Consider the following 72,089-nt stretch of genomic DNA (forward strand, 5'->3'; position numbering starts at 1 on the left):
CACCCCACTGTCAGCATTAGACAGATCAACGAGACAGAAAGTTAACAAGGATATCCAGGAATTGAACTCAGCTCTACATAAAGTGGACCTAATAGACATCTACAGAACTCTCCACCCCAAATCAACAGAATATACATTTTTTTCAGCACCACACCGCACCTATTCCAAAATTGACCACATAGTTTGAAGTAAAGCTCTTCTCAGCAAATGTAAAAGAACAGAGATTATAACAAACTGTCTCTCAGACCACAGTGCAATCAAAATAGAACTCAGGATTAAGAAACTCAGTCAAAACCGCTCAATTACATGGAAACTGAACAACCTGCTCCTGAATGACTATTGGGTACATAATGAAATGAAGGAAGAAATAAAGATGTTCTTTGAAACCAACGAGAACAAAGACACAACATACCAGAATCTCTGGGACACGTTCAAAGCAGTGTGTAGAGGGAAATTTATAGCACTAAATGCCCACAAGAGAAAGCAGGAAAGATCCAAAATTGACACCCTAACATCACAATTAAAAGAACTAGAAAAGCAAGAGCAAACACATTCAAAAGCTAGCAGAAGGCTAGAAAATAACTAAAATCAGAGCAGAACTGAAGGAAATAGAGACACAAAAAACCCTTCAAAAAATTAATGAATCCAGGAGCTGGTTTTTTGAAAAGATCAACAAAATTGATGGACCGCTAGCAAGACTAATAAAGAAGAAAAGAGAGAAGAATCAAACAGATGCAATAAAAAACGAAAAAGGGGATATCACCACCGATCCCACAGAAATACAATCTACCATCAGAGAATACTACAAACACCTCTATGCAAATAAACTAGAAAATCTAGAAGAAATGGATAAATTCCTCGACAAATACACCCTCCCAAGACTAAACCAGGAAGAAGTTGAATCTCTGAATAGACCAATAACAGGTTCTGAAATTGTGGCAATAATCAATAGCTTACCAACCAAAAAGAGTCCAGGACCTGATGGATTCACAGCTGAATTCTACCAGAGGTACAAGGAGGAACTGGTACCATTCCTTCTGAAACTATTCCAATCGATAGAAAAAGAGGGAATCCTCCCTAACACATTTTACGAAGCCAGCATCGTCCTGATACCAAAACCTGGCAGAGACTTAACCAAAAAAGAGAATTTCAGACCAATATCCTTGATGAACATTGATGCAAAAATCCTCAATAAAATACTGGCAAACCGAATCCAGCAGCACATCAAAAAGCTTATCCACCATGATCAAGTGGGCTTCATCCCTGGGATGCAAGGCTGGTTCAACATACGCAAATCAATAAATGTAATCCAGCATATAAACAGAACCAAAGACAAAAACCACATGATTATCTCAATAGATGCAGAAAAGGCCTTTGACAAAATTCAACAACCCTTCATGCTAAAAACTCTCAATAAATTAGGTATTGATGGGACGTATCTCAAAATAATAAGAGCTATCTACGACAAACCCACAGCCAATATCATACTGAATGGGCAAAAACTGGAAGCATTCCCTCTGAAAACTGGCACAAGACAGGGATGCCCTCTCTCACCGCTCCTATTCAACATAGTGCTGGAAGTTCTGGCCAGAGCAATCAGGCAGGAGAAGGAAATAAAGGGTATTCAATTAGGAAAAGAGGAAGTCAAATTGTCCCTGTTTGCAGATGACATGATTGTATATCTAGAAAACCCCATTGTCTCAGCCCAAAATCTCCTTAAGCTGATTAGCAACTTCAGCAAAGTCTCAGGATACAAAATTAATGTACAAAAATCACAAGCATTCTTGTACACCAATAACAGACAAACAGAGAGCCAAATCATGAGTGAACTCCCATTCACAATTGCTTCAAAGAGAATAAAATACCTAGGAATCCAACTTACAAGGGATGTGAAAGACCTCTTCAAGGAGAACTACAAACCACTGCTCAATGAAATAAAAGAGGATACAAACAAATGGAAGAACATTCCATGCTCATGGGTTGGAAGAATCAATATCGTGAAAATGGCCATACTGCCCAAGGTAATTTATAGATTCAATGCCATCCCCATCAAGCTACCAATGACTTTCTTCACAGAATTGGAAACAACTACTTTAAAGTTCATATGGAACCAAAAAAGAGCCCGCATCGCCAAGTCAATCCTAAGCCAAAAGAACAAAGCTGGAGGCATCACGCTACCTGACTTTAAACTATACTACAAGGCTACAGTAACCAAAACAGCATGGTACTGGTACCACAACAGAGACATAGATCAATGGAACAGAACAGAGCCCTCAGAAATGATGCCACATAGCTACAACTATCTGATCTTTGACAAACCTGACAAAAACAAGAAATGGGGAAAGGATTCCCTATTTAATAAATGGTGCTGGGAAAACTGGCTAGCCATATGTAGAAAGCTGCAACTGGATCCCTTCCTTACACCTTATACAAAAATTAATTCAAGATGGATTAAAGACTTATATGTTAGACCTAAAACCATTAAAATCCTACAAGAAAACCTAGGCAATACCATTCAGGACATAGGCGTGGGCAAGGACTTCATGTCTAAAACACCAAAAGCAATGGCAACAAAAGCCAAAATCGACAAATGGGATCTCATTAAACTAAAGAGCTTCTGCACAGCAAAAGAAACTATCATCAGAGTGAACAGGCAACCTACACAATGGGAGAAAATTTTTGCAACCTACTCATCTGACAAAGGGCTAATATCCAGAATCTACAATGAACTCAAACAAATTTACAAGAAAAAAACAAACAACCCCATCAAAAAGTGGGCAGAGGACATGAACAGACACTTCTCAAAAGAAGACATTTATGCAGCCAAAAAACACATGAAGAAATGCTCCTCATCACTGGCCATCAGAGAAATGCAAATCAAAACCACAGTGAAATACCATCTCACACCAGTTAGAATGGCCATCATTAAAAAATCAGGAAACAACAGGTGCTGGAGAGGATGTGGAGAAATAGGAACACTTTTACACTGTTGGTGGGACTGTAAACTAGTTCAACCATTGTGGAAGTCAGTGTGGCGATTCCTCAGGGATCTCGAACTAGAAATACCATTTGACCCAGCCATCCCATTACTGGGTATATACCCAAAGGACTATAAATCATGCTGCTATAAAGACACATGCACACGTATGTTTATTGCGGCACTATTCACAATAGCAAAGAGTTGGAACCAACCCAAATGTCCAACAACGATAGACTGGATTAAGAAAATGTGGCACATATACACCGTGGAATACTATGCAGCCATAAAAAATGATGAGTTCGTGTCCTTTGTAGGGACATGGATGAAACTGGAAAACATCATTCTCAGTAAACTATCGCAATGACAAAAAACCAAACACCACATGTTCTCACTCATAGGTGGGAATTGAACAATGAGAACTCATGGACACAGGAAGGGGAACATCACACTCCGGGGACTGTTGTGGGGTGGGGGGAGGGGGGAGGGACAGCATTAGGAGATACACCTAATGCTAAATGACGAGTTAATGGGTGCAGGAAATCAACATGGCACATGGATACATATGTAACAAAACTGCACATTGTGCACATGTACCCTAAAACCCTAAAGTATAATAAAAAAAAAAAAAAAAAAAAAAAAAAAAGACTGTCAATGCTAGGAAGAAATTGCATTTGACTAATGAGAAAAATAACCAGCTAACATCATAATGACGGGATCAAATTCATACATAATAATATTAACCTTAAATGTAAATGGACTAAATGCCCCAATTTAAACACACAGACTGGCAAATTGGATAAAGAGTCAAGACCCATCAGTGTGCTGTATTCAGGAGACCTATCTCACATGCAGAGGCACACATAAGCTCAAAATAAAGGGATGGAGGAAGATCTACCAAGCAAATGGAAAACAAAAAAAAGGCAGGGGTGGCAATCCTAGTCTCTGATAAAACAGACTTTAAACCAACAAAGATCAAAAGAGACAAAGAAGGCCATTACATAATGGTAAAGGGATCAATTCAACAAGAAGAGCTAACTATCCTAAATATATATATGCACCCAATACAGGAGCACCCAGATTCATAAAGCAAGTCCTTAGAGACCTACAAAGAGACTTAGACTCCCACACAATAATAATGGGATATGTAAACACCCCACTGTCAACATTAGATAGATCAATGAGACAGAAAATTAACAAGGATAACCAGGACTTGAACTCAGCTCTGCACCAAGCAGACCTAATAGACATCTACAGAATGCTCCACCCCAAATCAACAGAGTATACATTCTTCTCAGCACCACATTGCACTTATACCAAAATTGACCACAGAGTTGGAAGTATAGCACTTCTCAGCAAATGTAAAAGAATAGCAATCACAACAAACTGTCTCTCAGACCACAGTGCAATCAAATTAGTACTCGGGATTAAGAAACTCACTCAAAACTGCACAACTACATGGAAACTGAACAACCTGCTCCTGAATGACTACTGGGTACATAACGAAATGAAGGCAGAAATAAAGATCTTCTTTGAAACCAATGAGAACAAACACATAACGCACCAGAATCTCTGGGACACATGTAAAGCAATGTGTAGAGGGAAATTTATAGCATTAAATGCCCATAAGAGAAAGCAGGAAAGATCTAAAATCAACACCCTAACATCACCATTAAAAGAACTAGAGAAGCAAGAGCAAACACATTCAAAAGCTAGCAGAAGGCAAGAAATAACTAAGATCAGAGCAGAACTGAAGGAGATAAGAGACACAAAAACCGTTCAAAAAATCAATGAATCCAGGAGCTGGTTTCTTGAAAAGATCAACAAAATAGACCGCTAGCGAGACTAATAAAGAAAATAGAGAAGAATCAAACAGATGCAATAAAAAATGATAAAGGGGATATCACCACCGATCCCACAGAAATACAAACTACCATCAGAAGATACTACAAACAACTCTACACAAATAAACTAGAAAATCTAGAAGAAATGGACAAATTCCTGGACACATACACCCACCCAAGACTAAACCAGGAAGAAGTTGAAAACCTGAATAGAACAATAACAGGCTCTGAAATTGAGGCAATAATTAATAGCCTACAAACCAAAAAAGCCCAGGACCAGACGGATTCACAGTTGAATTCTACCAGAGGTACAAAGAAGAGCTGGTACCATTCCTTCTGAAACTATTCCAATCAATAGAAAAAGAGGGAATCCTCCTTAACTCATTTTATGAGGCCAGCATCATCCTGACAGCAAAGCCTGGCAGAGACACAACAAAAAAAAGAGAATTTTAGACCAATATCCCTGATGAACGTTGATGCAAAAAACCTCAATAAGATACTGGCAAGCTGAATCCAGCAGCACATCAAAAAGCCTATCCAACACGATCAAGTTGGCTTCATCCCTGGGATGCAAGGCTGGTTCAACATACACAAATCAATAAATGTAATCCATCATATAAAGAGAACCAAAGACAAAAACCACATGATTATCTTAATAGATGCAGAAAAGACCTTCCACAAAATTCAACAGCCCTTCATGCTAAAAACTATCAATAAACTAGGTATTGATGGGATGTATCTCAAAATAATAAGAGCTATTCATGACAAATGCACAGCCAATATCATACTGAATGGGCAAAAACTGGAAGCATTCCCTTTGAAAACTGGCACAAGACAGGGACGCCCTCTCTCACCACTCCTATTCAACATAGTGTTGGAAGTTCTGGCCAGGGCAATCAGGCAGGAGAAAGAAATAAAGGGTGTTCAATTAGGAAAAGGGGAAGTCAAATTGCCCTTGTTTGCAGATGATGTGATTGTATATTTAGAAAACCCCATCATCTCAGCCCAAAATCTCCTTAAGCTGATAGGCAACTTCAGCAAAGTCTCAGGATACAAAATCAATGTACAAAAATCACAAGCATTCTTGTACACCAATCACAGACAAACAGAGAGCCCCAAATCATCAGTGAACTCCCATTCACAATTGCTTCAAAGAGCATAAAATACCTAGGAATCCAACTTACAAGGGATGTGAAGGACCTCTTCAAGGAGAACTACAAACCACTGCTCAATGAAATAAAAGAGGATACAAACAAATGGAAGAACATTCCACACTCAGGAATAGGAAGAATCAATATTGTGAAAATGGCCATACTGCCTAAGGTAATTTATAGATTCAATGCCAGCCCCATCAAGCTACCAGTGACTTTCTTCACAGAATTAGAAAAAACTACTTTAAAGTTCATATGGAACCAAAAAAGAGCCTGCATTGCCAAGACAATCCTAAGCCAAAAGAACAAAGCTAGAGGCATCACCCTACCTGACTTCAAACTATACTACAAGCCTACAGTAACAAAAACAGCATGGTACTATTACCAAAACAGAGATATAGACCAATGAAACAGAAGAGACCCCTCAGAAATAATACCACACATCTACAACCATCAGATCTTTGACAAACCTGACAAAAACAAAAAATGGGGAAACAATTCCCTATTTAATAAATGGTGCTGGGAAAACTGGCTAGCCATATGTAGAAAGCTGAAACTGGATCCCTTCCTTACACCTTATACAAAAATTAATTCAAGATGGATTAAAGACTTGCATGTTAGACCTAAAACCATAAAAGCCCTAGAAGAAAACCTAGGCAATACCATTCAGGACATAGGCATGGGCAAGGACTTCATGACTAAAACACCAAAAGCAATGGCAACAAAAGCCAAAATTGACAAATGAGATCTAATTAAACTAAAGAGCTTCTGCACAGCAAAAGAAACTACCATCATAGTGAACAGGCAACTTACAGAATGGGAGAAAATTTTTGCAATCTACCCATCTGACAAAGGGCTAATATCCAGAATCTACAAAGAACTCAAACAAATTTACAAGAAAAAATCAAACAACCCCATCAAAAAGTGGGTGAAGAATGCGAACAGACACTTCTCAAAAGAACACATTTATGCAGCAAACGGACATGTGAAAAAATGCTCATCATCACTGGTCATCAGAGAAATGCAAATCAAAACCACAATGAGATATCATCTCACACCAGTTAAAATGGCGATCATTAAAAGTCAGGAAACAACAGGTGCTGGAGAGGATGTGGAGAAACAGGAACAATTTTACACTGTTGGTGGGAGTCTCAACTAGTTCAACCATTGTGGAAGAGAGTGTGGTGATTCCTCAAGGATCTAGAACTAGAAATACCATTTGACCCAGTGAACCCATTACTGGGTATATACCCAAAGGATTATAAATCATGCTACTATAAAGACACATGCACACGTATGTTTATTGTGGCACTATTCCCAATAGCAAAGACTTGGAACCAACCCAAATCTCCATCAATGATAGACTGGATTAAGAAAATGTGGTACATGTACTCCATGGAATACTATGCAGCCATAAAAAAGGATGAGTCCATGCCCTTTGTAGGGACATGGATGAAGCTGGAAACCATCATTCTCAGCAAATTATTGCAAGGACAGAAAACCAAACACCACATGTTCTTACTTATAGGTGGGAATTAAACAACGAGAACACTTGGACACAGGGTGGGGAACATCACACACTGGGGCCTGTCATGGGGTTGGGGGAGTGGTGAGGTATAGCATTAGGAGAAATACCGAATGTAAATGATGAGTTAACGGGTGCAGCACACCAACATGGCACATGTATACATATGTAACAAACCTGCACGTTGTGCACATGTGTCCTAGAACTTAAAGTATAATAATTAAAAAACAATAAAAAATGGAAATCAGAACAACCATTTTCTCAGACCATATTGGAATAAAAATAGAAATCAATACCAAGATGATCTTTTCAAATCACAAAATTACATGAAAATTAAGCAAGTTGCTCCTATATGACTTTTGGGTAAACAACAAAAGTAAGACAGAAATTCAAAAATTCCTTGAAATAAATAAAGATGGACAGAGACACAACAAAAATCTCTGGGATACAGCAAAAGCAATGTTAAGAGGAAAGTTAATAGTGTTAAATGCCTATGTCAAAAAGTTGGAAAGATCTCAAATTACCTATCTAACAGCACACTAGAAGAATAACTAGAAGAAAAATAAAAACAAGAATGAGCTAACCCCAAAGCTAGCAGAAGAAAAGAACTAAACTCAGAGCAGCACTGAATGATTGAGATCCAAAAATCCATACAAAGAATCAATGAAACAAAGAGCAGTTTTTTTGAAAGAATAAACAAGATTGATAGACCACTAGACTACATTAATAAAAAATAAAAAAACAGGAAAAATAAGCACAACCAGAAATGACAAAAGTGACCTTACAACCAATCCCACAGAAATACAAAAAGCCCTTAGAGACTATTATGAACACCTCTATGCATACAGACTAGAAAATATGGAAGAAATGTATAAATTCCCAGAAACACACAATCTCCCAAGATTGAATCAGGAAGAAATTGAAACCCTGAACAGACTAATATTGAGTTCCAAAATAGAATCAGTAATAAAAAACCTACCAACTGAGAAGGGGCGCATCTGAAACCGAACCCAAACCCTAACCCTAACCCTAACGCCGGCCTAAGAGCCCTGGGGAGACCTTAGGGAACAAGCATTAAACTGACACTCGGAGGTGGAGCCAAGATGGCCGAATAGGAACAGCTCCGGTCTCCAGCTCCCAGCCCCGGCGACACAGAAGACGGGTGATTTCTGCATTTCTGCTTGAGGTACCGGTTTCATCTCACTAGGGAGTGCCTAACAGTGGGTTCAGGACAGTCGGTGAAGCGCACTGTGCGCGAGCCGAAGCAGGGCGAGGCATTGCCTCACTCGGGAAGCGCAAGGGGTCAGGGAGTTCCCTTTCCTAGTCAAAGAAAGGGAAAACAGACGGCACCTGGAATATCGGGCCAGTCCCGTCCTAATACTGCGCTTTTCCAACGGGCCTGGAAAACGGCACACTAGGAGATTGTGTCCCGCACCTGGCTCGGAGGGTCCTATGCCCACAGAGTCTTGCTGATTGCTAGCACAGCAGTCTGAGATCACGCTGCAAGGCGGCAACGAGGCTGGGGGAGGGGCGCCCGCCATTGCCCAGGCTTGCTTAGGTAAACAAAGCAGCCAGGAAGCTCGAACTGGGTGGAGCCCACTACAGCTCAAGGAGGCCCGCCTGCCTCTGTAGGCCCCACCTCTGGGGGCAGGGCACAGACAACCAAAAACTCAGCGAGAACCTCCACAGCCTTAAATGTCCCTGTCTGACTGACAGCTTTGAAGAGAGTAGTGGTTCTCCCAGCACGCAGCTGGAGATCTGAGAACGGACAGACTGCCTCCTAAAGTGGGTCCCTCACCCCTGAGCAGCCTAACTGGGAGGCACCCCCCCAGTGGGACAGACTGACACCTCATTCAACCGGGTACTCCTCTGAGACAAAACTTTCAGAGGAACTATCAGACAGCTGAATTTGTGGTCTCACGAAAATCCGCTGTTCTGCAGCCACCGGTGCTGACACCCAGCCAAACAGGGTCTGGAGTGGACCTCTAGTAAACTCCAACAGACCTGCAGCTGAGGGTCTTGTCTGGTAGAAGGAAAATTAACAAACAGAAAGGACATCCACACCAAAAACCCATCTGTACATCACCATCATCGAAGACAAAAAGTAGACAAAACCACAAAGATGGGGAAAAAACAGACCAAAAAAACTGGAAACTCTAAAAAACAGAGCACCTCTCCTCCTCCAAAGGAACGCAGTTCCTCACCAGCAACGGAACAAAGCTGGATGGAGGATGACTTTGATGAGTTGAGAGAAGAAGGCTTCAGACGATCAAACTACTCTGAGCTACGAGAGGAAATTCAAAACAATAGCAAAGAAGTTAAAAACTTTGAAAAAAAATTAGAAGAATGGATAACTAGAATAACCAATGGAGAGAAGGGCTTCAAGGAGATGATGGAGCTGAAAGCCAAGTTTCGAGAACTACGTGAAGAATGCAGAAGCCTCAGTAGCAGATGCGATCAACTGGAAGAAAGGGTATCGCTGATAGAAGATGAAATGAATGAAATGAAGAGAGAAGGGAAGTTTAGAGAAAAAAGAATAAAAAGAAATGAACAAAGCCTCCAAGAAATTTGGGACTATGTGAAAAGACCAAACCTACGTCTGATTGGTGTACCTGAAAATGATGGGGAGAATGGAACCAAGTTGGAAAACACTCTGCAAGATATTATCCAGGAGAACTTCCCCAATCTAGCAAGGCAGGCCAGCATTCAGATTCAGGAAATACAGAGAACGCCACAAAGATACTCCTCGAGAAGGGCAACTCCAAGACACATAATTGTGAGATTCACCAAAGTGGAAATGAAGGAAAAAATGTTAAGGGCAGCCAGAGAGAAAGGTCGGGTTACCCACAAAGGGAAGCCCATCAGACTAACAGGTGATCTCTCAGCAGAAACTCTACAAGCCAGAAGAGAGTGGGGGCCGATATTCAACATTCTTAAAGAAAAGAATTTTCAACCCAGAATTTCCTATCCCGCCAAACTAAGCTTCATAAGTGAAGGAGAAATAAAATACTTTACAGACAAGCAAACGCTGAGTGATTTTGTCACCACCAGGCCTGCCCTAAAAGAGCTCCTGAAGGAAGCACTAAACATGGAAAGGAACAACCGGTACCAGCCCCTGCAAAAACATGCCAAATTGTAAAGACCATCGAGGCTAGGAAGAAACTATAGCAACTAACGAGCAAAATAACCAACTAACATCATAATGACAGGATCAGATTCACACATAACAATATTCACGTTAAATGTAAATGGGCTAAATGCTCCAATCAAAAGACACAGACTGGCAAACTGGATAAGGAGTCAGGACCCATCAGTGTGCTGTATTCAGGAAACCCATCTCACGTGCAGAGACACACATAGACTCAAAATAAAGGGATGGAGGAAGATCTATCAAGCAACTGGAAAACAAAAAAAGGCAGGGGTTGCAATCCTAGTCTCTGATAAAATAGACTTTAAACCAACAAAGATCAAAAGAGACAAAGAAGGCCATTACATAATGGTAAAGGGATCAATTCAACAAGAAGAGCTAACTATCCTAAATATATATGCACCCAACACAGGAGCACCCAGATTCATAAAGCAAGTCCTCAGTGACCTACAAAGGGGCTTAAACTCCCACACAATAATAATGGGAGATTTTAACACCCCACTGTCAGCATTAGACAGATCAACGAGACAGAAAGTTAACAAGGATATCCAGGAATTGAACTCAGCTCTACATAAAGTGGACCTAATAGACATCTACAGAACTCTCCACCCCAAATCAACAGAATATACATTTTTTTCAGCACCACACCACACCTATTCCAAAATTGACCACATAGTTGGAAGTAAAGCTCTTCTTAGCAAATGTAAAAGAACAGAGATTATAACAAACTGTCTCTCAGACCACAGTGCAATCAAACTAGAACTCAGGATTAAGAAACTCACTCAAAACCGCTCAACTACATGGAAACTGAACAACCTGCTCCTGAATGACTATTGGGTACATAATGAAATGAAGGCAGAAATAAAGATGTTCTTTGAAACCAACGAGAACAAAGACACAACATACCAGAATCTCTGGGACACGTTCAAAGCAGTGTGTAGAGGGAAATTTATAGCACTAAATGCCCACAAGAGAAAGCAGGAAAGATCCAAAATTGACACCCTAACATCACAATTAAAAGAACTAGAAAAGCAAGAGCAAACACATTCAAAAGCTAGCAGAAGGCTAGAAATAACTAAAATCAGAGCAGAACTGAAGGAAATAGAGACACAAAAAACCCTTCAAAAAATTAATGAATCCAGGAGCTGGTTTTTTGAAAAGATCAACAAAATTGATGGACCGCTAGCAAGACTAATAAAGAAGAAAAGAGAGAAGAATCAAATAGATGCAATAAAAAACGAAAAAGGGGATATCACCACCGATCCCACAGAAATACAATCTACCATCAGAGAATACTACAAACACCTCTATGCAAATAAACTAGAAAATCTGGAAGAAATGGATAAATTCCTCGACAAATACACCCTCCCAAGACTAAACCAGGAAGAAGTTGAATCTCTGAATAGACCAATAACAGGTTCTGAAATTGTGGCAATAATCAATAGCTTACCAACCAAAAAGAGTCCAGGACCTGATGGATTCACAGCTGAATTCTACCAGAGGTACAAGGAGGAACTGGTACCATTCCTTCTGAAACTATTCCAATCGATAGAAAAAGAGGGAATCCTCCCTAACACATTTTACGAAGCCAGCATCGTCCTGATACCAAAACCTGGCAGAGACATAACCAAAAAAGAGAATTTCAGACCAATATCCTTGATGAACATTGATGCAAAAATCCTCAATAAAATACTGGCAAACCGAATCCAGCAGCACATCAAAAAGCTTATCCACCATGATCAAGTGGGCTTCATCCCTGGGATGCAAGGCTGGTTCAACATATGCAAATCAATAAATGTAATCCAGCATATAAACAGAACCAAAGACAAAAACCACATGATTATCTCAATAGATGCAGAAAAGGCCTTTGACAAAATTCAACAACCCTTCATGCTAAAAACTCTCAATAAATTAGGTATTGATGGGACGTATCTCAAAATAATAAGAGCTATCTACAACAAACCCACAGCCAATATCATACTGAATGGGCAAAAACTGGAAGCATTCCCTCTGAAAACTGGCACAAGACAGGGATGCCCTCTCTCACCGCTACTATTCAACATAGTGCTGGAAGTTCTGGCCAGAGCAATCAGGCAGGAGAAGGAAATAAAGGGTATTCAATTAGGAAAAGAGGAAGTCAAATTGTCCCTGTTTGCAGATGACATGATTGTATATCTAGAAAACCCCATTGTCTCAGCCCAAAATCTCCTTAAGCTGATTAGCAACTTCAGCAAAGTCTCAGGATACAAAATTAATGTACAAAAATCACAAGCATTCTTGTACACCAATAACAGACAAACAGAGAGCCAAATCATGAGTGAACTCCCATTCACAATTGCTTCAAAGAGAATAAAATACCTAGGAATCCAACTTACCAGGGATGTGAAGGACCTCTTCAAGGAGAACTACAAACCACTGCTCAATGAAATAAAAGAGGATACAAACAAATGGAAGAACATTCCATGCTCATGGGTTGGAAGAATCAATATCGTGAAAATGGCCATACTGCCCAAGGTAATTTATAGATTCAATGCCATCCCCATCAAGCTACCAATGACTTTCTTCACAGAATTGGAAAAAACTACTTTAAAGTTCATATGGAACCAAAAAAGAGCCCGCATCGCCAAGTCAATCCTAAGCCAAAAGAACAAAGCTGGAGGCATCACGCTACCTGACTTTAAACTATACTACAAGGCTACAGTAACCAAAACAGCATGGTACTGGTACCACAACAGAGACATAGATCAATGGAACAGAACAGAGCCCTCAGAAATGATGCCGCATAGCTACAACTATCTGATCTTTGACAAACCTGACAAAAACAAGAAATGGGGAAAGGATTCCCTATTTAATAAATGGTGCTGGGAAAACTGGCTAGCCATATGTAGAAAGCTGCAACTGGATCCCTTCCTTACACCTTATACAAAAATTAATTCAAGATGGATTAAAGACTTATATGTTAGACCTAAAACCATTAAAATCCTACAAGAAAACCTAGGCAATACCATTCAGGACATAGGCGTGGGCAAGGACTTCATGTCTAAAACACCAAAAGCAATGGCAACAAAAGCCAAAATCGACAAATGGGATCTCATTAAACTAAAGAGCTTCTGCACAGCAAAAGAAACTATCATCAGAGTGAACAGGCAACCTACACAATGGGAGAAAATTTTTGCAACCTACTCATCTGACAAAGGGCTAATATCCAGAATCTACAATGAACTCAAACAAATTTACAAGAAAAAAACAAACAACCCCATCGAAAAGTGGGCAGAGGACATGAACAGAAACTTCTCAAAAGAAGACATTTATGCAGCCAAAAAACACATGAAGAAATGCTCCTCATCACTGGCCATCAGAGAAATGCAAATCAAAACCACAGTGAGATACCATCTCACACCAGTTAGAATGGCCATCATTAAAAAATCAGGAAACAACAGGTGCTGGAGAGGATGTGGAGAAATAGGAACACTTTTACACTGTTGGTGGGACTGTAAACTAGTTCAACCATTGTGGAAGTCAGTGTGGCGATTCCTCAGGGATCTCGAACTAGAAATACCATTTGACCCAGCCATCCCATTACTGGGTATATACCCAAAGGACTATAAATCATGCTGCTATAAAGACACATGCACACGTATGTTTATTGCGGCACTATTCACAATAGCAAAGAGTTGGAACCAACCCAAATGTCCAACAACGATAGACTGGATTAAGAAAATGTGGCACATATACACCATGGAATATTATGCAGCCATAAAAAATGATGAGTTCGTGTCCTTTGTAGGGACATGGATGAAACTGGAAAACATCATTCTCAGTAAACTATCGCAAGGACAAAAAACCAAACACCGCATGTTCTCACTCATAGGTGGGAATTGAACAATGAGAACTCATGGACACAGGAAGGGGAACATCACGCTCCGGGGACTGTTGTGGGGTGGGGGGAGGGGGGAGGGACAGCATTAGGAGATACACCTAATGCTAAATGACGAGTTAATGGGTGCAGGAAATCAACATGGCACATGGATACATATGTAACAAACCTGCACATTGTGCACATGTACCCTAAAACCCTAAAGTATAATAAAAAAAACAAAACAAAAAAAACAAAACAAAAAAAAAACAAAAAAACCTACCAACTGAGAAAAGCCCTAGACCAAATGGGTCCATGGCCAAATTCTACCATACATACAAAGAGAAGCTGCTACCAATCCCACTGAAACTATTCCCAAAAAATTAAGGAGGAGCGATTCCTTTCTAACTAATTCTACAAAGCCAGCATCACCCTGATACCAAAACCTGGAAAAGGCACAACAAAGAAAGAAAACAATAGGCCAATATCCCTGATTAACCTGGATACAGAAATCCTCAAGTAAATACTAGCAAACTGAATCCAGTAGCACTTAAAAAAGTTAATTCACCATGATCAAGTAGGCTTCATTCGTGGGATGCAAGGTTTGCACCACACATGCAAATCAATAAATGTGATTCACCACGTAAACAGAATTAAAAGCAAAAACCACATGCTATTGTTTGGATCTGTGTCCCCACCCAAATCTCTTGTCGAATTGTAATCCCCAGTATTGGAGGTGGGGCCTGGTGGAAGGTGATTGGATCATGAGAGTGGATTTTCCCCTTGGTACTGCCATAGCAATATGAGAACAGACTAAGACCCCTTGCACTCATTTCAATAGACACAGAAAAAGCTCTCAATTAGACCCAACATCCCTTCACAGTAGAAACCTTAAACAAACTTGGTATCAAAGGAACATACCTCAAAATAATAAGAGTCATCTATGACAAACCCATAGCCAACATTATACTGAAAAAGCAAAAACTGGAAGCATTCCCCTTGAGAACTGGAATAAGACAAGGTTACCTACTCTCATCACACCTATTCAACATAGTACCAAAGTCTAAGCCAGAGAAATCAGACAAGAGAAAAAATATAAGCCATCTAAATAGGAAAAGAAGAAGTCAAACTATCTGTCTTCTCTGATGGTATGATTTTATACCTAGAAAATCCCAAAGACTCCTTCAAAAGGCTCCTGGAGCTGATAAATGACTTCAGTAAAATTTCAGGATACAAAAGCGAATATACAGAAATCTGTAGCATTTCTATACACAAATAGTATTCAAGCTGAGAACCAAATCAAGAACACAATCCCATTTACAATAACCACAAAAAAAAAACCCACCTAGGAATAATCTAACCAAGTAGGTGAAAGATCTCTACAAGGAGAACTACAAAACACTGCCTGAAAGAAATCATAGATGTCATAAACAAATAGAAAAACATTCCATGCTCATGATTGGAATCAATATCATTAAAATGGCCATACCGCACAAAACAATGTACAGATTCAATGGTATTCATATAAAGCTACCAATTTAATTTTTCACAGAACTAGAAAAAAGCACTCTAAACTTCATTTGGAACAACAATAACAAAAGCCTGAATTGCCAAAGCAATCCTAAGCAAAAAGAAAAAAGCCAGAGCCATCACACTACCTGACTTCAAACTACACAATAAGGCTACAGTAACCAAAACAACATGGTACTGGTACAAAAACAGGCACATAGACCAATGGAACAGAATAGAGAACCCAGAAATAAAGCCATATGCCTATAACCATCTGATCTTCAACAAAGTCCACAAAAATAAGCAATGGGGAAGGACTTCCTATTCAATAAATGGTGCTAGGATAGCTGGCTAGCCATATGCAGAAGAAAGAAACATGGATTAAAGATTTAAATGTAAGACTCCAAATTAAGAATCCTGGAAGAAAACCTAGGAACCACCATTCTGGACATCAGCCTTGGGAAATAATTTATGACTAAGTCCTCCAAGGCAGTTGAAACAAAAATAAAAATTGACAACTGGGGCCGGGTGCGGTGGCTCACGCTTGTAATCCCAGCACTTTGAGAGGCCGAGGCGGGCGGATCACGAGGTCAGGAGATCAAGACCACGATGAAACCCCGTCTCTACTAAAAATACAAAAAATTAGCCGGGCATGGTGGCAGGCGCCTGTAGTCCCAGCTACTCGGAGAGGCTGAGGCAGGAGAATGGCGTGAACCCAGGAGGCAGAGCTTGCAGTGAGCCGAGATCGCGCCACTGAACTCCAGCCTGGGCGACAGAGCGAGACTCCGTCTCAAAAAAAAGAAAAAAAAAATTGACAACTGGGACCTAAATGAACTAAAGAGCTTCTGCACAGCAAAAGAAACTATCAACAGAGTAAACAGACAACCTACAGAATGAGAGAAATATTTACAAACTGTACATCCAACAAAGGTCTAATATAAAGAATCTATAAGGAACTTAAACAATTGAACAAGCAAAAAGAAAATAACCCCATTAAGAATTGAACAGACACTTCTCAAAGTGAACAGAACAAAAGACATGAACAGACACTTCTCAAGGACAACATACAAGTGGCCAACAAACATATGAAAAAATTGCTCAACATCACATCATCAGAGAAATGCAAATAAAAACCACATTGAGATACCATCTCACACCAGTCAGAATGGCTGCTATTAAAAGTCAAAAAATAACAGATGTTGGTGATGCTGTGGAGAAAAGGGAAGGCTTATACACTCTTGGTGGGAATGTAAATTAGTGCAGCCTCTGTGGAAAGCAGTTTAGAGATTTCTCAAAGAACTTAAAAAGGAACTACTGTTTGACCCAGCAACCCTATTACTTCCAAAAGAAAATAAATTTTTATACCAAAAAACCACATGCACTTGCATGTTCATCACAGAACTATTCACAATAGCAGACATAGAATCAGCCTAGGTGTCCATCAGTGGCAGATTGTATGAGGAAAATATGGTATATATACGCCATAGAGTACTACGCAGCCATAAAAAGAAAGAAGTCGTGGCCTTTGCGGTAACATGCATAGAGCTGGAGGCCATTATCCTAAGTAGATTAACACAGGAACAGGAAACCAAATAGCACATGCTGTCACTCACAAGTGGGAGCTAAACATTGGGTACTCATGGACATAAAGATGGAAACAACAGACACTGGGGAGTACTAGAGGAAGGAGGAAGGAGGCAGGGAGGCAGCAATTGAAAAATTAACTATTGGGTACTATGCTCAGTACCTGCATGATGGGATCAATCACACCCCAGAGCTCAACATCATGCCATATGCCAGGGTAACAAACCTGCACATGTACCCTCTGAATTCAAAATAAAAGTTGAAAGTATTAAAAAACGTATTTATGGCATGTTTTTGTAAATACCACAGCTAGGTCTTGCAGAACCCTCATTAAGTCTACACAATTTTTTTCTCTCTTTTACTATTGTTAGATACCTTAGGTATCTGGTATATAAATTACATAAAGTTAACAGAGATAGTCAATCCATAATACTGAACATAAAAAATATCATGTCTATTTTTCTAAAAATAATTATAGTAAGTTAATTTCTTCCTTCATTAAGATTGATAAAAATGTCAGCATCTCCCTGTTTTTATGGCCCTTCTGACCCAATGGTCGAGGACAATAATAGAGATTCTTGGTTTTGAGTCACTTTTGGATGCCACTATTACAGTAGGCAGCTAGTCAGATAGGAGCAGAGCAGGATAGGGACTCCCCTCTACCCCCACCACACACACTAGGAATGTCAGGCAGCCATCAGGTGATGGTAACGCGGTTGCTAACTGTCTCACTGAAATAATAATTGGTTGCAGCCGGCACCTGGGAAAGGCAATCCCCTAATAAATAGAAACACCTGAAACTGGTGATCAGCAGCTTCCCAAAAAGATCTCAGGAATTGGGTGAGTGGGCTCAAACAGGCACATTAAAATGGTGGAGTTTAACTGCCATATGACCTTCCAGGGACGTTCAACTGGTAAAAGAAGAATGCCTCAAGTGAGCATGTGTACAACTCCAGTAAACACACTGTGCATTCTCCCAAGTGCTAGCAGGCCACTGCCATGCGGACAGCCCACCCCAAGGGAAGAATTAGGGGAGAAGGGATGCAGGACCTTGGAAGTGCGCTAATGTATAAAACCTCAAGTCAAAAGGTCAAACTGGGGCCAGGTGCAGTGGCTCAGACTTGTGATCCCAGCACTTTGGGAGGCCAAGATGGGCCCATCACGTGAGGCCAGGAGTTTGAGACCAGCCTGGCCAACGTGGCAAACCCCTGTCTCTACTAAAAATACCAAAAATTAGCTGGGTGTGTAGTTTTTACGACTAAAATTAATTGGCCAGTCCCTTCACTGGGAGCCAGGATACCCTAACTCTGGGTGCATGCCTGTAATCCCAGTTACTCAGGAGACTAAGGCAGGAGAATCGCTTGAGCCGGGAGGCAGAGGTTGCAGTGAGCTGAGATCATGCCACTGCTCTCCAGCCTGGGCGACAGAGCTAGACTCCATTTCAAAAGGAAAAAAAAAAAAGGTCAAACTATGTCAAATTGTGCACTAGTCTTTCAAGCTGCCCACTTCGCCCTCTTCCAAGTACACTTTCATTCGTGTTCTAAAGCTTAATAAACTTTCACTCTTGCTCTAAAACTTGCCTAGAGCTCTCTTTCTGACTTATGCCCCTCAAATTCATTCCTCTGAGGAGACAAGAATTGAGGTTGCTACAGACCCATATGGATTGGCTGCCGGTAACATATCTTGTTGCCATGTGACTTGGATAACTTCCACCACCAACACCACTGCTGTTGGTCTTTGCCCACATGTACAGTGGTAGGCTGCCAGGTTTGGTGAGACCTGATTATCCCCTCCCCCAGTACTGAGCTCAGATATGGGATGGGATGATTAATGCTCTCCTTGGGTATCCAGGTAGCCATTTCTACCAGCGGGTCTACCATCTCTGGTGGGCTTTGTCAGAGTGAACCTGACTATTACCCTCTTCTACCTCTAAAGCACAAAGTGCTTATCATCTTTTTCTCTTCAAATTAGCCAGCCTAATCAATTCTGCTTCTATAGTACAGAAGTGGAAGTTGGGGATGGGTGTGGAGAAAAGGTGATGTTTTCTGATTTCTTCTTCCCTGGAAGAGTCCACAGCTGTAGGAAAAAAAAAAAAAGACAAGACACTGAATAAATCTTACAACAATTCATTGTTACACCCTGAAGATAAAGTAATGAGTCATTCTTCACTGATTAAAAAAAAAAAAACACAACTCTTTCATGAGACTGAGCAGAAACAGAGCTCTGAAGCAGTCTCCTTTTGTGAAAGCTTCCAGAGTAGCCTATGAAGTCATGAACTGAGCCACAGGTGTCCTGCCCAAGAATTGCAGGAATGCCTGTGTTGCTGATAAATGGTGGGAGGGCAAGGTCGAGATTGAGAGGAATTCTGTCTTTTTCCACAGAGGAAAAGTCTGAATGAGTAATCCTCCTGCCCGCCTTTGTTTACTTCCCACTGTACTGTGTGTTCAATGTTATTCAACATCATTGAGCCCATGAGTTAACAACTAAATATAGAGGAAATCATAAAGGAAATGAAAGAACATTCTGGTGTTCTCAGAGGATGGAGAGAAACAGCTGCAAAAAAATATTATATAAGTCTTAATCAGCTTTCAGGTTTCTTTCTCCAGGAAGAGATAAAATGAACCAGAGAAGATGAACATTTAAGCTAGCCAATTTTCATTCAACCAAAATTGAACTTCTATGTGCAATGAAATGTACTACAAACTTGTACCTGTAAAGTGCTTGGTACAGTGTCTAGGTCAATAAATGCTAGCTGTGATTATCATTATTATTGGCAGGAGTGCTCAACTGCTTTCTTTTCTCTCTCTCCTATAACCATTTTGCAAGAAACTGTGACAGTGGTTAAAACCTGATTTGCAATTAGCCGGGTGAGATGGCGGGCGCCTGTAGTCCCAGCTACTCGGGAGGCTGAGGCAGGAGAATGGCGTGAACCCCGGGGGGCGGAGCCGGCAGTGAGCCGAGATTGCGCCACTGCACTCCAGCCTGGGCGACAGCGAGACTCTGTCTCAAAAAAAAAAAAAAAAAAAAAAAAAACCTGATTTGCACCCACTGTGTGTCTTCCCTATTAGGCTCTAAGCTCTGTAGACTAGAGAACATGTGAGAGAAGTGACATAAATAAATTTTAAAAAGGAAAAAACAGGTATCCCTTTTCTAGATTCTAATTTATTCTCTTTTTGAAATTGAAACAGGAACCAGACAGCTAAGCACAAACTGTGCTCATTCTGTAAGTATGAAGATACTGTAAGAAACTCTTTTAGCATTCTGTTTTAACAGTAGATGGTTTTAGTATCATATTCCTCACAAAACCATTTTAAAGAGAAGCAAGAACTGTTTCATGGTTGAAACAGAAAAATACCATTATCTTTAAACAGAGACTTTGAATACTGCTGTAAAACACATGCCGAAAGTGAAGTAGTTTGCATAGCTAGCATCCTCTATAGGACTACATTATATAAAGCAGAATGAGGAAGTAAAATATCCAGTTATAGCTTAAGTCCTTTTTGCTTCTACTTAGAAGGCTAATTTTCCTTTAAATACTTGGTAATAAGTACAGCTTGATGCCATTCTAGGAAATGTTTCAACCTATCTCCTGGCACCTTCCTGCCTCCTCTCTCATTGCAACCCAAAGACTTCTCATTGCTGAGGTAGGAAAAAGACAGCTAAAATATCCAGAGGTATCTTGGTTTTAGGCACAGTAGGGTCAAGGTGTTCCATCAATTCCACTGGGACCCTGGGACTCAGTTTCTGCATCACTGATCTCTGCTTCCCTCTCTGTTGTCTGTGTTCTCAGATTCTCACTCTCTGGAGGCAGAGATGGCTCTAACTTTGGGCTTAGATTCTATAAGCTTAGCAACTGCAACAGAAAGAAAGATACCCTTTTCTGAAGCAATAGCTTCAGGACTGAAGCTCACTGGTTGATTTGGATCAAGAGTTCATCCCTGTAGACAGAGAAGAAAATGCTTTGGTTGGCCAAATTCAATCACATGTCTACCCTAGAATCCATAGAGTGGAGTCAGACCCACATCAACTGCATGGGTCAAGAATGGAGGAAGAGTCATTATGCAAAGGAAAACTGGAGTGCTATTATCACACACACACAAAAACCTCAAATGGATGCTGGGACATGGAACACAGTAAAACAAAATCAACCAAAATGCTATCCATTACACATTCTGTAATAGAAAACATTTTAGAACTTAGCTAAATACTTGGAATCTTCTAACCAAGCCCATGGGGATGGATGACTGTTATCCAACACACTACTGAAGCATGCTCCTCACTATATCTTCCATTGCCCCTCCACACCCATTCTCTGCTTTGCTCTGTACCCTGTATGGAGTTCAATAACCACTTTTGTTCTTTCTGGCTTCTCTTTGGGTTTCCCCAGTAGGGAGCTCTGACAAGAAGCTGGAGGTGTGATGGAGAGGTAGGTTGGGATATTGATTTCCCCTGGCTCTCTCCTTATGTGAATCAGCTGCATCTCTACAACTAATGCCACACACAGCTCCTCTCTGTAGTTGTCTTCATACAGCTTTCCCTCCAGGTTTAGCCAATGACTCTGTACTCTTGTACCTTAAGGTCTAGGGGTTGCAGTAGTACTCTTACAGCTGCCAGTCCCAGAGTAATGAACTATCCCTTGCAGTTTCTTTCTTTATGCCTTGCTCATGTTTTGATAAATATTCCCTTTAGTAAACTCTTCATAACACAATTTGAGTATGTCATTTATTTTCTCCTTGAATGTCATTGCTACTAATAGTATTTATCTAGAGGTTGTTTATAGAACCATTGTCTTGGATTTTGATTTTTTGAATGGAAGCTGGGAAGAGAAGACCAATGTCATAGACCTACTTCAAAGTTAATATGCTCTAATAATGTCTCACTGGTTCATGAGAACTCAACAGATCACACCTCTAGATCATAAAAAAATGAAAGGAGATAGCTTTTATTCCTTCTTACCTACTGTACTCACTCTTGAACTTTTTTCTATCCTGGTAAAGTCATTCTTTTTAAAGAATTTCTAAGCATCAGAGATAGTTGCATCAGTTATTGCTATTTTTCAGAAGAAAATAAAGCCAAAAAGAAAGATATTTTGCAACTTGTCCTCTTGTTTCTTTGCCACACTTTGCACCTTGTAATCTTCTTCTAGGTGTTATAATAATGGCTAATGCTTATGGAGTATTTACTCTTACCCAGCACCATGCTAAATGCTTTACCTTTATTAACTAATTTGATCTCCACAACAAACTTATAAGGGAGGCAATATTTTTATCCCTCTTTACAGATGAGGAAAGTGAAGCACAGAGAGGATAAGGGAGCTACCCAAATTTATACAGCTGGTTGGTAGCTGAGCCAGGATTTGAACCGAGGGAGACTGGCTCCAGAACCTATGCTCTTAGTGATTAAACTCTGCTTCTTCTTCATGATGGAGCCACAGCCGAAAGGGAAGTTAAAAGTTAACTATGCTTCGGAACTCCTCATTTCACAGATTTATCTGAAAGGATGATTAAATGACTGGTATTATTTATTCCACAATGATCAAAATCTAGGCTTTGTAACTTTCATGCCATCTACTTTACATCATCATTGAAATAAGGCAGAGTGTAAACTACACTGGATATCTGCCAGTTTTGCCATCTCCACACTCCACTCTATTTCCTGCCCTCAAAAGCTGACTTATATGGGTTACATCACTGGGCTTCCTTCCTTTCTGGATTCCAGTTGGGTTTGGCCAATGGGGAGCACCACTAGAAGATTGAGAGAGGGAGGGGAGTGAGGTTAGGGTGTTTATTCTATCAAATATAATCATGGTTTGCTGCTAAACAAAGTATTCTAAATTTAGTGGTATAAAATAATAATTTTATTATGATCAATTCCACACCCAACTTTTGTGGGACAGGAATTCAGACAGCATAGTGAGGATGGCTTGTCTCTACAATGTTTAGAATCTTATCTGGCACTCAAATGCTGAAGGTGGCTTTACATCTGGGAGCTGAAGTTATCTAAAGGCACATTCACTTGAATGTCTATCAGCTGATCTAGTTATTTGTTGGCTGAGTCTTCAGCTGAGTGGTTGGCCAAAATGTCTGTGGGTAGCCTCTCCATGTAGCCTCCTTACCTTGGTAAATTGGGTGAGTTTGGGCTTCCTCATAGCATGGCAGCTGGGTTCTAATAGTGAGTATCTCCAAGAAGCAGGTGGATGCACATGGTATTTTTATGCCCTATCTTTGGAAGTTGCATATGTCACTTCCAACATGTGCTATTAGCTCTGCTCGGATTCAAGGGGAGGAAGCATAGTCCCCATCACTTCATGGTAAGAATGTCAAAGTTGCATTGTAAGAAGAACATGTGGGATGAGAATGATTTTGCAGTCATCTTTGGAAAATACAATGGGTCACAAGATTGAATTTGAGGACTAAGTTTGTATATATAAGCATGGCTCATCTGGAAAGGATATGCCTATAAGGGAAGGAATACATCGAATAATTTATAAAAATGTCAAGAAAGAAGTATGCCACAACTGAGGGCACCTCCAGGGCTTACAATATAAATGAATGAATGAAGGATTGAATGTTGAATGCAAAACAGAGTTCCTAAAACCCTTCAGTTCTTCCCCCAGTTTCTAAAAAAGAGATCTGAATATTTTTAAGAAAGTATTAACTTGATCAAATTGTGTGTGTCTGGAGGAAGTTCCTTCTTTGTGGAAGAGGACATTGTGAGGACACTGTAAATTTGGGGGTCTTTTTAGCCATGAAAAAGCCATGCTTGGTGTTTCTTCTTTTGTAATTCCAGTAATCTTGCTGTAGTATGCAAAGCAGTTTTCAGGAGGGTGGAAGGCAGAATTTACTTCTTTTGGTATAATGCCAGAAAGGTAGTTACTGCTGTTTCCATAAAGATTTTCAGAGGGTCTCTGATAAATATAAGGCCAAAACCAAGGTTCCACAGATGTGTATAGCTCAGTAAGATCACAAAATTGTAGAAGCAAAGAGGAGGTCCTGAAGCTTGTTTATGGTCCATCTCCAACATTTTGCAGGTGTGGAGGCAGGAGACGAGAGATTAAGTGGCACACCTGAGGCCTGCACTATGTGGACTTCTGCCGTGTATCGTCTGTTTGAAATTGGTCCCAACCCAAAGACTCTTCTCAGAGGTGTATTTTAAAATTAAACTTTATTTTTAGATCATTGTAGGTTTATATTCAACTGAAATAATACCCAGAAAGAGATCTGACCATTATTAAGAAAGTATTAAGAGATCTTATGTGCATTTCACCATTTTTCCCCCAATGACACATAAGTGGAATCACACAATATGTAAGATTTTTAAATTGTTTATTTCCCTCAGCATAATTCTCTAGAGATTTATCCAGGTTGTTGAGTATATCAATAATTTGTTCATTTTATTTGTGGGTAGTATTCCATGTACAATGTGCCATTGTTTAGCCATTCATCTGTTAAAGAACAACTGGATTGTTTCCAGGTTTGTACTGTTACAAATGAAGCTATTAGAAACATCCATGTGCAGGTTTTTGTGTGAACATAGTGTTCATGTGGGATGAATGCCCAGGAGTGCAATTGCCGGGTCATATGGTAGTTGCAAGTCTTTTGTTTTTAAGAAACTGCCAAACTGTTGCAAGTTTGAAGGTGGCTTTACATCTGGGAGCTGGAGTTACCTAAAGCACGTTCACTTGAATGTCATTCATTCAAGTGTCTATCATTTCTTTTCTTTTTTTTTTTTTTTTCTGAGACAGTGTCTCACTCTGTCACCCAGGCTAGAGGGCAGTGGCGTGATCTTGGTTCACTGCAACCTCCACTTCTCAGGCTCAAGTGATCCTCCCACCTCAGCCTCCCAAGTAGCTGGGATCACAGGCACAAACCAGCACACATGGTTAATTTTTGTATTTTCTTTAGAGATTGGGTTTTGCCATGTGGCCCAGGCTGGTCTTGAACTCTTGAGCTCAAGCAATCCACCCGCCCCAGCCTCCCAAAATGCTGGGCAACAAGCATGAGTCTCTGTGCCCAGTTGCATGTTTAAGAAACTGCAAAACTGTTTTCCAGAGTGGCTGTATCATTTTACATCCCCATCAGTAATGTATGAGTGATTTAGTTTCTCAGCATTCCCACAGCACTTAGTGTCATCAGTATTTTTTAATTTTAGCTGTTCTAATTGGTGTACAATGCTACATTTTGTGGTTTTAATTTGAACTCTCCGAATGATTAATGGTGTTGGGCATCTTTTCATGTGATTATTTGCCATCTGTAGATCTTCTTCGGTGAAATGTCAGTGATATATTTTGAAATGTTCAATATGAGCAATGTCTATCTTCCCACTCTCTCACCCACACTCGAGGTCTTGTTTACCAAAGTTCTAGTCCCTGATTTTCACAAAGGGAAACCAAATTGCCTACCGTGTTCCAGCCTTGCTTGCCTTCTATCAGTGCTCAAGGCTGTCCAACTCTTCTTGTTTAACCAAGAAGAACGGTGGCCCTGAGACCAATCTGCTTGGCTGTTCATGTGGCTGGCCCTTCTTGGCTTTGGGTTTCAGCTCAAAGGCCTCTTCTTCATGAAGGGCTCCCTGGCCTCCCTAAGCCAGTCCTGTGTTCCTCTCTGATGGCTCTGTTTTTCCTTCCCTCATGTTAAGCCTGCAATTTTACTTATCTGCTTGCTTGTCACTGTCTTTGCTTACGCCATAGTGTGGAAGCTCTGTGAGGCCAGGGACCTTGTGTCTTTCCTCACTTGAAGCCCTGGCCCCTGGGCTAAGTGCCAGTTATGTAATAAATCCTCAGATTTGGTGAGTTAAGAAGTATATTTCAGGGTTGCTTCATCTAGATTTGAAATTACCATGGACTTTTCCCCCTTTGAGTGTGTTTTCTATCATTTGCCTTTTAACATTATCTAGTATTGTTATTATCACCCTCCCTGGGATTAAACTAAGACATACATCACATTTTACAACGTGAAGCACTCTGTAGTATGAAGGTTCTATTTATATAATGAGTTGGCATTCAGCCTTTAAGCATATTAGATGAATATTTCACATTTAAAATTTTAAATTTAATATATTAATTTATGTTATCTGTTTATTTTCTGTTGCTATAACAGAATACCTGAGACTAGGATATTGTTTATTTAGTATTTGCCATGAAACAAACCTCTTATTTATTTGATTAACCAAAAAATAAAATAAGCTGCATAGGAACAATTTTATGATCCAAAGATATACCAACTTTGTTTTAAGGCTGTGGTAGTTAATACAACATCTTTCTGCTACCTTCTGCAGTCTTCTCTGTGGACCACAGTGATACCTCTAGAAATCTGTAAGCTAACATAGGAGTTTTTAAAAATACTTTTTCATTGTTTCTTTAGCTGCCTATTGTCTGTCATGTTTGTGGCCTGCAGTAGTAGCATTTAAGATTTAAAAATGAAGGCAAAAAGTTAAAAAAAACCCCACAATTTAAAAAAAGCCTACCTTTGCCTAAAGGTTTAGGGGAAAATTTTCATTTCCCCACCCATCTGCTGAATTGATGGAATTCACACCATCATGGCCATGACCATTTAAAAGAACCCCAGGTGGGTTTGCAGCATAGTTTCTGTGACTGTGAGTGTTATTTTGGTAGTGCATAATCCTTATGTCATGTTTGCCTTGGACAAATAAAAATCAAGAGGTTTAACTTAGTCATTCTAACAAAAGGCAACATGCCCATGTTAATTCCTTCCAGTCTCTGTTTACTTTTCTTCAAAAAAAAACTGTGTCATATGTTCTACAGCTAAACATTAAAGCATTTTGCTGACCAGCCATGAGAGCTAATAGACAGTATTAAGCAAGATTCATAAAAAAATACTAACCACACTTCCACCCACACAAGTATACCTAACATGCTATTTAAAAACAGAATCCTTTACCATCCACTCTCACCTGCATTGATTTTAGGAGAAAAGGAAAAAAGAAAGAAATCTTACCACCTAAAAGCAAGAAAACTCCCAAAATGAGAAAAATCTTCCTTTGAAGAAAGCTACATAGACTTCTGGAAACATAAAGAACTATTATAAAGCTGGTTATTTGAAGAAAATAAACACTTTGTTACACACATCAACAGTCAGTCAGTGTGCTCTGAGACAGAGAGACTGAGTAATTTTTAATGAACAGAAATTTAGCTCACTATTCTGGAGGCTGAGAAGTCCAAGAACATGTGGCTATCATCAGAGAAAGGCCTTTGTGCTGCATCATCCCATAATGGAAGGCAAAAGAGAGCACATGGGGGAAGAGAGTGTGCTCTAGAGATAACTGACCCACTCCTGTGATAACGACACTAATCCATTCACCACTTATTAGGCTTCACCACCCAACACTGTTGCATTAGGGATTAAGCTTCCAACATGTGAATTTTGTCATATACATTCAAACCATAGCATAATCTGATACATGGTCTAATTTTGTAAAGTAAAAATGTTTGTATATGACTGAGGTATGTAAGAATATACACTAAAGTTGCGCTCTGTTTCAAGATGGCTGAATAGGAACAGCTCCAGTCTGCAGCTCCCAGCATGATCAATGTAGAAGACAGGTGATTTCTGCATTTCCAATTGAGGTACCTGGTTCATCTCACTGGGACTGGTTGGACGGTGGCTGAGCTGAAGCAGGGTGGGGCATTGCCTCACCTGGGAAGTGCAAGGGGTCAGGGGATTTCCCTTTCCTAGCCAAGGGAAGCTGTGACAGACTGTACCTGGAATAACAGGACATTCCCGCCCAAATACTGTGCTTTTCTCAAGGTCTTAGCAACCAGCAGACAAGAAGATTCTCTCCCGTGCCTGCCTCAGCAGGTCCCACGCCCACGGAGCTAGCGCAACAGTCTGAGATTGAACTGCGAGGTGGCAGCCTGGCTGGAGGAGGGGCATCTGCCATTGCTGAGGCTTGAGTAGGTAAACTAAGTGGCCGGGAAGCTCAAACTGGGCGGAGCCCACTGCAGCTCAGCAAGGCCTACTGCCTCTATAGACTCCACCTCTGTGGGCAGGGGATAGCTGAACAAAAGGCAGCAGAAACTTCTACAGACTTAAATGTCCCAGTCTGCCTGCTCTGAAGAGAGCAGTGGTTCTCCCAGCATGGTGTTTGAGCTCTGAGAACGGACAGACTACCTCCTCAAGTGGGTCCCTGACCCCCATGTAGCCTAACTGGGAGAAATCTCCCAGTAGGATCCGACTAACACCTCATATAGGCAGGTGTACCTCTAGGACAAAGCTTCCAGAGGAAGGATCAGGCAACAATATTTGCTGTTCTGCAGTATTTGCTGTTCTGCAGCCTCCACTGGAGATACCCAGGCAAACAGAGTCTGGAGTGGACCTCCAGCAAACTCCAACAGATCTGCAGCTGAGCGTCCTGACTGTTAGAAGGAAAACTAACAAACAGAAAGGAATAGCATCAATAGCAGCAAAAGGACATCTATACTAAAACCCCATCTGTAGGTCACCAACATCAAAGACCAAAGGTAGATAAAACCACAAAGATGGGGAGAAACCAGAGCAGAAAAGCTGAAAATTCTAAAAACCAGAGCACCTCTTCTCCTCCAAAGGTTCGCAGGTTTTTACCAGCAACGGAACAAAGCTAGACAGAGAATGACTTTGACGAGTTGACAGAAGTAGGCTTCAGAAGATCGGTAATAACAAACTTCTCCAAGCCAAAGGAACATGTTCTAACCCATTGCAAGGAAACTAAAAATCTTGAAAAAAGGTTAGATGAATGGCTAACTAGAATAAACAGTGTAAAGAAGACCTTAAATGACCTGATGGAACTGAAAACCATGGCATGAGAACTTTGTGATGCATGCACAAGCTTCAGTAGCTGATTTGATCAAGTGGAAGAAAGGGTATTAGTGATTGAAGATCAAATGAATGAAATAAAGTGAGAAGACAAGCTTAGAGAAAAAAAGAGTAAAAAGATATGAACAAAGCCTTCAAGAAATATGGGACTATGTGAAAAGACCAAATCTACATTTGTTTGGTGTACCTGAAAGTGATGGGGAGAATGGAAACAAGTTGGAAAACACTCTGCAGGATATTGTCTAGGAGAACTTCCCCAACCTAGCAAGGCAGGCCAACATTCAAATTCCTGAAATGCAGACAACACCGCAAAGATACTCCTCGAGAAAAGCAACCCCAATAAACATAATTGTCAGATTCATCAAAGTTGAAATGAAGGAAAAAATGTTAAGGGCAGCAAGAGAGAAAGGTCGGGTTACCCACAAAGGGAAGCCCATCAGACTAACTTAGATCTCTCGGCAGAAACTCTACAAGCCAGAACAGAGTGGGGGCCAATATTCTAAATTCTTAAAGAAAAGAATTTTCAACCCAGAATTTCATATCCAGCCAAAATAAGCTTCATAAGTGGAGGAGAAATGAAATCCTTTACAGACAAGCAAATGCTGAGAGATTTTGTCACCACCAGGCCTGCCTTACAAGAGTTCCTGAAGGAAGCACTGAACATGTAAAGAAACAACTGGTACTAGGCACTGTAAATCATGCCAAATGGTAAAGACTATCAATGCTATGAAGAAATTGCATCAATAAAAGGTCAAAATAACCAGCTAACATCATAATGACAGGATCAAATTCACACATAACAATATTAACCTTAAATCTAAATGGGCTAAATGCCCCAATGAAAACATACAGACTGGCAAATTGGATAAAGAAATAAGACCCATCAGTGTGCTGTATTCAGCAGACCCATCTCATGTGCAGAGACACACATAAGCTCAAAATAAAGGATTGGAGGAAGATCTACCAAGCAAATGGAAAGCAAAAAAAAAGCAGGGGTTGCAGTCCTAGTCTCTGATAAAACAGACTTTAAACCAATAAAGAGCAAAAGAGACAAAGAAGGCCATTACATAATGGTAAAGGGATCAATTCAACAAGAAGAGCTAACCATCCTAAATATATATGCACCCAATACAGGAGCACCCAGATTTATAAAGCAAGTCCTTAGAGACCTACAAAGAGACTTAGACTCCCACACAATAATAATGAGAGACTTTAACACCCCACTGTCAATATTAGACAGATCAACGAGACAGAAGGTTAACAAGGATATCCAGAAATTGAACTCAGCTCTGCACCAAGCAGACCTAATAGACATCTACAGAACTCTCCACCCCAAATCAACAGAATATACATTCTTCTCAGCACCACATTGCACGTATTCTAAAATTGACCACATAGTTGCAAGTAAAGCACTCCTCAGCAAATGTAAAAGAACAGCAATCACAACAAACTGTCTCTCAGACCACAGTGCAATCTAATTAGAACTCAGGATTAAGAAATTCACTCAAAACTGCACAACTACATGGAAACTGAACAACCTGCTCCTGAATGACTACTGGGTAAAAAACAAAATGAAGGCAGAAATAAAGATGTTCTTTGAAACCATAAGAACCAAGACAAAATGCACCAGAATCTCTGGGACACATTTAAAGCAGTGTGTAGAGGAAAATTTATAGCACTAAATGCCCACAAGAGAAACCTGGAAAGATCTAAAATTGACATCCTAACATCACAATTAAAAGAACTAGAGAAGGAAGAGCAAACAAATTCAAAAGCTAGCAGAAGACAAGAAATAACTAAGATCAGAGAAGAACTGAAAGAGATAGAGACAAAAAACCCTTCAAAAAATCAATGAATCCAGGAGCTGGTTTTTTGAAAAGATCAACAAAATTGATAGACCACTAGCAAGACTAATAAAGAAGAAAAGAAAGAAGAAACAAATAGATGCAATAAAAAATGATAAAGGGGATATCATCACCGATCCCACAGAAATACAAACTACCACTAGAGAATACTATAAACATCTCTACACAAATAAACTAGAAAACCCAGAAGAAATGGATAAATTCCTGGACACATATACCCTCCCAAGACTAAACCAGGAAGAATTTGAATCTCTGAATAGACGAATAACATGCTCTGAAATTGAGGCAATAACTAATAGCCTACCAACCAAAAAAAGTCCAGGACCAGATGGATTCACAGTTGAATTCTACCAGAGGTACAAAGAGGAGCTGGTACCATACCTTCTGGAATTATTACAATCAACAGAAAAAGAGGGACTCCTCCCTAACTCATTTTATGAGGCTAGCATCATCCTGATACCAAAGCCTGGCAGAGACACAACTAAAAAAGAGAATTTTAGTCCAATATCCCTGATCAACATCAGTGCAAAAATCCTCAATAAAATACTGGCAAACCAAATCCAGCAGCACATCAAAAAGCTTATCCAACACGATCAAGTTGGCTTCATCTCTGGGATGCAAGGCTGGTTCAACATATGCAAATCAATAAATGTAATCCATCACATACCAGAACCAATGACAAAAAACCACATGATTATCTCAATATATGCAGAAAAGGCCTTTGACAAAATTCAACAGCCCTTTTTGTTAAAAACTCTCAATAAACTAGGTATTGATGGAATGTATCTCAAAATAATAAGAGCTATTTATGACAAATCAACAGCCAATATCATACTGAATGGGCAAAACTGGAAGCATTCTCTTTGAAAACTGGCACAAGACAGGGATGCCCTCTCTCACCACTCCTATTCAACATAGTATTGAAAGTTCTGGCCAGGGCAATCAGGCAAGAGAAAGAAATAAAGAGTATTCAATTAGGAAAAGAGGAAGTCAAATTGTCCCTGTTTATAGATGACATGATTGTATATCTAGAAAACCCCAGTGTCTCAGCCCAAAATCTCCCTAAGCTGATAAGCAACTTCAGCAAAGTCTCAGGATACAAAATCAATGTGCAAAAATCACAAGCATTCCTATACACCAATAGCAGATAAACAGAGCCAAATCGTGAGTGAACTCCCATTCACAATTGCTTCAAACAGAATACAGCACCTAGGAATCTAACTCACAAGGGACGTGAAGGACCTCTTCAAGGAGAACTACAAACCACTGCTCAATGAAATAAAAGACACAAACAAATGGAAGAACATTCCATGCTCATGGATAGGAAGAATCAATATCATGAAAATGGCCATACTGCCCAAGGTAATTTATAGATTCAATGCCATCCCCATCAAGCTACCAATGACTTTCTTCACAGAATTGGAAAAAACTACTTTAAAGTTCATATGGAAGCAAAAAAGAGCCCACATTGCCAAGACAATCTTAAGCCAAAAGAACAAAACTGGAGGCAACACGCTACCTGACCTCAAACTATACTACAAGGCTACAGTAACCAAAACAGCATGGTACTATTACCAAAACAGACATATAGACAAATGGAACAGAACAGAGCCCTCAGAAATAATACCACACATCTACAACCATCTGATCTTTGACAAACATGACAAAAACAAGAAATGGGGAAAGGATTCCCTATTTAACAAATGGTGCTGGGAAAACTGGCTAGCCATATGTAGAAAGCTGAAACTGGATCCCTTCCTTACACCTTATACAAAAATTAATTCAAGATGGATTAAAGACTTAAATGTTAGACCTAAAACCATAAGAACCCTAGAAGAAAACCTAGGCATTACCATTCAGGACATAGGCATGGGCAAGGACTTCATGACTAAAACACCAAAAGCAATGACAACAAAAGCCAAAATAGACAAATGAGATCTAATTAAACTAAAGAGCTTCTGCACAGCAAAAGAAACTACCATCAGAGTGAACAGGCAACCTACAGAGTGGGAGAAAATTTTTGCAATCGACCCATCTGACAAAGGGCTAATATCCAGAATCTACAAAGAACTCAAACAAATTTATGAGAAAAAAAAAAACCCCATCAAAAAGTAGGCAAAGGATATAAACAGACACTTCTCAAAAGAAGACATTTATGCAGCCAATAGACACATGAAAAAGTGCTCATCATCACTGGTCATCAGAAAAATGCAAATCAAACCACAATGAGATACCATCTCACACCATTTAGAATGGCAATAATTAAAAAGTCAGGAAACAGGCCAGGCACGGTGGCTCATGCCTGTAATCCCAGCATTTTGGGAGGCTGAATTGGGTGGATCACAAGGTCAGGAGATCGAGGCCATCCTGGCTAACATGGTGAAACCCTGACTCTACTAAAAATACAAAAAAATTAGCTGGGCCTGGTGACAGGCGCCTGTAGTCCCAGCTACTCAGGAGGCTGAGGCAGGAGAATCCTGTGAACCCAAGAGGTGGAGCTTGCAGTGGGCTGAGATTGTGCCACTGCACTCCAGCCTGGGCAATAGAGTGAGACTCCGTCTCAAAAAAAAAAAAAAAGAAAGTCAGGAAACAACAGATGCTGGAGAGGATGTGGAGAAATAGGAACGCTTTTACACTGTTGGTGGGAGTGTAAATTAGTTCAACCATTGTGGAAGACGGTGTGGCAATTCCTCAAGGATCTAGAACTAGAAATACCATTTGACCCAGCAATCCCATCACTGGGTATATGCCCAAAGGATTATAAATAATGTTACTATAAAGACACATGCTTTATTGTGGCACTGTTCACTATAGCAAAGACTTGGAACCAACCCAAATGTCCATCAGTGATAGACTGAATTAAGAAAATGTGGCACATATACACCATGGAATACCATACAGCCATAAAAAAGGATGAGTTCATGTCCTGTTCAGGGACATGGATGAAGCTAGAAACCATCATTCTCAGCAAACTATCACGAGGACAGAAAACCAAACACCACATGTTCTCACTCATAGGTGGGAATTAAACAATGAGAACACTTGGACACAGGGTGGGGAACATCACAAACCAGGCCGTGTCGTGGGGTTGGAGGAGTGGTGAGGTATAGCATTAGGAGAAATACCTAACATAAATGACGAGTTAATGGGTGCAGCACACCAACATGGCACATATATACCTATGTATGAAACCTGCACATTGTGCACATGTACCTCAGAACTTAAAGTATAATCATAACAATAACAAAAAATATACACTAAAGTAATGTTCTGGGTTAAATTGTGTCCTTCCACCACCCAATTCATCTGTTCAAGTCCTAACCTCTAGTATCTTAGAATATGACTGGATTTGGGACAGGGTTTTTAAAGAGGCAATTAAGTTAAAATGAGATCATTAAGTTGGGCCCTAATCCAATATGAATGGTGTCCTTATAAGAAGGACACAGACACACAGAGAAAAGTCCCTATGAAGAGCAAGGGAGACAACAGCCATTTATAAGCCAAAGAGGGAAGCATCAGAAGAAATCAACCCTGCTGACACCCTGATCTTGGACTTCTAGCCTCCAGGATGGACAGACAATTACTTTGTTATTCAACCCACTCAGTATGTGTTACTGTGTTATGGAAGCTCCAGCAAACTAATAGAAATAGTAATAGCAGCAACATGTGATGATAGAATTACGTAAATGTACTCTTTGATACTCTGCATTTCCTGACTTCTATAAAATTAACTACAAATTTTGCCACTAAATTTATTTAATGCTGTAACTACACTGAACTGAGAGATGGTCAGGATGAATCTAGTGAGAAAACAAGAATTAAAGAAGAAGCAAGCAGGCTAATTAGTTTCCCTGTTTCTCATTAAAGAATATGGAAGTAAAAATCAGATTCACAGTTTAAGTCGAATGAGCTTTAAAATTTTGATCAAAGAAAAATGTTCTGAACAGTTAGTCCTCTGAGCAGACTATACAACCAAGGCCTCTCTCCATTACCTGGAAGCAGATCCTCAAGGTGCTCCATGGCACAGTGCTCCAACAATGATTCTAGGGGCTTCCAAACCCTTGATTTGAGACTCAGAACAAATAGAACATACACATTCCTTAGTATAACTTGGAAACAAATTCCAGATGAGGGCTGCCCCAGTTCAAAAAGAATGATGGACATTAACTCTGGAAGTTACCCAGCCACTAGAGAATTGGTGGGGTTGACATATTCAACCTCTCACCTCATTAGCAGAGTCAATTTTTTCAAACATCTTCTCCTTTTGCTCCCTTGAATAAATATAATGGTCCAAGAGTAGTCAGAGATGATTAGCTTAAATCTGTGGGACCCGGGGACCTTCGTCAACTGGTCCAATCCTCTCATTTTACAAGAGTGACAACTGGGACCCTGAAATGCTCAGGGTAATGTATATGTGCATGTGTGCCTGCAGAATATTTATAGCAGTCTACCTCAGTCTGAAGTTAGAGATAAAGAATCCTCAGAGACATACCAAGCCTAAAATTTCTCATGCTAGGAACAGAACTTTGGATTCTCTTGATAGGCCTTGTTTAATATCTCAGAGGAAAATAAATTTAAGGGATGTTCCAAAATTAATTGCTTATCTTATAAAGTTGGGCTAAAAGTTAAAATCCTATCAGTAGAACATATGGAAGATATAAATAGATTAATAGTTGGAGAAAGCTGTACTATAAATGAAAAGTAACTCAATCTCACCAGCAATGTTCAATACTTACTCTTGATAAATTATTTTCTTTCTTCAACGTGCATATACCTTCTCTCTTCAACATGTAGGTACTTGTTTTACAGTCCTTTGGAACTGATAACGTAGGGAGCTAATTCATTTGAGACCTAAAGGGTTAAATAAACTATAGTGTATTTCCATCATATGTACTCCAACTCTCAGACCTTAATTGTATGCCTGTACACTAAGAACATTTTAGGATATAAAATTGAGTAGCACGGTCCTTGCCTTTAAGGAGAGCTCAGTCTGGTAGAGAAATTGGATACATGAGGCATTGTTAAACAAGAGGTCTCAAGGCTGTGATTAGAAAATGTTATCCTCTTATTCCCAATTACCTGTTCTAATTCACTCAAGTTTATATTCAAGGGAAAACAGTTCTTCCTGACCTTTGGAAGAAATGTGGGACATGTCTCATGATCTTTCTGGTAAATTCCAAATAATGTCTTCTGGTCACTTCCAGAGACAACAGGGCTTGTTTCAGATTTCATTGAAAGATCAAGATTTCCCTTCTACCAGCTTAAGCCTGCTCCTGAGGCACAGGCAGCTTCTCCATGCCCCTGCCCTGAAGCTCTGCCCCTCTTCTCCCATTCATCCGGCTGCATTTGGTTCCTCTAAGGCTGGAGCCCAAGGTGAAGGTGAGGGCTGGAGTGCTAAGAGGCAGGAAAGGGCTTGGCTGGCTTTCAGGTAATCTCATGTTGGCTCCATTGGGCCAGGGCAAGTGTTTGGCTGACAGTCTGTCACGTGGGTTATTTGAAGGCTCCCAGTAGGAATGCAAAGCAAACTGCTCTGACATGAGTGATGTGTTTTCTTTCGAGTGGCTGCTTGTATCTCCTACCTCCAACCCTGGCAGTCGAATGGTCCATCTGTCAGTTGGAATAACTGCCCCTCCACAGAGTCCTTTTGGATGGAATTTGAAATGGCTCTAAACTGGTATGGTCTCTCTGTCTCTCTCTCTCTCTCTGCAACTCTCTCTGTCTCAGACCAAAAGAAACCTAGAACACTGAACGTTCAAGGCAACGCAGCTGGCTCCCAATGCAGCTGGTTGAGCTCTCTTTGCTCTACTGTCTTTGGCTAATTGTCACAGCTTCTGGACCTTAAATCCTTCTGGAGTGTTTTGCTGCTCTGTCCCCTGAACTGCAAGAGGCATAGATCAAACTCTCTTAGCTCATCAAAGCCCTGATTGCTAGGCTTGAGGAATGGGAAAGAACCCTCTACCTCTCTTCTATGTAGCAGGAAAGGCCCACAGCATACTAATAACACTCTCCAAAGAAATTATTTTTCCTAGATTCCAATTTATTGACTGAATTCTTAACCATCACTAAAATGGCCTGGATATGGCCAGGAGCCAGCTTGTTTCTTCTCTACAAGTTTTGTATAGGCATAAAGCACCTCACTTCGGATTGTGGGATTGGCTACTTTTTGCTCCTTGGCAAAAACTAAGGCTGAGTCCCATCTTGTAATACAAGCAAATATGTCATTAATGTAACAAGTGAATGCTAGGATAGAGACATGCAAAAGCTTTTGTAGCAAATACTACTAGTCTATACTAGGAAAGGGAGGTGTTTGTAAAAGTTTCCCATAAAGCTGGCACCTGAACTGAGTTCCAAGCCATAAGAGTTGGACAAGAGGAAAAAGGACATTTCATGTGAGTTTGCTTGCAACTGCAGGGTCCATTTGGATCACTTGTGGTTGTTTGCTATAGTATATAGTGTTATTCTCATATTCTGCATTTTTACCAAACAAAACACCAGCATTTAATATTGTGAAGTATTCTTGCCAAGAAAAGTTGAACCTAGAGTCTGTAGAGGAAGCTTTTATTTACAGAAGATACAGGGATAGAACAACAAGTAAATGATACCAGTACAAGGAAGCAAACAGACAAATCCAGAATGGGGGACATTTTGTAGAACTGACTTATTTACTGTAAGATGACAATGGCCAGAGAAAAAGTTGGGAAAGGGGACAACTTCATGTAAGAGACAGAGCAATCCAATGTAAATGTATGGACTTCGTAGATGATACCAAAGAATTATTAATGATTTTATTAAGTATAACCTGACATTCTGGTCAAGAACATATTCTTTTTTTTATTGTACTTTAAGTTTTAGGGTACATGTGCACAATGTGCAGGTTTGTTACATAAGTATACATGTGCCATGTTGGTGTGCTGCACCCATTAACTCGTCATTTAGCATTAGGTATATCTCCTAATGCTATCCCTCCTCCCTCCCCCCACCCCACAACAGGCCATGGTGTGTGATGTTCCCCTTCCTGTGTCCATGTGTTCTCATTGTTCAATTCCCACCTATGAGTGAGAACATGCAGTGTTTGGTTTGTTGTCCTTGTGATAGTTTACTGAGAATGATGGTTTCCAGTTTCATCCATGTCCCTACAAAGGACATGAACTCATCATTTTTTATGGCTGCATAGTATTCCATGGTGTATATGTGCCACATTTTCTTAATCCAGTCTATCATTGTTGGACATTTGGGTTGGTTCCAATTCTTTGCTATTGTGAATAGTGCCGCAATAAACATACGTGTGCATGTGTCTTTAGAGCAGCATGATTTATAATCCTTTGGGTATATACCCAGTAATGGGATGGCTGGGTCAAATGGTATTTCTAGTTCTAGATCCCTGAGGAATCGCCACACTGACTTCCACAATGGTTGAACTAGTTTACAGTCCCACCAACAGTGTAAAAGTATTCCTATTTCTCCACATCCTCTCCAGCACCTGTTGTTTCCTGACTTTTCAGTGATGGCCATTCTAAGTGGTGTGAGATGGTATCTCATTGTGGTTTTGATTTGCATTTCTCTGATGGCCAGTGATGATGAGCATTTTTGCATGTGTTTTTTGGCTGCATAAATGTCTTCTTTTGAGAAGTGTCTGTTCATGTCCTTTGCCCACTTTTTGATGGCGTTGTTTGTTTTTTTCTTGTAAATTTGTTTGAGTTCATTGTAGATTCTGGATATTAGTCCTTTGTCAGATAAGTAGGATGTGAAAATTTTCTCCCATTTTGTAGGTTGTCTGTTCACTCTGATAGTAGTTTCTTTTGCTGTGCAGAAGCTCTTTAGTTTAATTAGATCTCATTCGTCAATTTTGGCTTTTGTTGCCATTGCTTTTGGTGTTTTAGACATGAAGTTCTTGCCCATGCCTATGTCCTGAATGGTAATGCCTAGGTTTTCTTCTAGGGTTTTTATGGTTTTAGGTCTAACATGTAAATCTTTAATCCACCTTGAATTAATTTTTGTATAAGGTGTAAGGAAGGGATCCAGTTTCAGCTTCCTACATATGGCTAGCCAGTTTTCCCAGCACCATTAATTAAATAGGGAATCCTTTCCCCATTGCTTGTTTTTGTCAGGTTTGTCAAAGATCAGATAGTTGTAGATATGTGGCATTGTTTCTGAGGGCTCTGTTCTGTTCCATTGATCTATATCTCTGTTTTGGTACCAGTACCATGCTGTTTTGGTTACTGTAGCCTTGTAGTGTAGTTTGAAGTCAGGTAGCATGATGGCTCCAGCTTTGTTCTTTTGGGTTAGGATTGACTTGGTGATGCGGGCTCTTTTTTGGTTCCATATGAACTTCAAGGTAGTTTTTTCCAATTCTGTGAAGAAAGTTATTGGTAGCTTGATGGGGATGGCATTAAATCTATAAATTACCTTGGGCAGTATGGCCATTCTTACGATACTGATTCTTCCAACCCATGAGCATGGAATGTTCTTCCATTTGTTTGTATCCTCTTTTATTTCACTGAGTAGTGGTTTGTAGTTCTCCTTGAAGAAGTCCTTCACATCCCTTGTAAGTTGGATTCCTACCAGAGGTACAAGGAGGAACTGGTACCATTCCTTCTGAAACTATTCCAATCAATAGAAAAAGAGGGAATCCTCCCTAACTCATTTTATGAGGCCAGCATCATCCTGATACCAAAGCCGGGCAGAGACACAACCAAAAAACAGAATTTTAGACCTATATCCTTGATGAACATTGATGCAAAAATCCTCAGTAAAATACTGGCAAACTGAATCCAGCAGCACATCAAAAAGCTTATCCACCATGATCAAGTGGGCTTCATCCCTGAGATGCAAGGCTGGTTCAACATACACAAATCAATAAATGTAATCCAGCATATAAACAGAACCAATGACAAAAACCACGTGATTATCTCAATAGATGCAGAAAAGGCCTTTGACAAAATTCAACAACCTTCTGCTAAAAACTCTCAATAAATTAGGTATTGATGGGATGTATCTCAAAATAATAAGAGCTATCTATGACAAACCCACAGCCAATATCATACTGAATGGGCAAAAACTGGAAGCATTCCCTTTGAAAACTGGCACAAGACAGGGATGCCCTCTCTCACCACTCCTATTCAACATAGTGTTGGAAGTTCTGGCCAGGGCAATTAGGCAGGAGAAGGAAATAAAGGGTATTCAATTAGGAAAAGAGGAAGTCAAATTGTCCCTGTTTGCAGATGACATGATTGTATATCTAGAAAACCCCATTGTCTCAGCCCAAAATCTCCTTAAGCTGATAAGCAACTTCAGCAAAGTCTCAGGATACAAAATTAATGTGCAAAAATCACAAGCATTCTTATACACCAGTAACAGACAAACAGAGAGCCAAATCGTGAGTGAACTACCATTCACAATTGCTTCAAAGAGAATAAAATACCTAAGAACATATTCTTTAAGAGCCATATACTGAATTACGAAATGACGGAATGACACAATGCCTGGTGTTTACTTTGAAATACTTTAACAAAGAAAAGACAAAAGGGACAGTTAAGCCAATAGAGAAAATCTTTGGTAATTGTTGAATCTGGGTAATGGGTAAATGAGACTCATTATTTTAATTTTGCTAATACTTAAACATTTAAATAACTTTTTTCAATGTCTCTTTCTTGCTTGTGTGTGATGCCCTTCTGGTGGGATGCTTTCCTCCTTGTGATGCTCCAGGGACCCTGATCCTCTTATCTTGTGGTTATGCTGTGCCCTAGGGCCTCTGAGTTCTCTACATCCAGATGGGCAGTAGGAAGGAGAGAACCCTGACAGGTACACCCATTCTTAAGACTGTAGTGCAGAAGCGACATACTTACTTCCACTGACATCTGTGAGCAAAGCTCATCCCACGGCTTCATCTAGATTCAGGATAGTCCCTGGCTGTAGGGCAGCTTCCAGCAATAACTCTATGAAAGTGAAGCAAAGCTCTTCAGTGGATAGCTTACTGCCTCTATCACAAGCAGAGACAGGGATTCTGTTAGCAGGTGGGATGGGCCTCAACAATCTGCTTTTTCCACAACTCCTGCAGGGGACTCTGATACCAGGTATGATGGTACCTTCTGTTTACCTGCCTGAGCCACACTAGCCCTTGCCTACCCTGCCCATGCCCTGGGACTGACCTGCTTGGTCTGCGTTATGAACTCCCTTGACCAGTGGCTTCTGGTGCGGTTCAGCCAATAGAGAACATCAGCAGAGACTGGAAGGGAGGAGGGTTGAGAGGGAAAGAAGCCTCTCAACCCCCAGCACCAGACCCCATTAGATCGCCTTGTGGTGGCTTTGCTCCTCTGAGGTTCACAGCTCATTCTGCTGGCTCTTCCCACAGCCCTTTGTGTCTTGAAGTTCTGATAACTGCTCCCTCGTCTCACCCCTTCAACACGAATGCCTCATCAGAATACTGGTTTTTACAAAATTTATTTCAAATGCATTTATCATTATTATTTCTAGAGATGGGGGGTCTCACCATGTTGGCCAGGCTGGTCTCAAACTCCTGGACTCAAGTGATCCACCTTCTTGGCCTCCCAGAGTGCTGGGATTACAGGCATGAGCCACTACACCTGGCCTACAATACTGCTTTATCCATTGTGTCTTCTCTACACCTGCCTACACCCTCACAAAGAGTACCTTTATTGCATTCTCCTCAAATTCCCATCTGTTTCTGCCGGAACCCTGGCCGATACACAGGGGTCCTTGGACAACATTGAGAAGCACTATCTAGGCAGAATATGACACAGCCACTGAGGGACTATGAATGACACATTTGAACTACAGGCATTTAATGCAGCTGGAGCAAATTGGAGGGGAGCTGAGAATAGTGAAGTGCCAGGACCTGCACCATGAAAAGGCCTATCTGCCATGCTAGATCATCTGTCATCAGCAGAAAGATTAATCAGAGGCTCTGCAGTAACAGGTGAGTTTCAACCTGGAGACAGTAAACAGTGAGAACAGAGAAGGAGAAAATTAAGATCCTATTGTTGGAATCCACTCAATGTTACCAGCACTGCACTTGTGGACTAATGAAGCCATAGCATAGGAAAATAATGCCTCTGAAGAGAAAAACCAATGAGGTAGCTAAAGGAAGATCCTGATTTAGAAGAAAAGAACTACCAGGATTATCATGTCCCTCTGCCACACTTCATTTCTGCATTTACCACAAGAAAGGCTGTGTTCAAACTTTGGAGATTTCCCCCACCCACACGTGAAGATTGACCATTCTAGGATCATTTATTATAGAAAAGAAAATGGAATTTGTTGTAGAGCCAGCTTTGGTAAACTACATTTGTTATGTGAAGTGAAAAATATCCAAAACGGGAAAGACTAAAAACTGTAAAGATAAATATTATTTGCTAAGCAGTATTAATGAGTTAATGTTGCAGAGGCCCAGTGCTATAGAGATCTCTTATAAAGTATTCTTAAACATCCCTAATATTTATGCAGAATTGGAATGAATTCAAGACAGAAATTTTATGTCTTCCCTTTTCCCCATTCTCTGCCTAGGAACTGACGTTATTCCCTCAAGGTAAAAGAGCTTTGCATTGCTATATATTTGCATATTTGTGTTCAGGCAGTTGCTTTAGAATATTATTTTGCTCTTTCCTACTACTTTCTGCTTAGACTATATATATATATATATATATATATATATATTTTTTTTTTTTTTTTTTTTTTTGAGACAGTGTCTCACTCTGTCACCCAGGCTGGAGTGAAGTGGCATAATCTCAGCTTACTGCAGCATCCACCCCCCATGCTCAAGCTATCCTCCCACCTCTGCCTCCCAAGTGGCTGGGACCACAGGTGTGTGCCACCACACCCAGCTAATTTTTGTATTTTTTGTAGAGACAAGTTTTGCCATGTTGCCCAGGCTGGTCTTGAACTCCTAGGCTCAAGCAATCTGCCTGCCTCAGCCTCCCAAAGTGCTGGAATTACAGGCATGAGCAACCACACCCGGCCCATCTTATGATTTGTAAATAGGATTCTGGGAGCTGATATATGAACTTTAGATAACATCTATCATCAATTTTGGCCCTAATTATAGGGCATTAGAAAATATTCCTTCCTTCCTTCATTAATAGCGTGTTTTGTGATAGGAGAAACTAAAGTCTGTTTGCCTATTTCCCTTTGTATTGTGGGTACCATGAGTTCAATAAAATTTTCTACGTTTCTCAGAATTCAAACAATAAAGGATGTCCCCCTTACAACCTTCTAAGTTATTTTGATACTATTCTGGGGGAGGGGTCATTACCAGCATCACCTTTCATTGAATAATGGTTGGTATATTTTAAAACACGCTATCGTTCTCATTTGAAGGTATCTTCCACTAGCTTAATTTGGCTATAGTTTGTAGTCAAATGGAAGTATGCTTTTAACATTCAGGCCATGTTCCAAGTTTGACTTTTAAACTTAGGATTAGAATAAAAATTCAAGCCACTTTCCAGGTTTGCTCACTGCTCCTGGACATGTCAGTCAGTCCCCAGCCTACCCACAGCCCATGCTGAAGGGGTAGCACTAGGTGATCATGTTTGGCATCAGGTGGCCAGGTGACTGGGCACCTGAAAAAAGGGCTATCAATCCAATGCCAGGACATCTTTTCATGCCAAGCTCTGTCATAAGCCAGGTCCTCTTCTCAGGAATTTGAACAAGGAATTACCAAGAGGAAGGGGAATATAGAGGCAGTAGCAGCTGAGAGACCATGAGGTGGAGTTTCCTGTTACCCATATAACAAACCTATCACCTCAGGCGCTTACATCAGCCAGGAGATTCAAAGCAAAACACCTTTTTGAAAGCAAAAGACTTTTGACATTTGTCATTCTGTGAACTACTCCAGCCATCCCCATTTCCCACAAAAATCACAAGGCAATATTAGTTTGAGTCGGCCACATCACATTGTCTGACCAATTGCTACCCAACAATGCTCTGTAATTCAAAGACCCTTGTGTCATATTTTCTTTGGAATACACTCCAGGTGTTCAAGCTAATTTCTGTGTTTGGATGATCATAGCAGCTGGACTTGCTTAGAACCAAGGAATGACCTCAATACATTCTCTCCTGTCTCCCAAAGAATGGTGGTCACATGTATTCAGATCATTCATTTCAGGAAACACTCACTGAACCAACGAGCTAAAGATGCCCAAGTCTGGCACTAGATCAAGTTACTCTGCACGTACCTTACCCAGGCTGAGGTTGCCTTGGCAGTATATTTCTGGCTCTCTGTTGGCCACGCACATTCTTCTAAGGCCAGGTAGCCTGAGAAATAGCAAATACTCTTGGAAACAATTAGTCTAAATCCAAATATAGAGGAAACAGCCTATCTCAATACCAGGAGGGGATAACCCTTTTTAATTAAAATCTACCACATGTCACAGGATTGCTGATATTTCAGTAACCAGTGATGTTCCTTACCAAATCGGAGTTTACATTATGATGTTGAAGTTATAATAGTGACCAGATATACAGATTGACAAAGGAACATGAAACAAAAAGTAAAGGAACCATTTGATTGGTTAAATAACAGCTGCAAGATGACAGCTTTGGCCATGGAGGTGGGAATGCAGAACAGAGCTTGACTCCCCTTTCCACCCAAGCACCCTGAACTGACCCCTTCCCCTCTGGCCTTCTCCTTATTCCTCAGCTCAAGAAGCCTCTCTTTTAGTCAGTATACCTTCCTGGTGGATTAACTACATGAGCCTCACCTGCAAAACTCAACAAAGCACAGTCTCATTTACTAGCAAACAGCCAAGTGGCATTCGTGGCAGAATTTATGTATTAAAAACAATTCACCTCCAGGTAAACTAGCAAACCTTAATGGCTCAAAATATTTGTTGATGGTACCTTCCAGTCAAGCTTGATAGGCTGTCAATCAATGAAACACTTTCACAGCTATGAGAGGAAGACATTTTCAACGTATTTCCATAAGTGGGCTTTGGGAAATGAAAACGTAAAGGACTTTTATGTCATCAGTTTTGGAAACTGTGTGCAAATAATTCACACACTTGCCTCGTTTGAGTTCTCAATCTTATGATGATAGACACCCAAATAATTTCCTGTTTACATACTGTGAGCGCAACTCAACATCCATTCATATATCTGCAAGGGTGAATCTATAGCTTTTATAGGTTATTTTGTGGTTGTTGTTTGGCCATAGCCTTTCTTTTCCAAACCTGTGGCTTAAATATCAATCTAATTCTAGGTTAGAAATCTTTTCTAACAAATGTTACCCCACTGCTTATCTTAATTATGTAAATAATTCATTATAATCACTACAGTGAAAAAGGAGCCTTCCTATAAAGATGGGAAATGAGCTGTAATTCAATGCATTTTGGGAGCAATCATTGCTTTAAAAAAAAAAAAAAACACCGCAACAACCTAAGCCCTGCTATTATAGTTTTACACAGGAAAAAACACAGAATTGAAAATATTATAATTTGCATTTTCTTGTACTCATTATGAGAACACTTCAGAGAATATTGGAAAGCTATTTCCTAACAAGGAAAGCAGGTAACCTTGACTAATGCCAGTACTCGTATTTATTGACGTTTTACAGGCTAATAAACACTGAATTTTCTTAAAAAGTTATTTTTACTGACTAGTCATGGTGGCTTGCACCTGTAATCCCAGCACCTTGGGAGGCCGAGGTGAGCAGATCCCTTGAGCCCAGGAGTTCAAGACCATGCTGGGCAACATAGCAAGACCACAACTCTATAAAAAATACAAAAATTAGCCAGTGTGGTGGTACGTGCCTTAGTCCCAGCTACTAGGGAGACTGAGGTGGGAGGATCACTTCAATCCAGGAAGTGGAAGTTGCAGCGAGCCGAGATTGTGTCACTATATTCCAGCCTGGGTGACAGAGAGACACTGTCTCAAAAAAAAAGTTATATTTACTGATTGATATAAAATAATTATGCATTTCGCAAACTTCTTTTTAACTAAAATATTTTCCCTTTCTGCTCAGAAATACTTCTTCACTTGGCACTAAGAAAAAATAATGTAAAACTTGTTAGATATGCAACAGCATCCAGCTAAGTTGAACAGCCTCATTTATACACACAAAATAGACAAAGCTCACCATAATTATATCAAATCACATCGCTTGTTACAAATGAGATTGGTGTTAAGTTATGAAGTACAGAGAAGCCAAATGGTACCTATGATGTGAAGAGTATAGACATCCAAACAACTCACTAGGCTGGAATCAATTCCCAAGTTTGTCATTCCAAGAAAAGACACTGGAAGAAATAAAAGTAGGAATAGTTTAGCCATGCAATTATTTGCACTTTGCCATCTACAATTTATTGTTTAATATGTATTTTGATGATAAAAGCTGAATAACTTCGACAAATTTTGAGGCAGAATACATTATCTTCTTATTCAGCAAATAGAAAGCATCTAATGTATGCCAGGCCAAGGCATAGACACTGGGGACAGAGAAAATAAGACAGTTTCTAGCCTTCACCTAATAGGTGAAGTTGACTTGTGAGTAGATCCCAGAAGAAGGGCCTATAAAGTGAAGACCATGTAACAGGGGAGAGCTTATTTGGAAAGTCTTATTTACTGAAAAAGATAATGCTTGATCAGAGTACCATTAAGAGAAAATCCCAAAATAGGAACTGGAAGAAAAGAAGTGTAAATGCAGAGCAAGTGCCCATTTGGGAAAATAGCCAGCAGTTTGGTATGGCTGAGATGTGGCAAGCAGTGATGCTGAAGAGGCCACAAAGCTTAGACCCAGAAAAGCCTTGTAGGTCCTGTTATAGGGTTTGGGTGTGATCCCATAAATAGGTGAGAAAGGCTGAGGTTTATGTATAAGGCAGGCTAGCTATTATTCACCTTCTCTCTCTTGTCCACTAATGTGTCTAAAACAAGGGAGGACATGATCCCATTTAAAGTTCTTATTAAAATTATTTATCAAGCAAGAGTAAATGTGGAAGACTTGAATTATTTCTATTAATAAATTACTTATAACATCACATAATTACTTATGGCATAGGCTATGAGTGTGTATTTGAGATGTGGTTGGTGGAAAGACATTAAAGGATTTCATGGGGCAATGAAGTTATAAGATTTGAGTGGTTCTGTATTCACCTCTCTTATAATTCGTGTTTTTCGGGTCAATCCTGGGCAAGGCAGTGAAGGTGGAACTGGTCATGGGTCTCCTCTCTCATCACTCAACATGGGTGACTGACAAATCTCGCCCTATTCCTCATTCCACCAGGACTGACCTCTGCTCTCAATTTTCTCCTTCCTTCTCTCACTTAGGTTTTTCATTTCCTTGCACCTCAAAAAGAAAATGAAAGATTCCAATCCCAACAAACCCACTAGGCAATAATAGCAGTCCCTGTCCTGCAGAACACCTCCACTTTAAAAAAGGCAATCCTTTAACTCAGAAAGAAGGCATCCCTGAAGTTAGGTTACCAGTCACCAATGCTGCCTACTCAGGAAATATTATTTTGTAGGAGTGGAATTAGGGTAGCTGGGAGGTCTTTCCTTGAGAAACCACAAATCACCCAAGTTAATCATCACCAGCCTGAGCCTCCAGCCTTGGAGCTGTCAAGTGCTCATGTATTCATATGATTTCTCTTCCTTCTGCAGCCTCTGGACCTGCTGACCATCCTCTTTGCATGAGTAGTAGGCTCTGAGCTAGCAAAGTGCTAAAGAGTGCTGTTTAGGCATTCATACATGCCAGATGATGTGCTTCTACACATGATGAACAATTGACCTGATGAAGTGTCTTCCTGAAGCACCCAAAAGACGCCAGAATTGGATCAAGCAGTAGGCAGACAGGAAATGTGGAGACAATGGCTATATAGAATAAGATAAATGACATACACCACCAAAGGTTTTGACAAAAATATCTTCATGGGAATGGGCATTTAACCATCTACTTCTCTTATTTGCTATTCAGGAATGTGGAATGGTAAGTGGTGGGGTTAGACTATATTTAGAATCCAGATCTTTGAAGATGGTCTGCACTAAAGAAAAATGGAATAGTGGATAATTGGAATTCTTGAAGGAGTTCTAACTTTGCACATCACTGTATCTTGAAGGATTAGCTATTTTTTTTAAGTTTGATATCTGTCTCAGGTGAGGGAAATGCATAGCCACCTAGAATCTCAGATCCATTAAAAGCTTACTGTTTTAGGTAAGGGCCATGTTCTGGACTATAGATGGGAAAAGCCTTGAACTTCTGATGTATTGTGACATTTGGGGATTTTTGAACTCTGTTTCTAAGTTACACAACACAACACTGCCAAGAATCATCCATCAAACTAAAGATGCCCCAGGGACCACAAACTAATCAGAGAAGTGTCTCTTGACCACTAATTGTAGTTGCTAGAATTTATTCTGTTTAACTTTTCAAAAACTGAACAATGGTCCAAATAGTACCAGTTATCACAGGACCCCCCAAAACAAGAAAAGAAACTAAAGGGAAATGATAATGAGTTTTTCTCTTATTTGGCAACAAGAGAAAATTTCCAAGAATTTATAACCAAAGTCTCCTCTTAATGAATTAAGTAAAGCAGGGTGGCTTTTAAAGGGCGACGCAAAGATGATGCTACTGGTTCATCCTAGGCTGATGGTCCCTGTGGTTTTCTAATAGCTGGAAAATGCCTAGATATAAAATGTACAAAATGTGGCCACTGCATTCTTTAAATACCAAATATATGCATAAAATCTTTTTTGAATCAAGTGACGTTTTTGTGCATCTTTCCAGTTTTGCTCAGGGGCCATTGCCATTGTGGTCTCAGTTCCAAATACCACCACTTGTCCCATCCTCTTTTGCAGCACAGATTCTAGGGTGCCTTCATAGCAGCAGCTGCAGCAGCCCCATTGCCAAGGTTTGACCCAACCAAACCCATGAGGCTCCGGCTTACCTGACAGGTGCGTGGATTGGCCAGGCAACATAATACCTGTGGGTGAGTTATTCTTCCATAGGAAAGACTTGACCAATGAGAGACAGAAGACAAAAGGAAGCTAATTCCATGCCCTTCTTCCTAATCACCCACTAGATGTTTCCAAGACCCAATGACACCTTACATATGGCCTTTTAAGAGATGTTGCCTGCGTCAGAGCAACCCGTTAGGTGTTTTTTTTTGTTTTTGTTTTCGTTTTTTTTAAATAAAGCTGCGACCTTGGTTATATATCACCTCATACAATCATCCCTTGGTATGCACAGGGGATTGGTTCTTTGAATTCCTTTGATTACCAATATCCAAGGGATGCTCAAATCCTTTCTATAAAAATGGTGTAATATTTGCATATAACCTATATACTTAAAATCATCTCTAGATTACTTATAATATTTAATACAATGTAAATGCTATGTAAATAGGTGTTATGGTATATATATTTATTTGTATTATTTTAATTATTCTGTTTTTTATTGTTTTTGTTTTCAAATATTTTCAATTGCAATTGGTTGAATCCATAGATGCAGAAGCTATGGATATGGGGGGCTGGCTGTATTTGCTTTATTTCTCTGCTTCCTTTATTTCTCTTTTCTTGCTGCCCTGAAATTGCAACCTCTAACAATGTGTTTACATGTAAGCTTTGCCTCAGATTCTGTTTTTAGGGATAAGACATTTATACTTTCTGTGCTCACTTTAAGTTTGAACTAAATACAACGTGTTTTTCCCTTTAGTTATCTACTTTTTAATCACTAGATTTCCTCAAGATGGGAATAAAGAGCTAGTCCATAGTATTAGTGAAAGGAAAGTCAGTCCAGGGGTATTTAGATCTTCATTAAATCCATTACACCACTGTATGCAGTGCTTGTCAAATTCTGAAACTGATGTGGTAATGAGGGAAAACAAGCTTGGTGTTCTTTTCCAGCAGGCAATTGGGGCCTTCTCTTTGAGATACAGTAGGTATTGGTTTTCTCCTCTTATATACCAAGAGCAGAAGCCCCCAACTAGGGATGCCCTGTAGGAGGCTGATAAATTTTGATGGAATAAAGTAAAACCTTGTTTGCCCTTCTTCCTTAAACGTATGTGCTTTGTGAATAAGTACAGTTTTAATTTCAATGATTTCAGTACAGTAAATATCAATAGATGCAACCCACGTAAGCCAGTTATTTGGCATTTTCAGTAATTTTATAGGTGTAAAGGAATCCTGAGACCAATAAGTTACTAGATCTCTTTAGGCCTAGCATAATATCTGGAACAAAGAAAAAAGTCCTGTAGCTGACACGTCTGGTACCCATGTCATAGCTCGTTAGCCTACCTTGCTTAGCTAACTACCATTTTATGGCGGTTCGCAATTTGCAAATAGCTGGTAAAAAGATCTACTGAGTTACCATATATTCCTCTGCTGGTATATCTTCTTGCTAATAAATCACATAAATTATTACTTTGAAAGCTTAGCTTTTCAATATTTGCATTTCTAGTCTCCTCTACTATAAGACTTCATTGTTCTTGGTGCTATTTTTTTTTCTTTCCAGATTGCTGCTGACATAAATGTACCAGACTTGTGTTCCATGACACACTGAACTTAAAGATCATATATCCTATATCTACAGTGGAAAATGTAGTGTTTAGGGAAGAATGAAGAGAACTATTACTTGGATTGGAATTTGAGATTCCAATTCTATTTATGGGTATAATTTTAAAGGTTAGATATCTTCCTCATAATTTTTTTCTCCCTAAGATTTAAGTAAAAAGAATGGTGCTTCAGTGTTTGACATGAATAATACCTAATTCTTATGTTCTTCTTTACTTATCTAATACATTAGTATAAGTGAAGTCAAATAGCACTAAAATTATATAGCAATGAGGTGTACCAAATGCTGAAATCGTTAGCATGTAAATCTGGCTCAGATATAGGACTCCAAGAATATATGGTATTAATATGATTTAGCTTTATCTTTTATAGAAATTGTCACAAAAATGTGTTTCATTTAATTCAAAGTTTTATGCTGGAAATACTCATGTTTCTAACATGTAAGTTCATAAGATGAGCTTACAACCTGGCCTGATTACCAATTGGAAAATTGTATCACAACTAAAAAGACAGACTTTCATTCAATGGAAATTGGTCACTGGGGATCTCTCTCTCTACCTCCTCACTAGAGTAAATGCCTCCAGACAGGGACTCACACTTTTCCATTATTTCTCAGTAAGCTTCTTGGTATATTAATAGTGTTTGTGTCAAATTGCTTTCAGCTAAAAGTATCAGTGTATTGATCTAAAAGTGACACTCAGTTGAGATGTACTTTTCTCAAGCTAAAGGTTGGTTGATGGATACAAAAGAACAGAATAGGCTGGACACAGTGATTTATGCCTATAATCCTAGCACTTTGGGAGGCCAAGGTAGGAGGGCCACTTGAGGCAATGAGTTTGAGATCAGCCTGGGAAACATAATGAGACCCCGTCTCCACAAAAAATAAATTTAAAACATTTACCAAGCATGGTGGCACATGCTAATCATCTTAGATACTCAGGAGGCTGAAGCAGAAAAATCACTTGAGCCCATGAATTTGAGGCTGCATTGAGCTAGGATTGTGCCACTGTAATCCAGCCTGTGTGATGGAGTGAGACTTTGTCTCTTAAAAAAGAAAAAGTATAGCTAGATAGGAGAAATAAGTTCTAGTGTCCATAACATTATAGGGTGATTATAATTAGCAACAATTTATTGGGTATTTTCAAATACTAGAAAAGCAGAATTTGAATGTCCTCAACACAAAGAAATAATTGTTTGAGGTGATGGATATGCTAATTACCATGATTTGATCATTACACGTTGTATACATCAAAATATCACACTGTACTCCATAAACATGTACATTTATTATGTGTCAATTAAAATAGCAATAAAACCAAAAAATGAAACAAGAAATCTAGATGTAACTGGCTTCAGTGTTGGTCTAGAAGCTCAACAATGTCTACCCCTTTGCCATCCATCCTTAGGTGTCAGGCATTAGGCTATCACGCAGGGCTACAAGATGATGGCAGTAGCTCTAGTATCATATCCTCATATGACAAAGTCCAAAATTAGAAAAGAATTGGGTTTCTCTTACTAGTTAAGGAAACATTTCTCAAAATATTCTTTATGTCTTCATGGCCATAACTGGGTCATTTAGCCAACACTAGCTAGCTGCCAGGGAAACTGGTAACTGAGTGTCTGGTATGGCCAGCTTCTACTGAGGCAAGAAACAGTGGGAGAGGTGAATGCCCACTGGGCGGGCAACCTACAGTGTAGGCCACAGAGGGGTATTGCTATTTGGAAAGGCAATGGGAATAGAAAGTCAAAAACAAAACTAGAATAGAGGATAGAAGAGCAGCATAGATGGTGAACATGCTTAGAATGACAGGAGTTAAGTCAGACTACGACCATATCCAGGTTCCCAAATCCTCAATAAATCTATGCACATTTGGGAATTTGGGCGAGATTTCATAAGATGATAGCAATGATAACAGGTATAACAAGTACCTAAGGAAGGTTATAAGAATGGCTGAAGATCCATGACTCCTCAATGGACAGGGAAAACCAGACATTGATACTGAGTTACACTCAAGTTTTGAGGTCTTCTGGGAGAATGGGCAGATCCTTCAAGTGAGTGATCAAGAAGTTAGCATCTCCAGCTTTCAGTTAGAAGAAGAAAGTTTAGGAGTAGTCTATTTTGCTGTGAAGTATATAGGAAAGTTTATAGAAAAAATGAGAGTTGCAGTTGGCAGTGGGAGCAGTTGAGAGAACAATATATAAAAAAAGATGTGGCTTGGAGGGTGGGGCAAGAAACAGGCAGGCAGGAAGCTGGGATGAACAAATGGGCAAAAATCAATTTCCTGCAAGGTTTCTACTCCAGATGCTGGCAGAATGACAGGAATTCAAGAGAATGGGAAATCAGAGATAAAGAGGAAGATTATGGTTAGACTTAACCGGCTCTATAAATTATGGCTCTCTAGTGTCAAGTAAACCAATTTAAATTTTTTTAAAAAGAGGAGAGATGGGGCCGGGCGCGGTGGCTCACGCTTGTAATCCCAGCACTTTGGGAGGCCGAGGCGGGCGGATCACGAGGTCAGGAGATCGAGACCACGGTGAAACCCCGTCTCTACTAAAAATACAAAAAATTAGCCGGGCGCGGTGGCGGGCGCCTGTAGTCCCAGCTACTCGGAGAGGCTGAGGCAGGAGAATGGCGTGAACCTGGGAGGCGGAGCTTGCAGTGAGCCGAGATTGCGCCACTGCACTCTAGCCTGGGTGACAGAGCGAGACTCCGTCTCAAAAAAAAAAAAAAAAAAAAAAAAAAAGAGGAGAGGTGTTGAAAAGACTCTAAGATTAAGGCAGCTGGGCCTCAGAAAGTGACAAGAATTGCAGCCTGGTAAACTGCCAGAGCTCTCCCATTTCTGTTTTTACATATTCAAATTATTTTTCTCTGCTCTCCTAGGCTATTGAGGGAATACAGCCAACCCACACTTAAGTTTCCATGAGATATTTTGAGCTATCCACTAACATACTGACTTAATTCCAAGTCCTTGGAGAGGATCTGATTGATCCTCTTCGGTTTACGTGGGGTCTACCCAGCCTCAACTAATGCCAGGAAGACATGCAATTGTGTAATATAAGTATGGCTTCCAGGGGTTCATCCCTAAAATGGAAAGAAAAGAGTTCCAAGAAAAAAGGGTATTATTATAAGCTGTGAAGAATCTCAGGTATACATATTATGGCAGCAGTCCCCAACCTTTTTGGCACCAGGGACCAGTTTTATGGAAGACCATTTTTCCATGGATGGGGATGGGGGAATGGTTTCAGGATGAAACTTTCACCTCAGATCATCAGGCATTAGATTCTCATAAGGAGCACAAAACCTAGAGCCTCACATGTGCAGTTCACAATAGGGTTTGAGCTCCTATGAGAATCTAATGCCTCCACTGATCTGATAGGAGGCGGAGCTCAGGGAGTAATGCTGTCTTACTGCTCATCTACTCCTGTGCAGCCTGGTTCTTAACAGGCCATGGACCGAGTACTGGTCTGCTGCCTGGGAGTTGGGGCCTCTTGTATTACAGCACTGAACACAGAAGGATTTGGTGTAGGATGACTTGGTACCACTCTGGTCTTCAGGAATCTCTGGTGATAGCCAAGGTCAGCAGTAGGACTTGAGTTTATCCTACTCTCACATTTGTATCTCATATTTCCTCCTATCCTGCTAGTGGATTCCCTGGAAGGAGAAGCAGATCATAGAAAGCCAAGGCCAGCTCCCAGGAGTTTGTCACATATGTCATGTAGAAGAAGGCATTTGCCTGAGAGATGGGGAGAGGTTGGAAGGAAGGGAAGACACACACAAACATCAAGAACAGAGAGGATACTGGCTCCTTCTCCAACAAGGATCTCCAGTTGGGTGGTCCTGCTATGCAGAAAAAGAATGTATAGATTTCACTTCAAGGGTCACAAAATAGGCTACAGGAAGAAAATGGTGATTGGGAAGTGGCCATTAGCTGACTTCATAATTTCAAGGTATCTTCTTGTAAATACCATAGGAGAAAACATCTAAAAGATGTTTTCTTAAAACTTTACATTTTAAAACATTAAATACCTTAGAAGAGCTGGTTACCCAGATCTGTTAGGATAGCATGAAACAGTGGAAAGAATTCTGGATTTGAAATGAAAAGCCAGAATTGGAATTCTGGCTGCACACTCCAGCTGAGTTACCTTGAGCAAGCACGTACTCCTTTTTTAATGAATAAGGAAACTAATTGCAGAGAGATTGAGATGTTTTTTGACTGGACTTTACAAGACTGTAAGGATCATTGAATTGGCAAAAATAACAGATGGGAAACAGCTGAGCTCAATATGTATGTTAGTAATTATCCAGAAATTGGAGGACAAATGTTCATATAATAGATCAAAGGGGAAGACTCTCACTTTAGCGAATAGTCACTCTTTTAGTAAGTGAATGCCTTGGGATTGGGGGAATAGAGCTGGACGGTGAGTACTGAACGTGCAGTCTTGTTCAGGCCAAGTGGCAGCTTGGAAACTTTGTCTTATGAGGAAACTCTTCCTGGGCCGGGTGCAGTGGCTCGCGCCTGTAATCCCAGCACTTTGGGCAGCCAAGGAGGGCAGATCACGAGGTCGGGAGATCGAGACCATCCTGGCCAACATGATGAAAACCCGTCTCTACTAAAAATACAAAAAAATTAGCCAAGTGTGGTGGTGGGTGCCTGTGGTCCCAGCTACTCGGGAGGCTGAGGCAGGAGAATGGCATGAACCTGGGAGGTGGACCTTGCAGTGAATCAAGATCACACCACTGCACTCCAGGCTGGGTGGCAGTGAGATTCTGTCTCAAAAACAAAAAAAAAGAAAACTCTTCCTTAATCATTAAGTAGGACTCTTTGCAGGAATTTTGGAGGCATAAAACCAGACAGAAACACTTGCAAATGTGTGTGATATAGATAGGGGGTCAACTTGGTTAAAAGTCTAAGGACCTTACAGAGCAGCCTATTGGTGTGGGCATACAGAATTCTCTTCCAAAGATTGGACTTGTTTGCATGGGGAGGGGTGTTGGGGAAGGGTACAAAAGTCCTTACTCAATGTCCTGGGTCAGTCGTGCTCGGAAGCCTGTGGGTGAGGGTGATGTCCTAGAAATGAGTGGCTGGGGACTTTTTGTTTGGGCATACATCTGTTTGATCTAGAGGTCAGCAGGGCCACAACAGGAAGATCCAAGTACACACAAGCGTGCAGCCTGCAAGACAGCTTTGCAGAGGGGAATATACTGGCAAGTTTTCAGCTCTTGCAGGAGCTAGGTGGCTTTCTTCAGGAAAGCTAATTGAGCCCTCTCAGGATGAAGGTACCTATGTTTCTTAAGTCTTCATTTTATATTTATGGTCAAGGATCTCAGGATCCTTGTTTAAAAGAGGAGATGGTTGAGTCAGAGCTTGAACCACCCTTAGGCCAACAGTGCATTCTGTGGTTCTCTCACTAGTCCGCTGGCCAGAAATAGAGTCTTTTTTGAGAGTATCTATCAGAAACAAGTTCTGTAGGACTATGGAGCGCTTCTAGTAGGACTCTAGGATGTTCTCACCCTTCACCTTAGATTGTTTCTAATACACCAAGTGGTAAGGACATGAGTGAAAGATACTGTCCACACCAGGATGGCTTTGGGTCATCTAACTATTTGACAGAGGTAGGCCCATAAGTGCAATCTTGCATTGTTTATTTTAAAAGAGGAAAAAGGCAAGAAGGATTAAGACAGGAGGAGAATTGGGGAAGAAAGGATATTATGTTTAGAATAAAGACTTAAAAATCCACAATGAGCCAAAAGGGGAATCCCACTCTTTTTGCATGAACCTAGTTCCTCTTTTACATATTTGGGAGGACAGTATTATCAGCTTAGGAGACTGAGCAACTTCAAGGCATTTGGAAGTCCCCTCTAACCCCCATTTCAAAAGGAGGTTCTTAATTTAATTCAAAGTCCTGACCACAAATGTGCTGAATCAGACCTTGGATACCTTCTGTCTGCCAGTAGGAATGGGACTCTTGAAGGTACCAGTTAGCAGGAAGCCTAATTCACTTTCTGGTAAGAAAAACAAAGGGAATGACCCTAAATTTTGGATTATACAAGTCTGCTCAGATGATGGTCTGTCAACTGCTGGTTGTACAGTCATCCTTGTGCCTCAATCATTGCCACCTCTTCCCCAATCACAGGGGCCACATCCTCATCAAAAAGAACACATGTTAAACACCAAAAAACAGATGGAACACAGTCAGACTGAAAGTTTCGACAAGGAACCTTGCTTAAATCACTAAATACTAAAGATTTCATTTATATTCCATAGCCATGGTCTCTACCCCATATATTATCACCCTAAGCATTGTCTATATGCACAAAGACTTATGGAGAACAGCAGATAAGTAAATGTGCCTCTAACCTATTGGAGAATTAGATTAGTTTCATAGAGTAGGAAAGTCTGCGAAGGAAAGTTGATTGGCAGCACCAAGGCAACCTGGAAAGGACCCAGTTGTTGGCATGTGGACCCGTCGAAACACAAGAAGGCTCATGTGGGAGCAACTGCATATTCCTGATACAAGGGCAAAAACCCTTATTATTTGGGGAGACAAACCCAACTCCTAAGTTAACCAGGGTACAAGTGACCCCAAAATATTAAATGATGAAAATAGTGGCAAAGAGATCCTGATTTCCTACTGGGGTAGCTGATATCAAATTTTTACCCATGTGTTCCTGATTTTTCTTTATTTTCTATATTAAGGAACATCCTTGTGTTTGTCTTCTCTTGCCCATAGAAACACCATGTTGTTTTTTTTTTTTTAAGCAATCTCCATAGTCGCTAGGGGTCAGGCCTCCCTGAGTCATCTGACCTCACTCCCCATCGTGATCATTATGCCCACCTTGTTCTGAAGGTTGTTGGTCCCTGCTTTTCTGGGATATCATTACCCACATTTCTTTCAGAAAGCACAATTCCATAATGACATCTCCTACTGTCAGTTCCAGCTCACAGAGGACAGCTTGTTGTCAATGCTGGTGTCCCATCACCAGCACATTCATTATTGCTTTGGTAAAAAGAATGTCCTCCAGGCCCTGCAGGGGAACATGATAAGCTCGTATAAAGTTGGTTGTGGTCTCAGGTCGTATGTGGTAGATCCATATTAACACAATCCCCTGCTCAATAGCCTGTCTAGGCAGCTCTGGAGTCTCTACTTCATTTAATATGGGATATCACTTTTTCCAAGCTTCCAAAAGCCATCCCAGCACTATCACTGAGGGTATTTTCCAGGGCATTAAATCCTATGTCCAGGGGAGTGCTCTCATTTTAACAAACACCCCCACATCCAGATTTATATTCCTCCCCAAGCTGGCCCAGCACCCTTGAGATCCATTTCCGGGTCCTCTCCCCTGGCTCCTGCCTGAATGTTAGCCAGGTTCTATAGCTCCTGTGGCATCCTCACCTGCTTCGACAGGCCTGGCACTTCCCTCAGAAGGTTCTGCTGAGATTTGACCCTAACTATGGGTCTGGTGGACAGGAGATGAGGTGGGTGCACCTAGCCTCACTTGCACTGAGGAAGGCAAGCGTCTTATAAGATGTGTGTCTCATGTGAGGCTTCTGCATAGTCTTCAAGGAATAAAGGGAGCTCTGTCTTCCAACAAGGGGTGTGAGCTACTTTTGCAAGCTTAAAGGGACTAGAGGGATCAGGAGATTCAAGGTTCTTAAGTCCCTCTCCCCAGATATTCCCATTATCAGAACTTTAGTGTGGAATTCTCAGCTAGGCTGGCAATCCAGCCTTCTCTGAAATTCTGTTTCTATTCAAGTTAACTCCTGTGCCTGATCTTTGGCTGTAGGTCTAGAACAAGGATGCAGCACATGAACCACCTAGGGTACAAACTTTAAGGAAGGGCCCATCCTCACGGTCACACACATTACTGACCATGCACTGCCATAATTCTGGGCCTAAGTGCCTTCTAAAATTTTGTGCCCTAGGTGCCTCATTTGTCTCAGCCTAGTTCTAATCCTATTCAGCTATGTCTGTCCTCCAGCTGCAGACATATCGGTCTGTTCAAATGTTGTCAAAGAGGGCATGTGGCTCTTTCATCTTTCTTTAAATCATTGGTTATTACATCCTAGTCTGTCATTTTCTTTTCTTTTTAATACGTCCATGGCACTTAGCAGCTATAATGATTGTGGAATGAGTGTTTGTCACTCTTTCCCCAACACCCCTGAAATGCCCAGGTCACTGCACAAACTAGAGCTTCCACTTCCACCTGTATGTTAGGTCTCTATCATATTCCTATATCAAATCACCATTTACACCCTGAAAAAACCATTTATATCCTGGTGGATAATGGTAGACTAATGTAAACCTAACCAAGCTATTGTGCCAGATATGATATTTTTTTATTTTATTATTATTATACTTTGAGTTTTAGGGTACATGTGCACAATGTGCAGGTTTGTTACATATGTATACATGTGCCATGTTGGTGTGCTGCACCCATTAACTCGTCATTTAGCCTTAGGCATATCTCCTAATGCTGTCCCTCCCCCCTCCCCCCAACCCGTAACAGTCCCCTGAGTGTGATGTTCCCCTTCCTGTGTCCATGAGTTCTCATTGTTCAATTCCCACCTATGAGTGAGAACATGCAGTGTTTGGTTTTTTGTCCTTGCAAAAGTTTACTGAGAATGATGTTTTCCAGTTTCATCCATGTCCCTACAAAGGACATGAACTCATCATTTTTTACGGCTGCATAGTATTCCATGGTGTATATGTGTCATATTTTCTTAATCCAGTCTATTGTTGTTGGACATTTGGGTTAGTTCCAACTCTTTGCTATTGTAAATAGTGCCGCTATAAACATACGTGTGCATGTGTCTTTATAGCAGCATGATTTATAGTCCTTTGGGTATATACCCAGTAATGGGATGGCTGAGTCAAATGGTATTTCTAGTTCTAGATCCCTGAGGAATCGCCACACTGACTTCCACAATGGTTGAACTAGTTTACAGTCCCACCAACAGTGTAAAAGTGTTCCTATTTCTCCACATCCTCTCCAGCACCTGTTGTTTCCTGACTTTTGAATGATGGCCATTCTAGCTGGTGTGAGATGGTATCTCATTGTGGTTTTGATTTGCATTTCTCTGATGGCCAGTGATGATGAGCATTTTTGCATGTGTTTTTTGGCTGCATAAATGTCTTCTTTTGAGAAGTGTCTGTTCATGTCCTTTGCCCACTTTTTGATGGGGTTGTTTGTTTTTTCTTGTAAATTTGTTTGAGTTCATTGTAGATTCTGGATATTAGCCCTTTGTCAGATGAGTAGGTTGCAAAAATTTTCGCCCATTCTGTAGGTTGCCTGTTCACTCTGATGGTAGTTTCTTTTGCTGTGCAGAAGCTCTTTAGTTTAATTAGATCCCATTTGTCAATTTTGGCTTTTGTTGCCATTGCTTTTGGTGTTTTAGACATGAAGTTCTTGCCCACACCTATATCCTGAATGGTATTGCCTAGGCTTTCTTCTAGGGTTTTTATGGTTTTAGGTCTAACATGTAAATCTTTAATCCACCTTGAATTAATTTTTGTATAAGGCGTAAGGAAGGGATCCAGTTTCAGCTTTCTACATATGGCTAGCCAGTTTTCCCAGCACCATTTATTAAATAGGGAATCCTTTCCCCATTGCTTGTTTTTGTCAGGTTTGTCAAAGATCAGATAGTTGTAGATATGCGGCGTTATTTCTGAGGGCTCTGTTCTGTTCCATTGATCTATATCTCTGTTTTGGTACCAGTACCATGATGTTTTGATTACCATAGCCTTGTAGTATAGTTTGAAGTCAGGTAGCATGATGCCTCTAACTTTGTTCTTTTGGCTTAGGACTGACTTGGTGATGCGGGCTCTTTTTTGGTTCCATGTAAACTTTAGTTTTTTCCAATTCTGTGAAGAAAGTCATTGGTAGCTTGATGGGGATGGCATTGAATCTATAAATTACCTTGGGCAGTATGGCCATTTTCATGATATTGATTCTTCCAACCCATGAGCATGGAATGTTCTTCCATTTGTTTGTATCCTCTTTTATTTCATTGAGCAGTGGTTTGTAGTTCTCCCTGAAGGGGTCCTTCACGTCCCTTGTAAGTTGGATTCCTAGGTATTTTATTCTCTTTGAAGCAATTGTGAATGGGAATTCAATCATGATTTGGCTCCCAGATATGATATTCTTACTAGAACAGATCAATTGTTCCAGCTTGTATGTGGCACTAGGTGTGTGTTTATTGATTCATTGCATGCTTTTCAATTCTTAACAGAAAGGAGGATCAGGGTAGTTTGAATTCACTTGGAATGAAAAGAATTGTGCATTCATGATCTTGCCCCATACTCCCTGTCACAACATGTCTGAAGAAATCTTAATTGTCTGGTCAATCCATAACATCACACTGATCCACTAAACTGATGACCTCAGGTTAATTAGACTTGAAGAGCAGGGAATGGTAAGTACCCAGGACAGCCTGAAACAGGCAAACTAGGATGGTGAGAGAGAAACTCTACAAGAGATTAGGTCCCTACCACATCAATTAAGTCTTTAGGGATCCAGTGGTCTGGAGCATGCTGGCACATCCTCTCCTCATACCACCAAGAAAGATGCAGAGCACTTGGTAGGCCTCTGTGGATTTCCAAGAAGCCATGTTTGGGAATATTACTCTGATTCATTTTTTGGGAGATCCAGAAAGCTACATTCCATGGGGGCAACAAGAGAAAGAGAGGGCTCCACAGCAAATTCAGGGTATGGCCCTTCATTATATTGTCATGGGAGCAAGGCTGCCTCCAATATGGGGAAGACTAGAAGTATCAGGGAGTCAATATTCTCAGGAGTAACACTCAATCAACAAAGACTCGTAGTTGATGAATAAATACCCATTTCCTTGCACCTTGATAATACAGTGATTGTTCCATATGGTCCTTTAAGGGTCTCCAGGGGGACAGAGCCCCATTTACCCATTGTAGTAACCCACTAATTAAGGTACTTTTTTTGGTCTTGCTCTCTCCTCTGTCTCTGTGAGACACAGAGGCTCACTGCAACCTCTGCTGCCCAGATCACCTCCAAAATAAACTATAGTATCCAAATTCTTGTCTCATGGTCTGCTTTCAGGGAAACCCAATCTAAGACAAGATTCACCATGGCTGGAATTGAGGGAGGGAGGGAGAAATGAAATGACAGGAAGTTGAGAAGCAGGTAAGGATCAGATCATGTGGGGTTTTATAGTATACGATAAGTTTGCGTTTAATTCTAAAGGCAATGGGAAGTTAATGACATGTCCTAATTAGAGAAATTGAATGAATAAATTTAAATTTATAAGGAAATATTATCATGGCCACTTTGAAAGAATTATTTGAGAGAAATAGTAATGGATTCAAAGAGAACAGTTAGGGAGTAATAAGGGTGCTTAGGTGATAAAGGTTACAGTGAGAGAAAGGAATGGGCTAATTCCAGATATATTAGAGTTAGAGCCTACAGGACTTGCTAATAAATTGGTTATGAGGACCAAGGGAAAATTATGATGCCGTTTTCTGAAATGGAAAGGATGGGATGCAGACGTGCTTCAATATTTCTTCTTTATTTTTTATCCTTCCCGCCTTGTAAGGTCTAGGATCCAGGTGCTTTTCGACAGGTTGGGTAGGTGGGATATAAGACCTCTGTGGACACTGATAAAATCGTTTTCACAAGTTGTGGGGGTAAATAGGCTGTCACATAAAAACCAGACAGAAGGTTTTTGATGAACTTTTTTGTTACTTTTGCATTCATCTCACAGAGTTGAAACGTGCTTTTGATTGAGCAGTTTGGAAACAGTCTCTTTTTAAAGCTATATTTGCTAAAACAAATAAGCTATATTTGTTTAAAACAGAATATATTTTAATTCTGTTTCTGTCATATTCATATTTTAGGTATGACAGCTAGAACACTATTGCCTTTCCCAGGTTCATTTTATTATATAATATACAGTTTTCTAAAGACAAAAACATTCAGTTGCAATTTGTAAGTATCTTTACTCCTAGCCAGATTACATCACACAGGCTGCTGGAAGTGCATATTCTAAAAAGGAAGAAGTAATTCCAAATTGAGTCATGCTCTCCTCATGCAGGAGAGGAAATGGTCAGCTGCCTGGGAAGCACAGGCTACTTGAGGAACAGAACAGATGGTTTATGCATTACTAACACTGCAGGGCAGGGGAACACTGAGAACAGTCCAGAAGACACTGCTTTCTAGACAAAACACAGAAACATTTCAGTCTGCCTCCCCAGCCAGCTCTTGGAACTTCCCACTCCATGGACCCACGCTGCCCTGACTTCACGCAAGGAAAGAATAGCTCCCTTTGAAACACTAGGGAAAACAGCAGTCCTGCTGGCATTAGCTCTAGGCCAGAAATCACTAAATACTTATATTAAACAAGGGTAGAAATTCTAAAGGCTTAGACTTAGGAATTGTGAGCCGTACAGGAAGTTTAGCTCATAGAAAACTGTCTCTAGACATTCACGGTGTAACTTTCATATCTGTAGATCACATCAAAAATGACAAGGTTGAGAGAGGAGTCAGCTTCAGCAGGACAACCCCTAGTTAGCTAGGGCACTACAGTTATAGTCCCTTTCAAGTTGTCTTCACTGTGTGTGGTGCAGAATGGTTAACATCAAACTACTGCGTGACTTGGAAAAGGCTCAATCATCTCCCAAAGCCAAACATTTATTTTTACAGAGTAGACTCTATATGCCTATTGAAAGTCAGATTCAAAAAACTACTTTAATGTTCATATGGAACCAAAAAAGAGCCTGCATCGCCAAGTAAATCCTAAGCCAAAAGAACAAAGAACAAAGAACAAAAGAACAAAGCCAGAGGCATCATGCAGAAGCCTCAGGAGCCGATGCAATCAACTAGAAGAAAGGGTATCAGTGATGGAAGATGAAATGAATGAAATGAAGCGAGAAGTGAAGTTTAGAGAAAAAAGAATAAAAAGAAATGAACAAAGCCTCCAAGAAATATGGGACTATGTGAAAAGACCAAATTTATGTCTGATTGGTACACCTGAAATTGATGGGGAGAATGGAAGCAAGTTGGAAAACACTCTGCAGGATATTATCCAGGAGAACTTCCCCAATCTAGCAAGGCAGGCCAACATTCAGATTCAGGAAATACAGAGAACGCTACAAAGATACTCCTCAAGAAGAGCAACTCCAAGACACATAATTGTCAGATTTACCAAAGTTGAAATAAAGGAAAAAATGTTAAGAGCAGCCAGAGAGAAACATTGGGTTACCCAGAAAGGGAAGTCCATCAGACTAACAGCAGATCTCTCAGCAGAAATTCTATAAGCCAGAAGAGAGTGGGGGCTAATATTCAACATTCTTAAAGAAAAGAATTTTCAACCCAGAATTTCATATCCAGCCAAACTAATCTTCATAAGTGAAGGAGAAATAAAATACTTTACAGACAAGCAAATGCTGAGAGATTTTGTCACCACCAGGCCTGCCCTAAAAGAGCTCCTGAAGGAAGCACTAAACATGGAAACGAACAACCGGTACTAGCCACTGCAAAATCATGCCAAATTGTAAAGACCATTGAGGCTAGGAAGAAACTGCATCAACTAACGAGCAAAATAACCAGCAAACATCAGAATGACAGGATCAAACTCACGCATAACAATATTAACTTTAAATGTAAATGGACTGAATGATCCAATTAAAAGACACAGACTTCAAATTCGATAAAGAGCCAAGACCCATCAGTGTGCTGTATTCAGGAAACCCATCTCTCATGCAGAGACACACATAGGCTCAGAATAAAGTGATGGAGGAAGATCTACCAAGCAAACGGAAAACAAAAAAAGGCAGGTGTTGCAATCCTGGTCTCTGATAAAACAGACTTTAAACCACCAAAGATTAAAAGAGACAAAGAAGGCCATTACATAATGGTAAAGGGATCAATTCAACAAGAAGAGCTAACTATCCTAAATATATATGCACCCAATAAAAGAGCACCCAGATTCATAAAGCAAGTCCTGAGTGACCTACAAAGAGACTTAGACTCCCACACAACAATAATGGGAGACTTTAACACCCCACTGTCAACATTAGACAGATCAACGAGACAGAAAGTTAACAAGGATATCCAGGAATTGAACTCACCTCTGCACCAAGCAGACTTAATAGACATCTACAGAACTCTCCACCCCAAATCAACAGAATATACATTTTTTTCAGTGCCACACCACACCTATTCCAAAATTGACTACATAGTTGGAAGTAAGGCACTCCTCAGCAAAGGTAAAAGAATGGAAATTATAACAAACTGTCTGTCAGACCACAGTGCAATCAAACTTGAACTCAGGATTAAGAAACTCACTCAAAACTGCTCAACTACATGGAAACTGAACAACCTGCTCCTCAATAACTACTGGGTACATAACAAAATGAAGGCAGAAATAAAGATGTTCTTTGAAACCAATGAGAACAAAGACACAACATACCAGAATCTCTGGGACACATTCAAAGCAGTGTGTAGAGGGAAATTTATAGCACTAAATGCCCACAAGAGAAAGCAGGAAAGATCCAAAATTGACAGCGTAACATCACAATTAAAGGAACTAGAAAATCAAGAGCAAACACATTCAAAAGCTAGCAGAAGGCAAGAAATAACTAAGATCCTTCAGTGTCTGAAGGAAATAGAAACACAAAAAACCCTTCAAAAAATCAATGAATCCAGGAGCTGGTTTTTTGAAAAGATCAACAAAATTGATAGACTGCTAGCAAGACTAATAAAGAAGAAAAGAGAGAAGAATCAAATAGATGCAATAAAAAACGATAAAGGGGATATCACCACTGATCCCACAGAAACACAAACTACCATCAGAGAATACTATAAACACCTCTATGCAAATAAACTAGAAAATCTAGAAGAAATAGATAAATTCCTCGACACATACACTCTCCCAAGACTAAACCAGGAAGAGTTGAAGGTCTGAATAGACCAATAACAGGCTCTGAAGTTGTGGCAATAATCAATAGCTTACCAACCAAAAAAAGTCCAGGAATAGATGGATTCACAGCCGAATTCTACTAGAGGTACAAGGAGGAGCTGGTACCATTCCTTCTGAAACTATTTCAATCAATAGAAAAAGAGGGAATCCTCCCTAACTCATTTTATGAGGCCAGCATCATCCTGATACCAAAGCTGGGCAGAGACACAACCAAAAAAAAAAACAGAATTTTAGACCAATATCCCTGATGAACATCGATGCAAAGATCCTCAATAAAATACTGCAAACCGAATCCAGCAGCACATCAAAAAGCTTATCCACCATGATCAAGTGGGCTTCATCCCTGGGATGCAAGGCTGGTTCAACATACACAAATCAATAAATGTAATCCAACATATAAACAGAAACAAAGACAAAAACCACATGATTATCTCAATAGATGCAGAAAAGGCCTTTGACAAAATTCAACAACCCTTCATGCTAAAAACTCTCAATAAATTTGGTATTGATGGGACATATCTGAAAATAATAGGAGCTATCTATGACAAACCCACAGCCAATATCATACTGAATGGCCAAAAACTGGAAGCATTCCTTTTGAAAACTGGCACAAGACAGGGATGCCCTCTCACACCACTCCTATTCAACATAGTGCTGGAAGTTCTGGCCAGGGCAATGAGGTAGGAGAAGGAAATAAAGGGTATTCAATTAGGAAAAGAGGAAGTCAAATTGTCCCTGTTTGCAGATGACATGATTGTATATCTAGAAAACCCGATTGTCTCAGCCCAAAATCTCCTTAAGCTGATAAGCAACTTCAGCAAAGTCTCAGGATACAAAATTAATGTACAAAAATCACAAGCATTCTTATACACCAATAACAGACAAACAGAGAGCCAAATCATGAGTGAACTCCCATTCACAATTGCTTCAAAGAGAATCAAATACCTAGGAATCCAACTTACAAGGGATATGAAGGACCTCTTCAAGAACTACAAACCACTGCTCAATGAAATAAAAGAGGATACAAACAAATGGAAGAACATTCCATGCTCATGGGTTGGAAGAATCAATATCATGAAAATGACCATACTGCCTAAGGTAATTTATAGATTCAATGCCATCACCATCAAGCTACCAATGACTTTCTTCTCAGAATTGGAAAAAACCACTTTAAATTTCACATGGAACCAAAAAAGAGCCTGCATCACCAAGTCAATCCTAAGCCAAAAGAACAAAGCTGGAGGCATCATGCTACCTGACTTCAAACTATACTACAAGGCTACAATAACCAAAACAGCATGGTACTTGTACCAAAACAGACATATAGATCAATGGAACAGAACAGAGCCCTCAGAAATAACACTGCATATCTACAACTATCTGATCTTTGACAAACCTGACAAAAACAAGCAATGGGGAAAGGATTCCCTATTTAATAAATGGTGCTGGGAAAACTGGCTAGCCATATGTAGAAAGCTGAAACTGGATCCCTTCCTTACACTTTATACAAAAATTAATTCAAGATGGATTGAAGACTTACATGTTAGACCTAAAACCATAAAAACCCTAGAAGAAAACCTAGGCATTATCATTCAGGACATATGCATGTGCAAGGACTTCATGTCTAAAACATCAAAAGCAATGGCAACAGAAGCCAAAATTGACAAATGGGATCTAATTAAACTAAAGAGCTTCTGCACAGCAAAAGAAACTACCATTGGAGTGAACAGGCAACCTACAAAATGGGAGAAAATTTTCACAACCTACTCATCTGACAAAGGGCTAATATCCAGAATCTACAATGAACTCAAAAAAATTTACAAGAAAAAAAACAACCCCATCAAAAAGTGGGCAAAGGACATGAACAGACACTTCTCAAAAGAAGACATTTATGCAGCCAAAAAACACATGCAAAAATGCTCATCATCACTGGCCATCAGAGAAATGCAAATCAAAACACAATGAGATACCATCTCACACCATTTAGAATGGCGATCATTAAAAAGTCAGGAAACAACAGGTGCTGGAGAGGATGTGGAGAAATAGGAACACTTTTACACTGTTGGTGGGACTGTAAACTAGTTCAACCATTGTGGAAGTCAGTGTGGTGATTCCTCAGGGGTCTAGAACTAGAAATACCATTTGACTCAGCCATCCCATTACTGGGTATATACCCAAAGGACTATAAATCATGGTGGTATAAAGATACATGCACACGTATGTTTATTGTGGCACTATTCACAATAGCAAAGACTTGGAACCAACCCAAATGTCCAACAATGATAGACTGAATTAAGAAAATGTGGCACATATACACCATGGAATACTATGCAGCCATAAAAAATGATGAGTTCATGTCCTTTGTAGGGACATCAATGAAACTGGAAATCATCATTCTCAGTAAACTATCGCAAGGACAAAAAAACCAAACACCGCATGTTCTCACTCATAGGTGAGAATTGAACAATGAGAACACATGGACACAGAAAGGGGAACATCACACTCCGGGGACTGTTGTGGGGTGGGGGGAAGGGGGAGGGATAGCATTAGGAGATATACCTAATGCTAAATGACGAGTTAATGGGTGCAGCACACCAATATGGCACATGTATACATATGTAATGAACCTGCACATTGTGCACATGTACCCTAAAACTTAAAGTATAATAATAAAATAAAAAATAAAAAAAGAGCATATATTCTGTGGTTGTTGGATGGAGTATTCTGTAGATGTCTATTAGGTACAATCAGTTAAATGTTGAATTAAAGTCTGGAATTGTTTTAGTTTTCCTGGGTGTGAATGATCTGTCTGAAGATGTCAATGCGGTGTTGATGTCCCACACTATTATCGTATGGCTGCCAACATCTTTTGTTAGGTATAGAAGTCTGTGCTTTATAAGTCTGGGTGCTCCAATGTTGGGTGCATATATATTTAGAGTAGTTAAATTTTCTCGAATTGAACTCTTTATCATTATATAGTGCCTTTTTTTATTGTTGCTGGTTTAAAGTCTATTTTATCTGATACAGGAATAGCAATCCCTGGTTTTTTTGTTTGTTTGTTTAGCATTTGCATGATCAGTCTTTCTTTCCATGTCTTTACTGTGAGCCTATGGCTATCATTACCCGTGAGATGGGTCTCTTGAAGAGACCAGACAGATCTTGTGTCCTGTGTTTTTATCAAATTTGCTACCCTATATCTTTTAAGTATGGTATTTAGGGCATTTACATTAAATGCTGTAATTAAAAGATATGCTACCTTATATCTTTTAAGTATGGTATTTAGGGCATTTACATTAATGTTGATATGTGAGGTTTTATTCTTGTCATAGTGTTATTAGCTAGTTTGTCTTGATTATGTGGTTGCTTTATAGGGTCCATGGGCTATGTGCTTTTATGATAGTATTAGTCTTTTTTTTCCATGTTTAGACCTTCCTTAAGCATCTCTTTTAGGGCTGGTCTTGGGGTGATGAAGTCCTTCAGCAATTGCTTGTCTGGGAAAGACTTTTTCTTTGCTTATGTAGTTTGGTAAGATATGAAATTTTGGCTGACATTTCTCTTTAAAAATGCTAAAAATGGGCCCCCAATCTCTGACTGTTAAGGTTTCTGCTGAGAAGTCCATTAGTCTGATGTGTTTCCCTTTATAGGTAACATAACCCTTTTCTCTAGCTGCCTCTAAGATTTTTTCTTTCACATTAACCTTGGATAGTCTAATGACTATGTGCTTTGGGGATGGTAATATTGTATAGTAACTTGTAGGACTTCTCTAGATTTATTGTATCTGCATGTTGACCTCTCTAGCAAAATTGGGGAAATTTTCCTGAATTGTATCCTCAAAAATACATTTATCAAGTTGTTTACTTTCTTTTCTCTCAAGAATGCCAATAAGTCATATATTTGATCACTTTAGGTAGCCCCATATTTCTCAAAGGCTTTATTCATTTTTAGATTTTTCTTTATCTACTGGGTTGATTCAAAGGACCATTCTTCAAGCTCTGAAATTTTTTTCTTAGCTTGGTCTAGTCTGTTAAGGCTTCCAATTGTATTTTGAAATTCCTGTAGTGAATTTTTCAATTCCAGAAGTTCTGTTTGCTTCTTTCTTAATACAGCTATGTTATCTTTTAAATCTTGGATTGTTTTTCTGTTCATGTTGGATTTTTTCTCTTAAGTCTCATTTTCTTTGACATCTATATTGTGAATTGAATGTCTGTCATCCTAGACATTTCATTCTGATTAGCATCCGTTGCTTGGGAGCTAGCGAGATCCTCTGGAGGTGACAAGACACCCTGGCTTTTTGTATTGCCACAGTTCTTGTGCTGGTTCCTTCTAATGTGAGATAATTAATGCTTCTTTTTTTGAATTTGCTATTGTTTGAATGGAGGTTCTTGATTTCCTATTCTTTTTTCCCTTGGGGGTATGACTGCGGTGTATACTGTGTATAATAGACTGGCTTTGTTTCTGGGTGCTTTTAGGGAGCCAAGGCTCTGTTTGGGTTCCTTGATTGCAAATAGGTTCCTGTGGTGGTCTTCTCAAGTGTTGCTTTTTGTAGCAATGTCATTTTGTTTGGTGGTGTAATTCAATCTTCTGTCCAGAAAGTGGTGCTGAAAAGTAAGAGCCAACAGGTAGGAGCAGGGGCAAGGGAGAAGTGAAAAGTACCCTTCCCTAGCAAGTGTTCAACCTTCAGTGGGGGGTGGAGCCACTATAGATGCCTAATAAGTGGTCTCTTTCAGCCCATGTTCCCTGGGTTCTTATGGAAAGAGGTGCTGCCAAGTCCACAGTAGTGTAGTGGGGAGAGACTACCCATTCTCTGTGTCCATCCCTGGGCTTTGGTGGTATTGTCTTCAAAGGCTGGTGCTGCACTCATGTTTCCTTTGGCCCGAGGGGTGCTTTGGTGGGCTGTGATCCCCATTTCTTTAGGGGAAGACCATGCCAGGGGTTAGCTCTCTCTGGTTCTGGGTGTCTTTGGTAGCAGAGTCTGTATACATTTCTTGGTTATAGGTAACTTTGTATAGTGGCTTTTCCAAATGCTGGTTGTAGCATGTGGGCAGACTCACTGCCTCCTGTGTGGCTGGGGTGGCAGAGGTCTCAGGAAGCTTTTCTCGTTCCCCACTGTTGAGCACTTGTGTCAGCAGATTTTCTATTGTGTTGTGCGATTCAACCTCCAGGCCAGTAGGTATTGCATACAGGTAAGAGCCAGCTGCAGCCAATGCAGATGGGTATATACCTGATCTTTGTTTACTGGGAGAAGCTCTGTTGCCTCTGGCAATCTGTGGGGTGCACAGTGGTCTGAACTCCCTGCTCAGCTCCAGAGTTGGAGACAAAGAGGGATGGGGCCTGACCAGGTAGGTCCACTTACAGGTCCCCGAATAACAGGCACGAGCACTAGCTCCAAGGTAGGGGGGCCCAGTAGGTGGCCACCAAGTGCCCAGAGGTGTGCCTAGTTATGGAGTTTGAAAACTTCCTCTGCCCCAAGTTCTCTGCCTAAGGAAGAGGAGAGGTGTAAACTCCTAATCTAGATGAATTGGTGCTTGAAATGTCTGGAGATATGTCTGGACATTGAGAGGAGGGTAAGCTACTGCACCACAATCCCCACACCTGAAGGTGGGGGTGGCTCAGGCTTCTAATCCAGGCAAGCAGGTATGCCAAATGCTTGGAAATATGCCTCAGCAAGGAATGGAGAAACTACTGCTGCAACAAGGTCTTTGCAGGGGATGGGAAGGGTGGCTCCATCTCCTACTCTGAGAGAGCAGGTGTACCTCATGCCAGGTGATATGCCTGGGGTAGGAGCAGAGAAATCACTGCCACAATAAGATCTTTGCATGGGAAGGGATAGGTGGCTCAAGCTCCTAATCTGTGGGACCTAGTGTGCCAAATACCTGGAGTTATATCGAGGTGTGGAGTGGAGGATGTGTCACTGCACCAAGTTCACTGCATGGGAAAGGGATGGAAGCTCAAGCTCCTATTCCAAAGGGGCAAGTATGCCAAAGGCCTGGAGATATGTCCAGGCATGAAGCAGGGAGTGTGCCACTGCACCAAGATCTCTGCACAGGAGGGAAGCAGGCAGGTGAGCACGTGTGCTGAATGCCTGAAAATATGTCCCCCAGTGGGGAGCAGAGTAACAGAGTGCAACAAAGTCTTTTCAGGAAACGGGTCAGCTCAGGCAGCTAATCCAGGTGAGAGTGTGTGCCAAACACCTAGAGGTAGGCCCATGTATGGTGTGAAGGGAGCACCACTGCACCAAGATCTCTGTACAGGAAGGATGGTGTAGCTCAGGCTGCTAATCCAGGGGAATAGTTGTTGCTTGGTGATATGCCTCAGCATAGGGTAGAGAGGGCCCCACTGTGCCACGATCTCAGAAAA

The sequence above is a fragment of the Symphalangus syndactylus genome, chromosome 10 (genome assembly GCF_028878055.3).
Source record: "Symphalangus syndactylus isolate Jambi chromosome 10, NHGRI_mSymSyn1-v2.1_pri, whole genome shotgun sequence".
NCBI lineage: Eukaryota > Metazoa > Chordata > Mammalia > Primates > Hylobatidae > Symphalangus > Symphalangus syndactylus.